General features: G+C 36.5%; 4 protein-coding genes across 4 annotated transcripts; 2 read left to right on the plus strand and 2 right to left on the minus strand.

The window, feature by feature from the left end:
• Nucleotides 1–25,700: 25,700 nt before the first annotated feature.
• Nucleotides 25,701–26,870, minus strand: LOC149163606 (uncharacterized). The gene has a single exon (XM_089429201.1). The coding sequence runs from the start codon at nt 26,868–26,870 to the stop codon at nt 25,701–25,703; it is 1,170 nt and encodes a 389-aa protein (XP_089285327.1).
• Nucleotides 26,871–31,151: 4,281 nt separating this feature from the next.
• On the plus strand, nt 31,152–32,429 carry LOC149163607 (F-box only protein 6-like). Its single transcript, XM_089429203.1, has one exon. It carries the CDS (start codon nt 31,152–31,154, stop codon nt 32,427–32,429), a length of 1,278 nt encoding a protein of 425 aa, XP_089285329.1.
• Nucleotides 32,430–35,683: 3,254 nt separating this feature from the next.
• On the minus strand, nt 35,684–36,382 carry LOC149163608 (uncharacterized). Its single transcript, XM_089429204.1, has one exon. It carries the CDS (start codon nt 36,380–36,382, stop codon nt 35,684–35,686), a length of 699 nt encoding a protein of 232 aa, XP_089285330.1.
• A 4,743-nt stretch (nt 36,383–41,125) lies between these two features.
• Nucleotides 41,126–42,403, plus strand: LOC149163609 (F-box only protein 6-like). Its single transcript, XM_089429205.1, has one exon. It carries the CDS (start codon nt 41,126–41,128, stop codon nt 42,401–42,403), a length of 1,278 nt encoding a protein of 425 aa, XP_089285331.1.
• Nucleotides 42,404–72,089: the final 29,686 nt, after the last annotated feature.

The raw sequence follows: 72,089 nt of genomic DNA on the forward strand, positions 1-72,089 counted from the left end.
CATCTACCTGAGTACGATGTATGTCCCTACCACCAGCCTTGACAATGATTTGGAAAGGGATGGAGGAAGGAAGACGAGGTTCTATCAGTCTATTCCAGTCAAAGGAAAAGACCTCAGTACTTGGAGGGGGTTCTGTAGAAACAGGTGAAATGCCCCCCGGCATAGAAGAATCTGATGTAATAAGAAGAACATCAGCGGTATGAAATTTACTCTCGAAAAGGAGAGTGTGATCGATCGAATGTGAAATTGAATCGACCACTTGATCAACTAATGGATCATCAACCTGAGTGACATGAGTTTCACTCTCCAATGGGAGAGTGTGATCGACTGTACTTGAATTTAGATCAATCACTCCGTCAGGTGACGGTAGGTTGGGAGAAAGTTTACGGTAACCAGTTGGAAATTCTTGCTGTGGAACAGTAAGGTTTTCCAACAATGTTGAGGCTTCATCCATGTGAGGGCAAATGTGAGTTTGATGACTCCCTTTGCATAACTTACAAGGAAACCTAACTTTACCCTTTTTCCCAGGAACCTGACTATCACTGGTTGATGGATCAATGGAAAGTTGATGAGATTTTTCTGACCATACTTCCAAGACCTTTGGAATACCAGGACAATTGACAAGGAAGTGGTCACCCTTACAAAGCCTGCAAGGGTATTTGGGTTTACGATGCATGTCGGAATTTTCCTCAACACAACTAACACTTACAACCATGGTTGGTTGGTTGACTTCTTTCTTATTTTGCTTCTTCTTCTTCTTCTTCTTCTTCCCTTTCTTCTTCTTCTTAGCCTCCTGGTTACTAGCCTCAAGGCTTTTACCAGGCGAAGAGGAAGAAATGGAGGAAGAAAAATTAGGCGAAGAAGGTAAAGGGTCAACAGAAGGTTGGTGATGTTGAGATGGTGAACTCTGTTGAGGTGAAGCATCCGGTTGAGATGGAACAATTGGAGTATTTTGGGCCAACGAAGTTGAAAGTAACCATATCGGTAAACCTATTGTAAATCCAGGTAATGACAAAGTAGCCATATAAGGAGGACCAACGTTTCCAAAGTAAGGAAAAGTACTAGGATTCTCATTAGGAGGGGTTCCTAGGTTGATAAATTCCGGAACATTTGCCATTATATTCAACTTCAGTGAATTTTATTAACAATTTAAAACTAAAATTAACAATTCACAATTCACACTTAACAACTAAAATTCACAATTCACACCTATGGTCTCTAAAAGTAAAAACAAACAAATTAACACGCGCTATCAAATCTAGGAGTCAAACCACACACAAACAGTAGCCTTCCGGACCGAAAACACTAGTTGGTGATTAAGCCCAACCTCGCAGAATCCAGTACAGAAATAGTGGGTGGAAAAGTTACCCCGACAACCTGCTTAATGAATAGACTGGACCAAGTTCCTCCACTTTAACCGTCTCGAGTGAAGTGAACCCCCCAGAAAATCCAAGTGAGTATAGCCGACGTCTGCTCCAGGTACAGTGGGACCTTCCCTCCACCGTCACCTTGGGTAGAATCCTAGAGATTATGGTCACTAAGGTTACCAACGGCCACAAGTACACCTGGGGGAACAGTCTAAACTCCGACAGCACGCAAGGGCAGAGTAGCAAGCTCAATCCCCTTACCGGCTCCTTGACAGTAATCCAAGGTTTACCGATAAGTGACGCCTGGCTCCTCGACAATGGTTAATCCGAGGTTTACCGTTTGTAATACGTACTGTCTGGTGTCGTTCTCAACGAGGGGGGAATGATCCCCTCACTGGTTCGGACACGAGCTCGTGCTTCTCCTTTAAGAGGAGCTTTCCCAGAGTGTAAATGTAACAATTGGATTTGATTCTATCCAAGATAAACTATCTGTTTGGTTTTGTAGTCTTGGAGAGTTAAGTACTCACCTACTCCAAGACCGTAGCCTAAGCTATGTTGGTGCTTCAGAGCCCTAGAAATGTAAAAATTACTAGATGAATTTTAATTAAGCGCTGTGTTATTAAGGCTGTTATTACTCAAATGGGTAAATGGAGATGAAACCAATGGTGTTATGACCCGACTCAACTGAATGCAATCGAATATGATAATGTAATCCTTTCAATTCGATGAATCCTAACTAGAGTAAGGAGAGAGTTTCCATTCACTTCCAACAATGCAAAAAATTGATCATTAAGAGAAAATTTAACAAATTCTCTAATGCACTAATTTCATCAAGAAAAACTAATGCAAATCAATTCCAAACCAATTTTTATTTTTATTTTTTGTGTAAATTCAAATCAAAGAAAGCTGATCTAAATCTACGATTGATTTTTCAGAATGTAAACTATGCAATTGTAATCTATGCACAATTCACATGAAAAGTATGCAAATGTAATCTATGCACATTTTTCATTCATATTCTGAAACTGAGAACTCTAATTATGCAAATGTGATCTATGCAAGAGAATTCTCAAACACAAGATGATTCTAATGTAATCTAAGAACCAATCAAGTGCAAGTCGAGAAAATTGGGTGAGAGTTCCAAAGATCAAAACATAAAAACACTCAAAGACGATTAACACTCATACACAATTTAGCCCCCCCCGGCGAATGAGGGGGAAATTTTTTTGCAAAAACAAAAGCAAAAAGATGCAAAATTGTGAAAAGACTGAGAGAAACCTCCAAGTAATGACCAAAGGAAATCAAATTAAGAATTTCTCAAAAAAGAGACTCAAAACACCCAATTGATGAAAGCTAAAAGCAGGAACAAGCTTAGGTGAAGATTCTGGACAAGGGACTAATGAATCTGGGCAGAAAAAACTAAGAAAAAACAAAATCTAAAAGCAATTAAAGCAAAAAAGGAGTTTTCCTAAATTTTTACAGGAAGACGCAGGCAACCCGTTAGCACAGGTGCGGGCCCGCTCTGTGCACACAGCAAAAGTGCGTCCAGGGACGCACTGTGCAGCACTCAGAGGATGCGTCCGTCTGAAAAACTCAAGAAAAACCAAAATAAAACTAATCCTAAGCTAACCCACCCAGAGACAGAATCACAGAGCCAAAACCAGAAAAATAAACCAATTTTCTCAAAGCAAAGTTCACATAAAGGAAAAGACTTTTCTCATCAATGGAATCTTTCCCCAGCGGAGTCGCCAATTTGTCACACGGAATTTGTCAAGGGTGCGGACACGACTGACCTTCCTAGAAGTCTAAGACATTCTAATGACAAACAAGACAAAAAGGAGTGATCTTTCTCTAAATACACCTTTTACAACATGAAAACTACAAGTGTTTAGGCTTACCTTATTCCAAAACGCTGTTGTTGAAGTCCGTTCTTGACGATCCGGATGAGCTCCTCCTTCAAGTCAATTCCTGCAACCACAAACAATCAAACAATTACCAAGCACTTGCATTTCATATAATAAAACATATATTCAACATGCAGACCAAGGAACACATGAAATAACTCATTAACACAAGCTATTGAGAAAAATAAACCAGTTTGTATTAATAACGAAACAAAGAAACTCTTACAACCTGGCCTTGGTGTTGTGCAAGTTCCTCCCAGGGTCCATCAAGGGTTTTCCTCTACTTTGACAAAGCTCACCCTCTCCCAAGTAGAATCAAGTGAAGACAATCTCTCCTCACAAGGGCTCTAATGGAAGACCTAAATCCTGCAGCATTTACCCAAAGAAAATGTATAGCTCCAACCTCTCCTCCTTCTGGCTCAATGCCTTTATTTATAGTGCTGTAAAGAGGTTATTCAGGTCCACTATCAATGGGATCATCCCCCTCTATGGGTGGGATAGCTCCCTTATTGATGGGATAAGTTCCCCCTTAATAGAGATACATGAACCAACTGGAGGCGCATCCATTTCATCAAACCGACCTCTAGAATGTTCTAGAAGTAACCACAAGTAACTTTTTCAAGATAAAACTCGCGCATTTTGCCTTTTACAGAGGGACGCACCTGTCCCTTAACATACAGAGCGTCCATGGACGCAGATTTTGTGAACATGGTCAGCGTCCCCGCAGGTAAGGCTAGAGAGAACCTGCGACCCCAGAGATAAACATAGTTTTTACAAGACTTTTCTCTCTTCTTTGAGTTTGAGATGGATAACAGAGGCATGAGACTTGCCTAAGAGGGTAGCATGACTGTTGATTTGAGCCATACTAACTGTAAGTAGTCAAGGTGACATTTTTTAGTGTAACAAACATACCGGTATGCCGTCAAGGTCGAGTAGAAGTTTAAACAAAAGAAGCGAGACTTTGGATCTGCGAATCCAAAGCAGGGGAAAGGTGCCCCTAAACCACATAACAAAGTATAAAGCCAAGGCGGGATAGCCCAAGACAACCAGCCGAAGCCGCAAGCAAAGAACAGTGCCGCGAAGCCGAGAAAGGACACTGGAAAATGGTACGAGTTCCATAAGAGCTCCACTCACAACACAAGTGAGTGTCGGGCCAAGCAGTCACTGGTGGCTGAGCTAAAGGTTTCAGAATCAGATGCATGTTCCGACTCTGAGTCAGAACCTGATAAAGGGTATGAAAAAGGGAAGCAGATCATTGATGCGGACCCCAGCGCCACTGTTGCTACCGCAAAGATCCAGAAAAATGAACCCGAAGATCCAGAGGAGGAGGAGCGTCTCTTCCACTCCCAGATGTGGGTAAAGGGCTCCCCGATACAGTTCATTGTTGATAGCGGGAGTCAAAAGAACCTCATTTCAGCAGAGGTCGTGAAGCGGTTGGGCTTACCGACCACAGCACATCCACAACCATACACCATTGGGTGGCTTCACCAAGGACGAGATCTTCGTGTGAGCCAGTAGTGTCGCCTTCCATACAACATCAAGCCCTTCACGGATGAGGTATTGTGTGACATTGCTCCCCTTAAAGTTTGTGATGTATTACTAGGACAACCATACTTGTGGAAGCGACATGCTGTGTATGAATCAAGGCCCCGTGCTGTTATTATTACATTGGGAAATAAGTTGTTCAGGATACCAGAGGTAGCACCACCTGCCACCCTCTCTTTGATTACTGCAAAACAATGCAGTAAGATCATTTCCAAAACCAGGAAATTTGTTTTCCTGATGATACGCCCTCAAGGAAAGAAGAAGACAGTGGCCGCGGCCTCCAAACGGGGCCCCTCTGCACGACAACTACAGATGGACAAGATTGTGGAGGAGTACGAGGACATCTTCACCTCCCCGGCATGGGTTCCTCTGCACTGTCAAGTCAAGCACTCCATCGATCTGACCCCAGGTGCGCCACTACCCAATGGACCAATTTATCGGCGCTCCGTTCTGGAGAACGATGAAATCAAGAGGCAGATTCAGGAGCTCCTGCAGAAAGGTCACATCCGTCCGAGTTCATCGCCCTGTGGGAGCCCGATCGTGTCTGTACATAAGAAGGATGGGATGTGGAGACTTTGTATTGACTATCGGGCACTGAACAAGATCACTGTTCGTAATAGGTACCCGATCCCGCGGATTGATGACCTCCTAGACCAACTAAAGGGGGCGAAATATTTCAGCAAGATCGACCTGAAGTTGGGATATCACCAGGTACCAATCGAACCCTCCGATGTGTGGAAGACTGCCTTCAAATCCATGGAGGGCCTCTTCGAATGGTTGGTCATGCCTTTCGGATTGACGAATGCTCCTGCAACCTTTATGAGGCTAATGGATGACATCTTGCGGCCATTCACCAACTCCTTTGTAGTAGTATACTTGGATGACATTATGATCTTCAGCCAGAGTTGGGAAGAGCACCTCCACCACATCCGACAGGTTCTCCAAACACTGCGGCAACACAAGCTATGTGCCAATTTGGAGAAATGCACTTTTGGCATGACCCAGGTTCAGTATCTGGGATACATCATTGATGAACAGGGGGTGCATGTCGATCCAGCCAAGATCCAAGTCATTCGGGATTGGCCCTCTCCAACCACTCTAACAGAGCTCCGCAGCTTTCTAGGTCTTGCCAACTTCTACCGCAGGTTTGTGTTGGGGTTTTCTCATATTTCTTGGCCCTTGAGTCAAGTCACCAAGGGCGGGGCGAAAGCAAAATTCTTTTGGTCTGAATCTCAACAGAAGGCATTCAGGGAGTTGAAGGATCGCCTCTGCACGGCACCAGTGCTCGCGTTACCAGACTTACAACAACCATTTGAGGTCGAGACATATGCCTCTGACTATGCTATTGGGGCAGTCCTTACTCAACATGGACATCCGGTGGCATATCACAGTGAAACACTTTCAGACACAGTCCGGAAGTACCCCACTTATGATAAAGAGATGTATTCCATTGTACAGGCCTGCCGACAATGGAAGCATTACATTTTGGGGAAGGAAACGGTCATCCACACAGACCACCGACCTCTGCAGTTCATACAGACCCAAGGGAAATTGCAGAATGATCGCCATCAGAAGTGGTCTACATACCTGCAACAGTTTCACTTGAATATCAAGTATAAAAAGGGCAGCACCAATAATGTTGCATATTGCCTCAGTCGACCACCGATCATGGCGCTAACCACCGTGCTCAACTCTTGTGGGCACGAGACTTCTGATTGGCCACTTCTCTACAAAAGCGACCCAGAATTCGGCCACACATACCAGACACTCTTGGAGGGTCGGCAGGTTGCAGATTTTCACCTCCAGGATGCCCTATTATGCCACCTCGGTCACCTTTGTGTTCCTTCAAGCGAGCGTGCCAAGATGATTTGGGAAGCACACTACAGTCGGGCTGCTGGGCATTTCAGGGTCGAGAAAACAGTGGCAGTACTGCAAAATTATTTCTATTGGCCGAATCTTCGACAGGATGTTGGGAAGTACATCCGATCATGTACTGCCTGTGCCATTGCCAAACCGGCCATTAAGAAGCACGGCCTCTATACCCCGTTGCCTACCCCTAGTCGACCTTGGGAATCCATCTCCATGGATTACATGTCAGGCCTTCCTTCCACTAAGCATGGAAATGACTGTGCTTTTGTGGTCGTCGACAGGTTCTTGAAGATGGCCATTATGGTGGCCTGTAAGAAGAATATCACAGCAGAATCCACTGCTAAACTCTTCTTTGAACGAGTGTGGGTGCACTTTGGGATCCCACAGTCTATCATCTCAGATCGAGACAGTCGGTTTCTCAGCACATTTTGGTCCAGTCTCTGGTCAATGCTGGACACCAAACTCACAAAGTCCACAGCCTTCCATCCTCAAACTGATGGCCAGACAGAGGTTGTCAATAGGATGATTGTGCACATTCTGCGCATGTATAACTCAAATCATCCACGCACATGGGACGAGAGCCTCCCCTATGTTCAGCACAGCTACAACCGAGCTCTTCACAGCTCCACTGGCCATATCCCTTTTCAGGTGGGTTTGGGATTCCAGCCACTATGCCCCATTGATGTGGCCATGCCACTTGCAGCTACTCACATGAATTCAGCTCATGTCCAGTCCGAAACAGATAAGGCCACCAGCTTCATTGAGCGCATCCAACATATTCGCCAGCGGGTCCATGACATTCTTGAGAAATCAAATGCCAAGTACAAGCAGCGACATGATCAACATCGGGTGCCACACAAGTTTCAGGTGGGCGACAAAGTCTGGTTGCATTTGCAAAAGGAACGCCTTACTGGAGCATATCGGAAATTGAGACCACTCTGATATGGTCCTTACACCATTACTAAGGCTATGGGAGACAATGCATTTGAGCTCAGCATTCCCCCATTCCTTGGCCTGCACCCAGTGTTCAATGTGGACCGCCTTCGGCCATACTTTCCACCATTGCTAGACACATCTGACATTGCAGAACAGCTCAAACCCACAGAATTAAATCCAGATTGCATGGAACAAGCTGCAACTGATCGGATCATGGACACACAGATCAAGAACACCCGCCAGCAGAATATCCAACTGTATCGAGTTGTCAAAGCAGGCCAACTCCTTCAGCAGGGCAAGTGGCTCACCAGGGAACAAGTTCAGCAGAAGTTTCCTCATCTCATGGAGGAGCTCAACGCAATGGGGACCATTGCTTCCTAAGGGGGGAGGAATGATCCAGGTGGATATTGGTGGCCACCTGCCAAGTCCACCTGGACCCCCACCATTGTCCTTCTCAGCATTTTCAGTTTCCTTAATTGTAGCACAACTTACTATTTTTAGCAGTTTTTCGGGTCCTGAACTTCCGGAGCCGTTTTGAGGCCCTAAACGACGTTTTTTGGGGAATCCGAGGGCAACATGGGTCCATTCCATGGAATGGACCCATGTTGCCCGTTCCAACAATGATAGTGCTCGGATAGATCTTTCTAATGAGCTATTGTACGCGTCAAACGGAGATCATATGCCAAAGTTACGACCTCGGGAAGTTGATGTACCAAATTACCCCCAAACGAGGCCCACAGTTTGGCGTTTCATCTCCTAGGGTTAGGTTTTGGAATGTTAAGGGTTTTCCATTGTTTCTCAATAATAAATGGGCCTTCGAGCCTCATTGTAAGACAGTTCAGAGGCATGTAGCCATCACATCTCTTCTCATAGATAAGCTACCATCGCACTAGCTGGTTTATTTCCATTTCTGTTTGTAAGCATATTTCAGTATTTTCCATTAATGAAATGAAGTATTATTTCCGCTGCATCTTTGTGTATATGGTTACCTCTGTAATTTGTTGCATTCCTGTTTAAATCCGGATCACACATTAATAACAATATGGGGGTAATGGGGGCACAACAATATAAATAAGGGGTATAACTACAATAGTAATGGGGTAATCACTAGTATTATAGGGACCCAACAAGGAGAACCAAGCGATCTCCAACACTAGATCGACACAATACACGTAGAAGCTCCCTCATTAATCATAGTCCGAAAGCAAGGTCTATTTTTGACTAACACTGGAATCTGAAAAGCAATTTGATGAGGTAGGTGGGGTGTACTATTTTCTAAATCGAAGATTATTAGGTTCGAATCTTGAATATCAATAGCTCCTATAGCCGACAATAGTAATTTACACTATGTTGGGCATGATTGCAGCACCTCCAAAGCTGACATTGTTGATGGGGAAATAGCTAAGTCTTCAACAATGTTATAATTTTGAGCAGCTCTCGCATGTGTATTGAAAGCTGATTTCCGAAGTATACCTTTAGCAGGTGGTTTGATTACTAAGTTAGGGTTAGGCTTCTCGATCTGTAGTGGATCAGAACCAAGAGGAGTTGTAGTTGATGGGTTTGAATTAGAAGATTCTGCTTCTTTACCACCAACAAGATTTTTACTACCATAATCTTGCGATCGTGTCGCAATCCTGACATGAGACATCATCATAATGGGTTCTTCTAAGGCATTTGAGGAAGAACCGATCATCTTACTATCTTGATTAGGAAAAGGATCCTTCAAGACAACAGGCGTTTGAGAACCTTTGACGATTTTCAAAACCTCTGCTCGATGTGGGTAGTCTCTTGTAAAATGCTCCTCATCACAAATGAGACAAGGATAGCGAGGTTTACGTTTCGTTTTGGTAGATTCATTTTTATCTGTTTTCTCTTCTGAGTTTTTTTATTTTTCTTCTTCCCCTTCTTTTTACCACCGGATTTTGATTTGGCCGTAGATGATTCTACGACATGGATATCGGCAGGCATTTCAGCGGAAGAGTCTCCTGTTGGGGAATCTGGTAAAGTTATAATAGGAGAAGAATTCTTTGAAGATTTATTCTTGCTTTTGGTACTAACTAAACCAATCATACCATTAGCAGCATGAGACCCTGAAGGAGCTGCAGTTATTTGATTGTGTTTCAGAAGGTCGGGGATTTTTTCATGTAAAGTACCTGATTGCGTATAGATGAGGTCAAGGTACTGAGCCTGAGAAATTACTTGCTCTTAGCTACATCTTCAGTGATTTTAGGTAATAATGATTTTACGAATCATTATGCTAAAATTTGAACCGGAATAAAAACTTTCACTAAACGCCTTCTATGTCACCATTCATGAATATGATCGGAAATATATGTGGACGTGGATTGTTTAAATGAAGTTAATAATTCCATGCCATTGTCGTATCTGATAGGCAACTGAAAATGAGTTAAGAAAGAAGTAGCTAACTAACTAAAATTATAAAAGGAGCCTCATGGTAACTCAATGTACCATTTGGCAGCAAGACCAATCAGAGTTCGTTGAAAAAGACGTAAGTGAATTGAATCATCAATAATGGAATTAGATGCACACCAGAGGTGATAAGTCATCACATGATTTGACGGATCTTCTCCTGAATTACCCTCAAACTTCGGGATATCACTGGGCAACTTATTAGGCATTGGCGGCCAATACGGAAGATAGTAGATCGGATCGTTTGTAAGGCGCAACAAATCAGGTAAATCCAAAGTTGCAGTAAAAGGTAATTGATGGTTAGGGTCTCAAAAACCTTGGGTAACAAGACCGGCCCCAGGAGGAGGATATCCAGGATAACCTGGAATTGGATTTGCATTAGGAATATTATAACCTCCTGGAAAACCAGGATTAACCGGACCAAACTAGGGTTGTTGAGGTTGTTGATAAGTATATCCAGGGTACGGTTGATACTGATAAACTGGGTTTTGTATAGTAGGAGCAAATTGGTACTATCCCTCGTACAGTTGATAAGTAAATTGCAGTTGACTTCTGACAACCATACTTGGACCAGCTTGTCCTACAGGCATCTGGACCAAAGTATGAACTGTGGGTCCTGACTATGGTAGAAACCGAAGCTACTGATACACCAGAAACAGGTGTGGTACGTTGAACAAAAGCCGCAGAAGTTACAGCAACAGTTTGAGGTGAACTAGGCCTAGGCTGCTGAACTATACCAGATGTAGAGGTTTGAACAGTAGGCTAGACAGGTTGCTGGGTTGGACCAGAAACCAAAGGTTGTCCAGGTTGACTTGATAACTGCAAATTAGGTTGCATAGTCTGTTGAGATGGATCCCACACCATATTCGTTCCGGGGTATGGACCCATAAAAGGTTGTGCATACGGAGGACCATAATCGGGTTGAGCGTAGGGCTGATAATTAAGTAGTAAATTTCCATCTCCTTATACAAATGGTTGACCAGAAGTTGGTTGGAAACCTTGAGTTGGGTACTGACCTTGAGGTTGATAACCTTGAGGCACATACTGAAACTAGGGTTGACCTTGAGGTATATATTGATACTGGGGTTGACTTTGAGGTATGTATTGAGTCTAGGGTTGACCTTGAGGTATGTATTGTCCTGACGGTATGTACTGTCCTTGAGGTTGCCCCCCCCCCGACGATAATTGACTACCTTGAGGTTGCCCCCTAGGTGGTAACTGACTACCTTGAGGTTGCTCTCTAGGCGGTAACTGACTACCTTGGGGTTGCCCCCCAGGCCGTAACTGACTACCTTGAGGTTGTGGATTTGGAATAGTACCAGACATCATAAGAATTTCTTCTACGCTCAACGCTTGAGTTCCATTATTACCAGTTGATATCTCATGTTCAATTGGTTGAGGATATCCTCCTAAAAAAGTACCAGTAAGTGACTCGTACCCCAAAGGAACAGAAGGACCGCCATATAAAAATGTTTCCGGTGTTCGGGAAAACATGGATGACTATCTCGACATATTCAACGGAGGATAATAACCTCTGGGTGTTGGATGAAAAGGAATTCGAGGTGGTGAAAAACTAAGACCAAGGTTTTCTAAAAAAATTGTTAATGATACGTACCAAGCGTCACTCCTAAAAGGACTGTAGAATATTGATTCATGCTCCCTAAGCTCTAAAGTTGGTTGATTTTTAGGAAGAATTATATCTTCATTTGTACTAACAAGTTCTTCAATAGAAATGAGTCCAGAAGGAAGATTTTGGGTAATGATATTTCCTACCCTGGGTGAACCAGGACCACTAGAAGTTGGAGAAGCAAATCCTGAAGATGGAGTAGCAGCAAGTTCAGTTTCAGGCTCAGAAATTTCAGGTTCTTCAGCTAATTCACTGGTAGCAGAAATACTACCAGTAACTTCGGAAAATGAAATTGGTTCATAAATATACTCTGTTGCTTGTACTTGATAATCAAGATGAACAATTAAAGATGACTCTCCGGCTTCTGGTGACCCAACTCTACTGTCACTAGGTGATACAAGAGCTCATAGCCCTTCAATCTGGCTTGGTGTATACTCAGGAGGTTTCCCCCGGAGTCTATGAGATTGTCTTTGTAATTCAGCCACGATTAAGTATTTAATTACTCACACGCAAACAAAGAAAAAATTCCATAAAACCACCTAAAGTCTCTAAAGAAACAAACAATTGAATCACACACCTAAAATATCTAAGAGTTCAAACCACACACAAATAGTAACTTCCCGTACTAAAAACACTAGTTGGTGATGAAATCCAACATCATAGAATTTTAATACAAAAAGGGCAGTTGGAACAGTTACCCCGACAACCTACTTAATGAAACAGACTGGCACAAGTTTCTTCACAAAACCATCTCGATTGAAGAGAACCCCCTAGAGAGTCCAAGTGAGTCTAGTTAATGTCTTCTCCAGGTATAGTGAGACCCATCCTTCACCGTCACCTTAGGAAATGATCTTAAGTTTATGGACACTAAGGTTACCAACAGCAACAAATAAAACCAGGGGAACAGTCTACGATCTGATCTACATGCAAGGGCAGAGTAACAAAGCTCAATTTTGAAGGCTTCTCGACATGATCAATCTGAGGTTTACCAACAAGTGACCCCAAGCTCCTCGACAATGGTTAATCCGAGGTTTACCATTTATAATACTTGAAAATCTTCTACCTTTCCCAATGAAATAGACTTGATGTCTCAAAGGTTCGGACATGATATCATGATTGACTTCTTTAAGAGAAGCTTCCCAGAATGTATCAATTACAATTTAATTTATTTCCTACCGCAAGATATAGCTACTTGTTTGTTTTAACTATCTTGGAGAATTAATTACTCCCTACTCCAAGATATTAGCCTAAGCTATATTGGTGATAAGAGCCTTAGAAATAAAAAAGATTGCTAGATCAATTTTAATTAAGTGTTACTTTTAGGGGTTGTTCTTTAAGTCAATAGGTATGGAAATGAAACTTTGATGGTGTGAAGGCTAGACTCCAAAAACACTAAAAAATGTACCTAAAATGATAAACAATTCGTTTTTCTTTCAGTGAATTTATAGCTAAAAGAAAGAGTTCGAGAATGCAATTCTTTGAGAAACAAATCTTTCTTTCAACATGTAAATAAAAAGAAAATATTTTTGTCTCTTTCAATAAGAACTCAAAACGAGACTACTAATTATGCTCACAATAAATCCCTTTCTTTTTTCAACACTCAAAACTACAAAAAACAATTTCTTTCAAAAGAGATCTACAAGTTCTAGAAAACACTCAAAACTACAAAACTAATTTTGAGATCTAAAAACTTCTAAAAACCTAATTGTATAAATTCTTGAATTATTTTTTAGGATGTTTTACTTAGTTGTTCAGTAAACTAAGGATTAATTCGTTTAGAATAACAAATCAATCAAAAAACATCCAAATACGTTTTCTTTTATAAAAATAAAATTCAAAACTTATAACCAAGTTCGTTCAAAGATTTGCAAAGAGAAAAGTAAGTCTATTTCTCACAAAGGATAGATTTCACAAACCAGTCAGACTCATCAAGAAGACGGAAAGACACTAGGGTAATCTAAGGTTTCTCAGGCTTCTGATCTTTGAGTCACTACATAGACCAAGTGAAAACCACTCCAGGCATGCAAAACTTCTAGAAAATTATCTAAAACAAAAATGCCAATGGAATTCACTCATAAGATATTTTTGACAAAACACATGCAGATCTGGGTAGACACTAAAAGCCGTAAATAAAAGCTAAACTTAACTAGAAGAAAACATTTTTAGGTTTTTAAAAAAATTTCATAGGGTCCGCAGGCTTCCAGAAGAACCAGATGCGGTACCGCTCTGTGTATTAAAGGAAAAGTGTGGAGATGCCTACACTATTTGTAAAGAGAAAGTGCAGTCCCTTGAAAACTTCGAAAAAAAATGATAATCCAGGTCCTAAAAACTACCCAAACCAACACACATCAAGAAAATGCCAGAAACAAGAACAAGTTTCTCAAGTCAAAGACAAAGGAAAACCAAAAACCAAATTCAGTTCCCTAGCGGAGTCGCCAATTTGTTGGCCAGATAAATCGATCTTGCAGACAAGGCCGATCTCCCTTGTATCTAAAGATATCTAGCAACAAGCAAACAAGCAAATCTATCTTTCTCTAAACATATACGATTCATTAACAAAAACTATAGAGGTGTTTAGACCCTACCTTAAGTCCAACGCTAGTTTGTAGCAGCCAACCTTAAACCATCTGAAAGAGTTTTCTTTTGAGAACCTGCAAACACAAACAAGAAAACATCAAATAACACGTGCATAGCTAATATCATAAATCATGTTCATTATGATGATCAAGGAATCCATAAAATAAACCATAAAACACAGCTTATTGAGAAAAACAAACTTATTTGTATTAACTTTGAAGTAGAAGAACCTTACAACCTTTTCAGCCTTGATGTTGAAAAATCTCTTCCCAAGGTCCAGAATAGGAATCTCCTTTACTTTGACAAGCCTTACACTCTTCCAAATGAGATCAAAGAGGTATGTAATCTCTCCTCATAAAAGCTCAATTAGGAAGACTAAGTTCCATCAACATTTCACCTCAAAAATATTTAGCTTTCCACCCCCCGAGTAACCAGTCCAATGCTTCATTTTATAGTGCAGAGGAAGGAGGTTACAGGTCCACCTATGAAGGGATAGAGTCCTCCTTCAAAGGGATAAGCTCCTCACATCAAGGGGTTAGCTCCTTAAGGTATGGGATGCATGAACCTTAAGGGAGCGAACTTGCCACCTCAAGATTCCTTCCAGAAGCTTCTAGAAATGACTCAAAGTGAGTTTTTAAGAATATACTTGCGCCTTTTTGACTTTTACAGGGGTTCGTACCCATAACACAGAGATAGAGAGGTCAAGTGCGCAGGGGACATGACCTTTAGGTGCGGGACCGCAGGTAATGCTAAGAGAAAGTGCAGAACCAGAGTTTTAGAGACTTTTGAAGACTTTCTCTTATTTTCAAGACTTGATATGAAGAACTGAGGCTTAAGACTTGCAAAGGAGGAATGTATGAGTGGTAATGGACTCACACAGATTGCAGAATGTCAAGGTGACAATTTTTTTTGCAACAATGCCATGAAGGAATGTGCTCTTTATGTCCATATCATGAAGAGTCCATCCTTGACTAGAAACAAGGGAAACTATCAAACATATGGTTATATATCGAGCCACATGAGAAAATATGTCAACATAATCTTCTCCCTCTTTCTTAGGGAGTCCTTGATATACAAACCTCGCTATGTATTTCTCAATGTCACCATCAATTCCATGTTTTATCTTGAATATCCACTTTGAACTCACAATAGACTTCCCATTCAGTCTTGGCACAACATCATGTACATCATTTTTAAAAATTGATTCATATTCCTCGGCCATAAAATCCTTCCAAACTTGACCTTTTACAACTTCTTTGAATGAGGAAGGTTCGACTTGAATCATAGTGCTCATGGTTTCAATATACCCCTCATACCTACATGGTTTCTTCCTTTCCCTAAATGATCTATGAATGGGAACATTTCTTTTGGCATTCTATAGTGTATTGTGAAGCCAAAGTGGTCTCTTCCTATTAGGAGGATCACCTGGAGGAGGATCTAGAGGATCCATAGGCTCCATGGGATCATCACTAATATCAGACTCAAGCATTAAAGGACCATCTAGAACATCCCATTCAGAATTCTCTTTCTTGGTAGGAGTAGGCGGTGGAAGGTCTCTTTCTTTTCCAAGAGTTGCATCTTCATCAAATGTTACATCCTTGCTAATTTCAACCGTCCTTTGACCAGGAATATATATATTCTATATGCTTTATAATTTTGACAGTAACCGACAAACATACATTTTATTCCTATAGCTTCCAATTTTTTTCTTTTGTCCTTCAGCACATGAAAATATACGGGGCGTCCAAACAAATGAAGATGGATAATATTGGGCTTCAAACATGTGAATATTTCTTCAGGGGTCTTATTTTCTAATGCTTGATGAGGCACCCTGTTTTGAACATATACGAAAACATGTGTGGCTTCTTCCCAAAGGAACTTTGACACGTTTTGATCATGGATCATGGCATGGGCAGCTTCTAATATAGACTTGTTCTTCCTTTCAGCTAGATCATTTTGTTTGAGAGTATATGTCACAATTGTCTCCTTCTTGATCCCTTCTTTCTTGCAAAATTATATGAATTCATTTGACATGTATTCCCCTCCATTGTCGGATTTGAATACTTTGATTCTCTTCCATGTTTTATTTTCGATCAAGGCTTTGAATTCCTTGAACATTTCAAAGGCTTCATCCTTATGCTTAAGGTAGTATAACCATGTCTTTCTTTAGAAGTCGTCAATGAAGGTGATGTAGTAGAGATTACCACCAATAGACTGCACAGGCATCATACCACATATATCAAAATGAATGATATGTAGGATGTCATTTGTCTTGTTCTCACTAGAGGGGAATGGTCCCCTTATTTTATTTCCACTTGCACATCTTGGGAAAAATCCATCATGATGGGATTGATCATTGAGAATACCTGAGACCAGTTTCTTAAATTTTGGAAGAGAATCATAGTGAAGATGAGCCAGTCTATAGTGCCACAAATCGCTTAGATGATTGGTATTATGAACCAATGCTAGAAGTGGCCTTCTAATGACTCTATAGAGTCCTTCAAATCTTGATCCTAATGTGAAAGAATCTCTCATAGGGGAATCAACAGACCAAGTCAAAAATTTTCCTTTGATGAAGGAAATCCTCATCCCTTTATCTTCCAATGCAGATATAAATACCAAATTATTCATTAATCCCGACACATACATAACACCATGCAACATAACTGATTCCCCATAATTCAACTGAAATTTGACAGACCCAAAACCTTTCACGGGATGAGTGGAGTTGTCTCCAAGAATAATATTCAACTTAGTCTCCCTCTCTACTAGATTAGAGAGGACTTACTTGTATCCAGAGAAATGATGAGTGTCCCCACTATCAACCAACCAACTATCTCACAAATTCGATGGAGAAGAACTAGTAAGGGCATAAATAAGAATGTATTCATATTTATTACAACATTACTTTCATACCTGGGAACTCTTGACTACTTTTTAGGAGAATTATATTCTTCATGGTCACTTGAGGGATTTCTTCTTCTTCTTTCTTATATTCTATCACGGTTATTCCTTTGTTTTTCTTTTCTTCTTTTATTATTGTTGTTTCTTCTAGTTTTGTAACGTGGTCTTTTTTCTTTTCTTAGGATAATCTCAAGCATAATGACCTTTCTTGTACAAATTATAATATTCCATATGAGATAAAGATCTTTCATTCCTTCCTTTTTCATTTTGAGAAGGAGGCTTCCTTTATGGACCTCCTTTTCCCTTCTTCTTTCTGTCATGAGTGATATATCCAGCGGGCTCTCCCTCTTCATGCTTTTGAATCCTTCCTCTTACTTTCATCCTAGATTATTTTTAAGTAATATTACCCACAATTTCATGAAATGACCGAACGACATTGTTGTTTCTTATTGTAGTAATGAAGGTTTCCCAAATAGGAGGGATACCTCTAAGAGTCACAACTACTATTTCCCTGTCAGGAAATTTTATCCAACCCTCTACAATTGATCTCTAAGGTGAGATATCCTCATAATCTAGGATTGAACAAATTATCCTTTGTTCATCTTGGTTTCCTTGAGTTGATTTTCCAAGATGATGATTTAATTCAAAATTTTGATTTCATACACGATGAATATCTTGTCATACATGTCTTTATACTTTCTTAAATTCCCAATGTACACAAGTAAATGATTTTGTAAACCATCAATTATAATTTGCTTTGCGTGGGACTCACCTTTCTTGTACTTGTTTTTGAGGGAAGAAGAAGCATTTTCTGGAGGCTTAGGCATCCTTCCTTGAATGTATTCTAGCACATCATTTTTGCCAGCTATGATCTCCATCCTGAATTTCCATGCAACAAATTTTGATGCGTCACCCAACTTTTCATGCTCCTTGAAGGTAGAGGAATACATCTTGACCTTGACTAGGCAATCTTATTTCTAAAAATGATGGCTTCAATGCTTCTATTTTTTTGGGGTTGTGCTTCACCTCAAATCTGATACCATGTTAATGTTTTAGATTGTTCTATGTTATATCAATTACTTTAGCCCAATTTACTTCTTCATTTAACAATGCATCCAATTATTAACAATGTGTCCAATCATAAACTATAACTGAAGATAAAACAATATATGTAATGACAGAGAAGACAACAACACAACCATAAGATACAGGGGATATTCATAAACCCTTTCAAATCTTCTTCTTTATTAGATCGTCATAAAAAATTCATTAGAGAGTACAATGAGCCCAATATATAAACTTGTAGCAAATATTTATAGAACATATTGCAGATTTACAGAACAATGGAGAGAAACCATTGATCCATTAGACCATTGAAGCCAATTGAAAGAAATTGTTAAACCATAGATAAAAACCATGGATGCTCCCAACAAAATTGACTGCGTGTGTCTGAAACTCCCTAGACACTCCCTTAACCACTACATGAGGGCATCTATGTCTAACCCAGACGCTCCGAGGAAGACTGTATGTGTGTATATGGGGTCAATCCCACGCAAAACTAATCCAAACCCCTAAATTCTCTCTTCTAGTTACTATGCGTGTGTCTGGGACTGCTCGGATGCTCACTTGACCACTTTGTGTGAGTGTCTACAAACCAACATTGTCGAATTTGCTTCAGAAACCCTGGATGCTCCCTTCAGGCCTCTGTGTGAGCGTCCAAGACTTCCTGGACACTCCCTTAGCCACCGTGTGGGTGTGTCTGAGGATGAAAAAGCTCAGTTACATGCCTGCATCTGAGAAACAAAAACCCTAGATTCATTCAAGCTTCACCCCTGTGATTTCAAACCCTTGCGTGAACTTCTTTTGTTAGACTTGTGCAAACCAAGACAAAAGAAGAGAGTAGAAGATGACTTGATCAATGTGTGGAAATGAGATTGCGGTCTCTTCTCTTTATAGGCTTCCATGAGGGTCCACTTGGGGTTAAGGATGGCTTGTCCAATTTTACATGTGCTTAGGGCAAACCCATTCTATTATACAAGAGTGGATAAAATAATTTAAAAATCAACTTTCGTTTCACCAATTGGGGTGATCTTTAGGTTGATTTTGGTCCTCTCAAAAAGAGGAATTTAATGTAATCATTATCTTGGTCATCTGATCTATCCAAGGTGGACTTTGACCCTAGTTGCAAAAATTAACAAATGCAGTGATCCCAAAGTGACGAGTGTGAATGCGTCGATTGAATTGCTCGATATGAAATGTGGTGACACATTAGTAACCAAACTAAAATATTTGATTCCAATGTTCTTAACAGGTGGTGAACTAAATGATTTTTAAATTAAAGCTCTTATTCTTTGATTTGAAATCGAAAACCCATTCAAACGCTTTTCATAAAATCCATTGGATGATGTATTATGCAAAGAATATTCTCTTGAAATCACATCTTGTGCATTCATTTATTTCAAAATTAAAATTCCTCAAGCCCAATTCCAATATAGACCAAGCCTATGGCGTAAAAAAACAAATGTTCATGTTATTTTTTAATAATATATATAGATATATATAATTTATTTTTTCCGTCATTTTTTAATAATTTTTATTTATTTATAATAATTTGTTATTGCTTAGTGTTAATTATAAAAGAAAAATAGTTACGTTTTTTATAATTTTCCCATAATGTTCAAAATGAAACTTCACATATGGAATCCTACAACATTGGACACCGTGGTGAAGGAAGTGTTAGTTTTTGTAGCATCAAGTGTGTTCTAGCCATGAAATTTTATGGAGAGGCTAGAATATATGATATCTCGAAAACCCAGAAATAGTTTATGGAAATTCCACCTAAAGATGGCTTAATTAGATTATTAGTCGATTTTTAAATATTTCCTAAGTCTAAACTTAGGGAATATAGATAATTAATCATAATTAATTAAGTCAAGGTGAGAATTCGCTAGAAACTCATATAAATCGATCCATACATAATATGAGCCATCGATCAAGATTTAATATTGGTTGTTGGAGTCCCAATAGGAAGATATAAGAAGGGATCAATGTGGTAATGGAGAATACGTAAGAGTCACTTGGAGAATCCGATTCTCTAGAGTAGTCGCAGTCAGTTGCTGGAGAGTTCAAGCTTCAGTGAGGCAGCAAAGATAGTGAGGTGCAGGGAAAATGATTCGGAGGAAGTTTTCCATATCTAGAGAGGCAAAAATAAGAGGGTTGAGTTATTCCCAGTGAGGCAACGCAGAGGACTATGCAGTAGCTTCAAAGAAGCAATTTGATTTGTTGGAGAGAAATTTGTTCTTAGTTCCAGAGGCCAGGTAGAGGGTACATAGTGTTAGGGAGGTGATTTCCTCAACAGAGATAGGCATAATTACTTCATCACAGGAAGGTTGGAGGCTTGATGTCATAGGGTATATGCAGAGTAGCGGAGAGGATGACATAGAGGGTCTAAGAGGTTGAGTTTTCTAAAGGAAGTTGTGATGGGATTGCTTGTGGAAGAAGGGTACTTCCCTTGAAATCATTTTCCCCAGATTTTCTTGCTGTTTGGATTGCTAGTTGAGCATCCATATATTGTACTCATATTTTCACTGCTACATAATAATAGAAGCCCCTAATTGTTGTACCAGTTTTTCCATGTTGGTTTTTTCCAGGGACTTTTGTCCGAAAATAACGGTGTTAATTTTTGTGCATGTGCTAGTATTTTCTTAGTTTCCAGCACTATTTATTTTTCCACAATTTTATTTGTGAAGGTTTCAATGTGTTTATTTCAATGTTGTTGCAACAACAAACTGAATAATTAATTTATCAGTTAGAAGAAATAACACCAGTTGCTGCAATAGGGTTCTAGTTTTGGAAATTTCATAGGAAGCAATGTGGAGGCACTATTTTTCACTTAACTTCTTGATAATTGTTTTTAGTGATTAGTTTTCACTTAAATTCCTAATAATTTTTTAAGATGAACTTCAATAAGTTATGTGGAGATGTTGTTGGACCCAACTTATCTTACCCTTCATAATATTGTCAATTAATTGGAGCATTGATGTTTCTTATAAACACTCGTCTAGACATATGTTTTGCTATGAACACCTTGAGTCAATTCATGACTAAGCCACGTCATGCACATTGGATTGCCACTAAGCACATTTTGAGATATTTGCATTAGAATGTCAATCTTGTTCTGAGATATACTACACGAGATGTACAACTACATGGATACACTAACGTTGACTGGGCTGGAAACGTTATTGACAAGAAGACCACATTTGGGTGTTGCTTTAACTTTGGATCTTCCATGATATCTTGGATGATAAGTAAAAAGAAGTATATGGATTTGAGTATGGCAAAGGCAGAGTATATTATTGCTAGCATGGCCATCTATGAGGCAGTTTGGTTAAGGAAGCTCTTTGGAGAGTTGTTTGAGCAGGTCCTAGATATGACAATGATATATTGCGACAACAAGAGTGGGATCCAATTAGAAAAAATTGTTGTGTTTCATGACAAGTCCAAGCATATTGAGATCAACTATTATTACATACATGACATGGTGCAGAGAGGAGCCATGAAACTTCATCATATTTCGACTGATGAGAAGAATGTAGACATACTCACTAAGGATTTTTCGGAAGGGAATTTATTGGTCTTCAAAGCATAGCTTGGACTAATGGATGTGACACTCCCAGGTAAGGGTCCTGACTAATCGAGGAAACTGATTTATGCTCTTCCCCTTGTCTGAGCTCCCATAGTGAGGAATTGATCCGAAGAGCTCTTGGGGTCGAGGGAAATCATGGGCAATAGGCGTGTTTGATCCTTACCTCACGTTAAGTGTGTATCTCCCCTATTTTCATCTCAGGGTGTGTCTAATTCTTAAATCATGGTAAGTGTGTATATCCCCTATTGAGTATGCCCCAGTATGCATCCTACCCACAAGCTAGGCTTGTTGTGATTATTCCTCCCCGTCTGGCCAATGTGTTGAGATGATGACTTGGGTGTGTATGATCCTTACCTCACAGGGTAAGTGTGTATCTCCCCCAAGTGCATTGGTTTATTTTTTATCCTTACCTTATAAGGTAACTATGTATCTCCTCCCAAGGTTTTGGATGCATGTGTTATACCACTTGACTCTTGAGGGTCTTGATGGGAAGATCAATAGAAAATAGGATGGTTGTGATCCTTACTTATCATGGTAAATCATATCCTGCCTATTGTCCTATGATAATGGGTTGAGCTGGGCTCCTTCATGATGTGGGTTGAGTTGGAACTCCCATATAACAATTGATGGATAGAGGGTTGTAGCTTGACCTCCCCTTTGATGTCAAATTCTTCTTCTTTTGGATTCGAGAGTGTTCAACATATGAGAAAAGATATTTTTTATTTGATATTTGAGATAGGACACATGTTGCAATCGATAATTTATCCCTAGCTGAGAGGGAGTGTTAATTTGGCAGGTCAGGGATAAAATCCCTCTTTTGGAAAATGTTCCTTATCAATAAATATCCCTGCTATTCCTTTGAAGAATTTAAATTGGTTAAGGGAAAATATAATTTTAATATGAAAACCCACATATTCAAAAAAGGTAGTCAACTCTAAAGAGAAATTGGACAGCCTTAGATGGCTATAAATACAAGTAAAAATAACCTTGTTTGGACATCATCATTAAAAATCTTCTTCTTCTGTCTTATTTGGTTTGGCTCGCACAAGTCTGAAGACAGTTTGCAGAAATTGGTTCATACAGTCTTAAATTATAGGTTCCGAACTCACACGTGTGAATTAGGATTTTATTTCATAGCCATAATGTTGAAATAGGAAAATTTTGGTTGTATCCTCACACATATAGGGTGCTCCCTATGATTGGAGCATTTCAACCACCTACATGATTGCTAGCTCCATGTGGCTAGGACCTATGGTTTCTGTTGATAATTGATTGCAGATCTTGACAATTGACCATAAGCTTGGAATGCTAACTTAGATCAGTATTGTTATTGGGATCATCTCTTGGATATTTTTTGGTTGATTTTTTTGGATAGTCTTGTTATTGAAGAATTGGAATTTTGTACTCTCTTTGCTTAACATTGTATGCCAATCTAATAAGAAGAGAAAATTGAAAGGTTTTCCCCCTTGTGGGGTTTTTCTCCGATCTTTGATCAAACCTAGCATTTCTTATTTGTCTCTTATTGTTCATTGTATTTACTATTCTATCTACAATTTTTATTGATTATTAGAAGATTGAATTGTCTTGAAAAATTGTAGATTAAAGAGAAGAATTAGGCTAATGTGATTGTAATAGAATAGAACAATGGTAAATTAATATAGACATAAGCTTATTTAAATATATAATGACACATATTTTATAAATGAATGGTCGCATGTATAAAAAATGATTTTTTGTTTGTTTTTGTGAGTAACAAAGCATGGCATGAAACCACTATCATCCTAGAGTGACAGGTGTGAATGTGGAAATCCCATTAAATTCTTTGAATTGGATCCCGTTAAATACTGCTAAAAACCTTATGGGTAATCAACAATAAATTTTAAGCTTCCAATTATTATATAAAATTTAATATATAATAATACGAGGCATGAAATAACTTGCGTTTAAAGTGTTTCTATATAATAGGGCATCACAAGAGACAATTCAAGGATAATTTAATGCTTAGTACTGTGAACTCGGATTGGGTTCTGATTTCCACCTCTCAAAGAAAAACAAACCAAAGCTTACATCCTCTGATAAATATACTGAGAGTTAGTCAGATTCCCGTTATGGTTCGAGATCTCACATTAGGTTTAAAACCTTCAGCATAATTGTGTAGTACCAAGTCTATTATGAGGCCCAGAGTGACAAGTGTGAATGTGGTGATCCTAAAATGATAGGTTTGAATGCAACGATCGAATTGACTGATGGCATGAATTGCAGGGACACATTAGTAACCAAACAAAACTATTTTATTCCAATGTTCTTAACAGGTGGGGAACTAAATGATTTTTAAATTAAATGTCTTATTCTTTGATTTGAAATTGAAAACCATTCAAATACTTTTCGTATCATCCATTCGATGATGTATTAGATGAAGAATATTCTCTCGAAATCAAATCTTGTCTACTCATTTATTTCAAAATCAAAATTCCTCAAGACCAATTCCAATATAGACCAAGCCTACGGTGTAAAAATATAAATTTTCATATAATTTTTTAATAAAATTTATACTAGCTTAGATCCATCTAACACTGGATCTATCCCATGCCGACAGGAATCAAATCCCTTGGTGCAAACCTTCTTTTTGGAGTGTATAATTTGAGGAAACGTTTGCATCTCAATGGATTTGATCCCTCTCGATGCATGATAGATCCAGTGTTAAATGGATCTAAGCCGGTTCCATTTGAGGGCAACAATGTCACATTTTTAGATTATCATTATTATGTATATGTTTGAGATTAACTTCAAAATTCACACTATGTTTTCTTTGCTTTGCGTGACCATATCATTCTCTTGTTTAATTTATTTTGTATTTCTTGCCTTGAATGGCTTGTACATTTGTGTTTGGATGCTTTGAGTCGTTTGTGTGTTTGGATTTAGACGATAACGTTTTTTAATATTACAGTTGTCGTGTTATATTTTCATATGTGTATATAATTGTTTATTAGTAATTAGTTGGTGATGAAGAAGGGATACACTCTTATCAATAGTTTGTATGAGGATTGATGCTACACATCTATTTCATTTAATTTTAGGTATCAGAACTTCTGACAACTAATTAATTCTCAATAGTGTCCCTCTGGGAATTACTAAATATATCTTGAAGAGTAGTTTTAATCATTTATTGCATCAAGATTACTCTCGAAATAATTTTTTCTTTGCTAATGTTTGAAATCATTTATTTCCTTCAAAAACATTCTAATGATTTTTTATATATAGTCTATTCAACAAAGTCAAGAAATAATATATTTTTGATTTTTTTTAATGAGTGGCTAGAATTATAAAATCTTTACATTATTTGTTTCTCCAAACAATTATCACATTTCCTTCAAGAATATTTTGATTTGTTTTGAATGTTTATAAATATATCTTTTCCTCTTATAACTATTATGAAAACATTATTCTATGCAATTATCTATTAGTAATTTGTTTTTTTCCGAAGAAAAAGCGAACTTTTTATTAAGAAAATAAAAAGTTACATTGCATATGCTTTTAGCATTTCTGTTGATTCAGATGACTGTTGTTTAGTCACTTCATAAGCACAAAAAAGCTCTCAGTCTTTTTTTGACTGACTGACTACTGAAAGTTTATCATATACTGCTGTTTGAGAATTCAGAATTTACCTATTTTACCTTCCTCCCTTCAAGAGGCATCATACTTTTGACAAAAATTATATTAGGGTCTCCTTCAATGAAGGAAAACAACCCTTTACATAGCTGTAAGTTCTTTGTATGAGACTGTTAGGTAAAGTAAAAGAAGTTTTCTCTTTGTAATTACCAAAAACAAAATACATGCCAAAAATATAAACAGTGAAAACCATGAGCAGAACAAAAATAAATAGAGAACCGCTGTCACTGAAGAGGATCAAAAGGAGGTAGATCAGAAGAATGAGATTGCCCCTGTCTTTCTTCGACCACTGTCCAGCTTCCCATAGCTTGCTGTAGACCTTTCTTAGAAAGCTGGTCTGCTTCAACGTTTTTATCCCTGTAGACATGACATATGATAAAGCTGTTAAATGATGATTTTAATAACAGAATTTCTTCCATAATGATCTTCAATATTTGATTTTGGCATATAGAATTCCCATTGACCCAGTTTATGACATTGAGAGAGTCTCTGAAGATCTGGATTGTGAAGATGTTTCTTTGAAGAAGCCAGCAGAGAAGAAGACGCAAGGCGGACAGCTCGGCAAAGTTGTTAGAGCCAGAACCTAAACCTACAGATGCTTTTAGGGAGTGATCAGAGTTTAGATGAATGCACATTCTTGCACCAGCCCTGTTATTTTGAGATTCTCCATCGAAAAAGGCCCAGGGGATGCCCTCCTGAATAATAACAGGCTTGTGTTGAGCACGGGGATTTTTAACTTTAGGGATAGGGATAGCTGAGTAAAAAGCAGCACAGTTAATTGTAGTAACAGATGTTGGGGTTTCCTTTTCTTGAAACAGACTTTTATTCCTAGCTATCCATACCCCCCAACAGAAAATGAGAGGGAGGTTTCTCATATTCCCCTCGGGGTAATTCTGCCACCATCTTTCCCAAGCTTCTTCCATGGGTTCGATCCCCCATTGTGCCTTAATGCTTAGTAATCTGCTTATCTCCCCCCAGATCTTTTTTGATTCTGAACAAGATATAAAAAGGTGACTTATTGTTTCCTCTTCTGTCTTGCACAAAGGACACCTCCCTGGCCCAACCATATACCTTGCTCGCAAAATATCCCAAGTTGGAACTTTTCTTTTTAGCAAACACCAAAAAAAGATCCTGGCCTTAGCTGGGCATTTTAACTTCCAAATGTGTTTCGACCACCACTCTGGTTCTCCCCAGCCTTTCTTTGACATTAAGAATTTATATCCATCTTTTGGGGTGTAATCTCCTGATTCTCCCTGAGCCCAAATCAGCATGTCTGGATCATTTTTAAGCCTGACATTGGAGCGTTTGAGCTCTTGGATGAATGAGCACCATTCGTTCTTCCACATGTTGTTTATTCCTAGCTCTTCATCGTTTTTCCAGGCCTGTCCCCACATAGTAGAGTGGCCTGTCTTTTCCACCTGGTTCAGAGTGAAAATGCCCTTACTTCCTAGATGTCTGAGAAGACCTGGGGATAAAACAAAGTTTTCATTACATCCTACCCATGGGTCCCTGCCAATCCTCATTTGTATCTATTAGTAATTTTAAATATATGTAATTGCTTATTAGTAATTAGATGGTGATGTAGAAGGGAGACGATCTTGTCAAGGATTAATTTTCTCTTTGCAGGAGGATTGATTCTGCACATCTATTTCATTTTAATTCTAGGCATTACAACTTTTGACAACTAATTAATTATTAATAGAGTCATTTTAAGTATTACTAAATATATCTTGATTTTTTTTTTTAATAATCCACAACGTCAATATTAACAACATATAATTCATCTAATGAAAGTAATCAAATAAGATTAGAAAACAACATCTGCACTGAAATCAATGCATCTAATTCAAGCAATCAACTCAGATTAGAAATCAACATCTACACTTTAATCAATGCATCCAGTGAAAGCAATCAAATAGGATTAGAATCCAAATCTACACTAAAATAAATGCATCTAGTACAAGAAATCAAATAGGATTAGAAATCAACATCTACACTGAAATCAATGCATCTAGAGCAAGAAATTAAATAGGATTAGGAATCAACATCTACACTGAAATCAATGCATCTCATGCAAGCAATTGAATATAATTCTAAGAAAATATCATCTACACTAAAATCAATGCATCTAGTGCAAGAAATATTATTTGATCTCTCCCCTCCATCTAACCTTGAAAAATATTTTTAATAATCTACAAACTCAAGATTAACAACATCCAATCCATCTGATGCAGGCAATCAAATAGGATTAGAAAACATCTACATTAAAATTAATGCATCTAATGCAAACAATCAAATAAGATTAGAAATAAACTTCTACATTGAAATCAATGATCTGGTGTGACGAATCAAATATAATTAGAAATCAACATCTAGACTAAAATTAATGCATCTAGTGCAAGCAATCAAATAGGATTAGAAATCACCATCTGCACTAAAATTAATGAATCTAGTGTAGAAATCAAATAGGATTATAAATCATCATCTACATTGAAATCAATGCATCTTGTGCAATAAATGTTCTTCCCTCCCCCCTCCATCTATATCTATATCTCCTTTCATCTCTCCTTCTTTGTCTCTCTATCTCACCCCTCCACCCCCAAACACACACACCCTCTCTCTCCATATATATCTATCTCTCCCACCCTCCCTCCCTCTCTCTATCTCTCTCTTCACCTCCCATCTATATCTCTATCTCCCTTTGCCTCTCCTTTCTCTCTCTATATCACCCCAAAGCATACACACTCTTTCTCCATATCTATCTATCTCTCCCTCCCTCTTCCTCTCCCTCTCCCTCTCTCCCCCTTCTATTTATCTTCCCTCCTTCTCTCTCTCTCTCTCTCTCTCTCTCTCTCTCTCTCTCTCTCTACCTTATCACTCCCTCTCTCTCTCCACCATTCTCTCTATATGTCTTTCTTCTTACCTACCTCTCTCTCCCCCTCCAAATCCCTCTCTCTCCCTCCCTCTCTCCTCTCTCTCATGTCCTCTCTCTCTTCTTTCATCTCTGTCACTTTCTCTCCCACCTCACTCTAAGTCTCTATCTCCCCCCCTCTCTCTCTTCATCCTCCAACTTTGTCACTATCTCCCTCCCTCCCTCCTCTCTCTTTCTCTCCCCCCTTCCTTCCATTTCTCCTTCTTTATCTCTCGATCTCACCCCAAAACATACATTCTCTCTCTTCTTCTCTCCCTTTTCACTCCCTCTCTCTCCACTTTTCTCTCTCTTTGTCTTTTTTCTTCACTCCCTCTCTCCCCCTCCAACTTCATCTCTCTATCCCTCCCTCTCTCCTCCTCTCTCTCAAGTCTTCTCTCCAGTCCTTCCCCTCTCTCCCTGTCTCACCTACCTTCCTCCCTCTCCCCCCATCTCTCTCTCTCTCTCTAACCTTGTCCTTATCACACCCCCCCTCTCTCTCTTCCCTCCAACCTTGTCACTATCACTCCCCCGTCTGTATCTCTCTCTCTCTCTCTTTGTCATCCAACCTTATCACTATTTCTCTACCCTCTCCATCTCTCATTCGTCTCTCTCTCTCTTCATTCCTCCTTTTCCCTCTCCTTCAATGTATCTCCTCCTCTCCCTTGTCACTCCTCCTATCTCTCCACTTGTGTCACTGTGTCTTTGTTCTTCCCCCCATATATATCTAGAGTTAATATATATCATGATATATTAATATATATTATAATATAACAAATTGAATATTATATTAAATTTAATATTGCATTAATCCAAAGTTATTAAATTTAATTATATTAATATTAATTATAATATCAATATTAGATTTAATGATGTTTTTTACATGGCATGATAACAAAATTTATAATAAAACTACATCAAATTAATATTTTCAAATATTACAACTTTGATGTGGAAATATTATGTCTTTAAAGATTTTAATATATCCCTAGGGTATGGCTTTTCCTTTAATAAAAATTATTTTACAAATGTTAGTTAAAAGAAATATTAAAAGATTTTGGAGCAAGATTTTCGATTCTTTGTGTTGAATTAACTTTTTTCCTTTGATTTAAGAAATGACATTGGCTTTAGTAAAGAGTAAAAATGTTTAAAATTTTACCTAATTTGGAATTTTAATGTGTTAAATTCTTTTCTTAAAGGTAAATTTATGATCCATTCAAATTCACTTATATGATAAAGGAACTATTAAACACATGAGATAATTTACTATCCATTCAAATACATAGTTATATTTTAATATAATCTTAGTCCATTAATAAGATTAGAAAGATATATAATTCAAGATTGGGTGACATTAGCCAAAATTATTTTTATTATTTTTTTGAGAATGTGGCATACTTACACTTGGTTGTAGAATACACCTCTCATACAATAATATAATTTTTCAAATTATATTTTAGTAAAATTATATATATAATTTATTTTTTCATGTTTTTTATATTTTTTATTTCTTTATAATAATTTGTTATTACTTCATGTTAATTATAAATAGATAAAATTAATTTTTTATAATTTTCCCATAATGTTCATTTAGTAAAAATGAAACTTCACATATGGAATCTTCTAAACTTTAGACACCCTAGCCAAGGAAACAATGTTAAAGTTATATATTTCACTTAACTTCTTTATAATTGTTTTTAGTGATTATAACACTTCAAGAAAGTGAAATTGTTTTTAGTAATTATAACACTTCAAGAAAGTGAAAGATTAACATGGTTTGATTATTATTATTAGTGTATGAATAATATGTTAATGTCTACCAAATTAAAAAATAGTTTATGAGGTCACTTAAAAATAATTAATGCATGAATGGTATTAAAAAAAAAAACTAATTACGTTTTTTATAATTTTCTCATAATGTTTATGTAGTGAAAATGAAACTTCACATATGGAATCCTACAACTTTAAAGAATGTAGCTAAAGAAACAATGTGAAAGTCATATGTTTCACTTAACTTCCTTATAATTGTTTTTAGTGATTATAACACTTCAAGAAAGTGAAGGATTAAAATAACCCTATTATTCTTAGTACATGAATATTATTTTAACATTTACCAGATTTAAAAATAATTTATGAGATCACTTAAAAATAACTAATACATGAATATATTAAAAAAAACTAATTACATTTTTTTTATAATTTTCCCATAATATTCCTTTACAAACTTTAGATAACTTAGCTTAAAAAACAAGAAACAAGGTGAAAATTATAGGTTTCACTTAACTTCCCGTATAATTGTTTTTAGTGATTATAACCATTCAAGAAAGTGAAAGATTAAACTAACTCTATTATTATTAGTACATGATTAATATTTTAAAGTCTTAGTGATTATAACAAAGTGAGAGATTAAGATAACTCTATTATTATTAGATGATAATAATATTTTAAAGTCTTCCGCCCGATTAAAAAATAATTTATAAGATCGCCTAAAACTAATTAAATGCATGCATGATATTTTAAAGTCCATTACATTAAAAAATGGCCTATAAGACCATCTAAAAATAGTCTATTATTGCAATAACCTAACCCTAAAAAAAGATATAATTAACAATTTTAATTAACCTTAAAAGACGTGATTGTTTGATCAAAGGGTATGGGTCATGACCATCCATATATAAACCGATTTCATTGCAGCTTCCCCGTCGCTTAAATACAGTTGCACAACTAATTGTTCTCACAAACCGTTGCACCAAAACGAGAAACGAGAATGGAAGGGCAAGGTGCTGATTTTGACTGGAACGATTTTCCTCCGGATTTGGAAAGGAAAATATTTGCGTGGTTACCCGCTGAATTTGTCTACAGGTATCGGAGAGTGTGCCAAGAATGGAACGCCATCCTTTCATCTAAATTATTCTTAACCAGTATATGGCCAGAGACACCCAGCAACAAGCAGCCATGTTTGCTACTCTGCTATGAGAAGGCGGAAATGCCTTGTTTGGCTTTCGACTTCTACAGATGGACATGGAAACCCTGCTTCTCCCTTGGTTTCCTAACAGAGAAACTACGGCCCCGCGTCGGCCCTGTCGGCCCTGTTAGAGTCACCTGTAGATCATCAGCGGCAGGCCTACTCTTGGTGAACTTCTACGTTTGCAATCCTTATACGGCCACTTCCATCGAGCTTGCTGACATGCCATTGATAACGACCATTATCGAAGACTCAATCGTGGTTGAAGGTGACGGGCCACCGGAAGACATTTTTAAAGTGGTGGTGTTGGGGCAAGCCAACCGGGCGGCACGATGTTTCGTAGAACTCTACGATGCCAGTAATCTTGAAAAGACATGGAATATTGCGGGTCATCTTCGGCCTGACTTAATTTTCTTCAAGGATCCGAATTTTGGCGTCAAACGCGAGATGGTTTATTGCGATGGTGCGTTCTACTTTTTAGGGCACCTTCGTGTAGAACCGTTGGGTATTGTGGGTTTCAGCATGCCGTCAAGTGTTACTGGAGACGCAGAAACTCCGGTGCCCCTACTTCTTGCGCCCTTCCCTGAAGAACTGCGTAATCATCGCCTCTCCTCCCCTCGGCTTGTCACCTGCGGATCGCGGCTACTCGTCGTTGCAGCAATGAGAGAAGGGTTTCGTAGAGATCGGATTCGTATTTGGGAGTTTGAGAGTGACCACCGTCGCACCCCAATCGGTTCGTCGCCCTGGGCGTGGAAGGAGATTGCAAGGGTGCCTGAATTGATATGGGAGGACTTTGACACTATAAGGGAGGAGGAGAGTGTGATGCCGGATTGGGAGCAATTTAGGATTCACGTTTTGCCCAGCCCGCATGAATGCTTTGATTGCATAGGAGTAGGGGATCACCTCTGCCTCTTACCATGGTGGAACTGTTACATTCCCAAACTACAACCAGAAGTAGCGCTTGTTTATAATTTAAGGACAGGTTCATGGAGGTGGACTCCTCCATCTCCAAAGGACGGCATGCATCCATTCCAGAAATGGTCCCACATCTACCACGGAATGGCATTTAAACCGTTTTGACTGGTTAAAAAGTCTCCGTTAATTTTCTGAATTGTGATTCATATTATTTTTTTAAAGCCTATTCAATTTTTTAAGGACTTTGTCTAATAAATTCGGTTAAGATTTTAATAAAATTTGTTATATTCAAGTTTTTCGGTGCCCCAGAGTTTTTATGGTGAGAGGATTGAAACACTATCACTACTAAATTTTCATGTAATAATACATTTGGATTTTGCAATTTATATATTTTGAATATTTCAAAAAATGTCTAAATCCAATTTATATATTTTGAATATTTCAAAAAATGTCTAAATGCACTGCATTAAAATATATTTAAATATAAAAATTATATATTTAAATATAAAAATTATACAATTTCATATAAATGTTTATAATTAATTTTAGTAAAAAAAAAATATATCTAATAATTAAAATATATTTAAATATAAAAATTATACAATTTCATATAAAGGTTTATAATTAATTTTAGTAGAAAAAAATATATCTAATAATTAAATCTCACTTTAATTATTATTGTTTCCTTTATTGTTTCTCTTAGTATTAGAGAGCTTAAGTAAATTAATATATGAGAAAAAAATGTGGAGGGATCATCAAAGTTCTCATATCATCCTACTATATATTAATTACTTATTTGTTACATGCTAATGAAATTATGCTATTTGGGCATGGTTCAATAAGGGAAGTCTCTCATATGAAGGAAATTATGAGGGTATATGGTAATGAAAATGAGACGGAATTCACCATGTAGAATTTCATAATGCTATCTCATATTTTGGAAGAGAAATTGGACACCCTTGGATGGTTATAAATACAAGTTAAAATAACCTCCTTTGGACATTGTCATCAAACATCTTCTTCTTCTCTTCTTCTTCTCTCTTATTTGGTTTGGCTCACACAAGTCTGAAGTAGGTTTGCAAAACTTGGTTCATATGGTCTTAAAATTCAGTGGACACCCTTGGATGGTTATAAATACAAGTCAAAATAACCTCCTTTGGACATTGTCATCAAACATCTTCTTCTTCTCTTCTTCTCTCTTATTTGGTTTGGCTCACACAAGTCTGAAGTAGGTTTGCAAAAATTGGTTCATATGGTCTTAAATTGCAGGGTCCGAACTCACATGTGTGAATTAGGATTTTGGTTCGTAGTCATAATGTTGAAATATGAAATTTTGGTTCGTAGTCATAATGTTGAAATATGAAAATTTTGGTTGTATCCTCACACATACACGGAGCATTTCAGCCACCTACAACAGCCACCTGCATGATTGCTAGCTCCATGCGGCTAGGACCTATGGTAACCTCCATGATTGCTAGCTCCATGCGGCTAGGACTTATGGTTGCTTGGAACGATAACTTAGATCAGTATTATCTCTTGGATATTGTTTGGTTGGTTTTTCTGGATAGTCTTGCTATTGAAGAATTGGAATTTTGTACTCTCTTTGGTTAACATTGTATGCCAATCTAATAAGAAGAATAATTTGAAAGGTTTCCCTTCTTGTGGAGTTTTTCTTCGGTCTTTGATCAAACCTAGTGTTTCTTATTTGTCTCTTATTTTTCATTGTATTTATTATTCTATCTACAATTGTTATTGATTATTGAAAGATTGAATTGTCTTGAAAAATTGTAAATTAAAGAGAAGAATTAGATTAATGTGATTGTAATAGCATAGACCTAATCTTATTTAAATATATAATGACACATATTTTATAAATGAATAGTGGCATGTGTAAAAATAATTTTTTTGTTTATTTTTGATAAGTTTTTTTGTTTGTTTTTGTGAGTAACACAGCGTGGCATGAAACCTTGTCTACTCATTTATTTCAAAATCAAAATTCCTCAAGACCAATTCCAATATAGACCAAGCCTACGGTGTAAAAATATAAATTTTCATATAATTTTTTAATAAAATTTATACTAGCTTAGATCCATCTAACACTGGATCTATCCCATGCCGACAGGAATCAAATCCCTTGGTGCAAACCTTCTTTTTGGAGTGTATAATTTGAGGAAACGTTTGCATCTCAATGGATTTGATCCCTCTCGATGCATGATAGATCCAGTGTTAAATGGATCTAAGCCGGTTCCATTTGAGGGCAACAATGTCACATTTTTAGATTATCATTATTATGTATATGTTTGAGATTAACTTCAAAATTCACACTATGTTTTCTTTGCTTTGCGTGACCATATCATTCTCTTGTTTAATTTATTTTGTATTTCTTGCCTTGAATGGCTTGTACATTTGTGTTTGGATGCTTTGAGTCGTTTGTGTGTTTGGATTTAGACGATAACGTTTTTTAATATTACAGTTGTCGTGTTATATTTTCATATGTGTATATAATTGTTTATTAGTAATTAGTTGGTGATGAAGAAGGGAGACAATCTTATCAATAGTTTGTATGAGGATTGATACTACACATCTATTTCATTTAATTTTAGGTATCACAACTTCTGACAACTAATTAATTCTCAATAGTGTCCCTCTAGGTATTACTAAATATATCTTGAAGAGTAGTTTTAATCATTTATTGCATCAAGATTACTCTTGAAATAATTTTTTCTTTGCTAATGTTTGAAATCATTTATTTCCTTCAAGAACATTTTAATGATTTTTTATCTATAGTCTATTCAACAAAGTCAAGAAATAATGTATTTTTGATTTTTTTTAATGAGTGGCTAGAATTATAAAATCTTTACATTATTTGTTTCTCCAAACAATTATCACATCTCCTTCAAGAATATTTTGATTTGTTTTGAATGTTTATAAATATATCTTTTCCTCTTATAAATATTATGAATACATTATTCTATGCAATTATCTATTAGTAATTTGTTTTTTTCCGAAGAAAAAGCGAACTTTTTATTAAGAAAATAAAAAGTTACATTGCATATGCTTTTAGCATTTCTGTTGATTCAGATGACTGTTGTTTAGTCACTTCATAAGCACAAAAAAGCTCTCAGTCTTTTTTTGACTGACTGACTACTGAAAGTTTATCATATACTGCTGTTTGAGAATTCAGAATTTACCTATTTTACCTTCCTCCCTTCAAGAGGCATCATACTTTTGACAAAAATTATATTAGGGTCTCCTTCAATGAAGGAAAACAACCCTTTACATAGCTGTAAGTTCTTTGTATGAGACTGTTAGGTAAAGTAAAAGAAGTTTTCTCTTTGTAATTACCAAAAACAAAATACATGCCAAAAATATAAACAGTGAAAACCATGAGCAGAACAAAAATAAATAGAGAACCGCTGTCACTGAAGAGGATCAAAAGGAGGCAGATCAGAAGAATGAGATTGCCCCTGTCTTTCTTCGACTACTGTCCAGCTTCCCATAGCTTGCTGTAGACCTTTCTTAGAAAGCTGGTCTGCTTCAACGTTTTTATCCCTGTAGACATGACATATGATAAAGCTGTTAAATGATGATTTTAATAACAGAATTTCTTCCAAAATGATCTTCAATATTTGATTTTGGCATATAGAATTCCCATTGACCCAGTTTATGACATTGAGAGAGTCTCTGAAGATCTGGATTGTGAAGATGTTTCTTTGAAGAAGCCAGCAGAGAAGAAGACGCAAGGCGGACAGCTCGGCAAAGTTGTTAGAGCCAGAACCTAAACCTACAGATGCTTTTAGGGAGTGATCAGAGTTTAGATGAATGCACATTCCTGCACCAGCCCTGTTATTTTGAGATGCTCCATCGAAAAAGGCCCAGGGGATGCCCTCCTGAATAATAACAGGCTTGTGTTGAGCACGGGGATTTTTAACTTCAGGGATAGGGATAGCTGAGTAAATAGCAGCACAGTTAATTGCAGTAACAGATGTCGGGGTTTCCTTTTCTTGAAACAGACTTTTATTCCTAGCTATCCATACCCCCCAACAGAAAATGAGAGGGAGGTTTCTCATATTCCCCTCAGGGTAATTCTGCCACCATCTTTCCCAAGCTTCTTCCATGGGTTCGATCCCCCATTGTGCCTTAATGCTTAGTAATCTGCTTATCTCCCCCTAGATCTTTTTTGATTCTGAACAAGATATAAAAAGGTGACTTATTTTTTCCTCTTCTGTCTTGCACAAAGGACACCTCCGTGGCCCAACCATATACCTTGCTCGCAAAATATCCCAAGTTGGAACTTTTCTTTTTAGCAAACACCAAAAAAAGATCCTGGCCTTAGCTGGGCATTTTAACTTCCAAATGTGTTTCGACCACCACTCTGGTTCTCCCCAGCCTTTCTTTGACATTAAGAATTTATATCCATCTTTTGGGGTGTAATCTCCTGATTCTCCCTGAGCCCAAATCAGCATGTCTGGATCATTTTTAAGCCTGACATTGGAGCGTTTGAGCTCTTGGATGAATGAGCACCATTCGTTCTTCCACATGTTGTTTATTCCTAGCTCTTCATTGTTTTTCCAGGCATGTCCCCACATAGTAGAGTGGCCTGTCTTTTCCACCTGGTTCAGAGTGAAAATGCCCTTACTTCCTAGATGTCTGAGAAGACCTGGGGATAAAACAAAGTTTTCATTACATCCTACCCATGGGTCCCTGCCAATCCTCATTTGTATCTATTAGTAATTTTAAATATATGTAATTGCTTATTAGTAATTAGATGGTGATGTAGAAGGGAGACGATCTTGTCAAGGATTAATTTTCTCTTTGCAGGAGGATTGATTCTGCACATCTATTTCATTTTAATTCTAGGCATTACAACTTTTGACAACTAATTAATTATTAATAGAGTCATTTTAAGTATTACTAAATATATCTTGATTTTTTTTTTTAATAATCCACAACGTCAATATTAACAACATATAATTCATCTAATGAAAGTAATCAAATAAGATTAGAAAACAACATCTGCACTGAAATCAATGCATCTAATTCAAGCAATCAACTCAGATTAGAAATCAACATCTACACTTTAATCAATGCATCCAGTGAAAGCAATCAAATAGGATTAGAATCCAAATCTACACTAAAATAAATGCATCTAGTACAAGAAATCAAATAGGATTAGAAATCAACATCTACACTGAAATCAATGCATCTAGAGCAAGAAATTAAATAGGATTAGGAATCAACATCTACACTGAAATCAATGCATCTCATGCAAGCAATTGAATATAATTCTAAGAAAATATCATCTACACTAAAATCAATGCATCTAGTGCAAGAAATATTATTTGATCTCTCCCCTCCATCTAACCTTGAAAAATATTTTTAATAATCTACAAACTCAAGATTAACAACATCCAATCCATCTGATGCAGGCAATCAAATAGGATTAGAAAACATCTACATTAAAATTAATGCATCTAATGCAAACAATCAAATAAGATTAGAAATAAACTTCTACATTGAAATCAATGATCTGGTGTGACGAATCAAATATAATTAGAAATCAACATCTAGACTAAAATTAATGCATCTAGTGCAAGCAATCAAATAGGATTAGAAATCACCATCTGCACTAAAATTAATGAATCTAGTGTAGAAATCAAATAGGATTATAAATCATCATCTACATTGAAATCAATGCATCGTGTGCAATAAATGTTCTTCCCTCCCCCCTCCATCTATATCTATATCTCCTTTCATCTCTCCTTCTTTGTCTCTCTATCTCAACCCTCCACCCCCAAACACACACACCCTCTCTCTCCATATATATCTATCTCTCCCAACCTCCCTCCCTCTCTCTACCCCTCTCTTCACCTCCCATCTATATCTCTATCTCCCTTTGGCTCTCCTTTCTCTCTCTATATCACCCCCAAAGCATACACACTCTTTCTCCATATCTATCTATCTCTCCCTCCCTCTTCCTCTCCCTCTCCCTTTCTCCCCCTTCTATTTATCTTCCCTCCTTCTCTCTCTCTCTCTCTCTCTCTCTCTCTCTCTCTCTCTCTACCTTATCACTCCCTCTCTCTCTCCACCTTTCTCTCTATATGTCTTTCTTCTTACCTACCTCTCTCTCCCCCTCCAACTCCCTCTCTCTCCCTCCCTCTCTCCTCTCTCTCATGTCCTCTCTCTCTTCCTTCCTCTCTGTCCCTTTCTCTCCCACCTCACTCTATCTCCCCCCCTCTCTCTCTTCACCCTCCAACTTTGTCACTATCTCCCTCCCTCTCTCCTCTCTCTTTCTCTCCCCCCTTCCTTCCATCTCTCCTTCTTTATCTCTCTATCTCACCCCAAAACATACACACTCTCTCTTCATCTCTCCCTTTTCACTCCCTCTCTCTCCACTTTTCTCTCTCTATGTCTTTCTTCTTCACTCCCTCTCTCCCCCTCCAACTCCATCTCTCTATCCCTCCCTCTCTCCTCCTCTCTCTCAAGTCTTCTCTCTAGTCCTTCCCCTCTCTCCCTGTCTCACCTACCTTCCTCCCTCTCCCCCCATCTCTCTCTCTCTCTCTAACCTTGTCCTTATCACACCCCCCCTCTCTCTCTTCCCTCCAACCTTGTCACTATCACTCCCCCGTCTGTATCTCTCTCTCTCTCTCTTTGTCATCCAACCTTATCACTATTTCTCTACCCTCTCCATCTCTCATTCGTCTCTCTCTCTCTTCATTCCTCCTTTTCCCTCTCCTTCAATGTATCTCCTCCTCTCCCTTGTCACTCCTCCTATCTCTCCACTTGTGTCACTGTGTCTTTGTTCTTCCCCCCATATATATCTAGAGTTAATATATATCATGATATATTAATATATATTATAATATAACAAATTCAATATTATATTAAACTTAATATTGCATTAATCCAAAGTTATTAAATTTAATAATATTAATATTAATTATAATATCAATATTAGATTTAATGATGTTTTTTACATGGCATGATAACAAAATTTATAATAAAACTACATCAAATTAATATTTTCAAATATTACAACTTTGATGTGGAAATATTATGTCTTTAAAGATTTTAATATATCCCTAGGGTATGGCTTTTCCTTTAATAAAAATTATTTTACAAATGTTAGTTAAAAGAAATATTAAAAGATTTTGGAGCAAGATTTTCGATTCTTTGTGTTGAATTAACTTTTTTCCTTTGATTTAAGAAATGACATTGGCTTTAGTAAAGAGTAAAAATGTTTAAAATTTTACCTAATTTGGAATTTTAATGTGGTAAATTTTTTTGTTAAAGGTAAATTTATGATCCATTCAAATTCACTTATATGATAAAGGAACTATTAAACACATGAGATAATTTACTATCCATTCAAATACATAGTTATATTTTAATATAATCTTAGTCCATTAATAAGATTAAAAAGATATATAATTCAAGATTGGGTGACATTAGCCAAAATTATTTTTATTATTTTTTTGAGAATGTGGCATACTTACACTTGGTTGTAGAATACACCTCTCATACAATAATATAATTTTTCAAATTATATTTTAGTAAAATTATATATATAATTTATTTTTTCATGTTTTTTATATTTTTTATTTCTTTATAATAATTTGTTATTACTTCATGTTAATTATAAATAGATAAAATTAATTTTTTATAATTTTCCCATAATGTTCATTTAGTAAAAATGAAACTTCACATATGGAATCTTCTAAACTTTAGACACCCTAGCCAAGGAAACAATGTTAAAGTTATATATTTCACTTAACTTCTTTATAATTGTTTTTAGTGATTATAACACTTCAAGAAAGTGAAATTGTTTTTAGTAATTATAACACTTCAAGAAAGTGAAAGATTAACATGGTTTGATTATTATTATTAGTGTATGAATAATATGTTAATGTCTACCAAATTAAAAAATAGTTTATGAGGTCACTTAAAAATAATTAATGCATGAATGGTATTAAAAAAAAAAACTAATTACGTTTTTTATAATTTTCTCATAATGTTTATGTAGTGAAAATGAAACTTCACATATGGAATCCTACAACTTTAAAGAATGTAGCTAAAGAAACAATGTGAAAGTCATATGTTTCACTTAACTTCCTTATAATTGTTTTTAGTGATTATAACACTTCAAGAAAGTGAAGGATTAAAATAACCCTATTATTCTTAGTACATGAATATTATTTTAACATTTACCAGATTTAAAAATAATTTATGAGATCACTTAAAAATAACTAATACATGAATATATTAAAAAAAACTAATTACATTTTTTTTATAATTTTCCCATAATATTCCTTTACAAACTTTAGATAACTTAGCTTAAAAAACAAGAAACAAGGTGAAAATTATAGGTTTCACTTAACTTCCCGTATAATTGTTTTTAGTGATTATAACCATTCAAGAAAGTGAAAGATTAAACTAACTCTATTATTATTAGTACATGATTAATATTTTAAAGTCTTAGTGATTATAACAAAGTGAGAGATTAAGATAACTCTATTATTATTAGATGATAATAATATTTTAAAGTCTTCCGCCCGATTAAAAAATAATTTATAAGATCGCCTAAAACTAATTAAATGCATGCATGATATTTTAAAGTCCATTACATTAAAAAATGGCCTATAAGACCATCTAAAAATAGTCTATTATTGCAATAACCTAACCCTAAAAAAAGATATAATTAACAATTTTAATTAACCTTAAAAGACGTGATTGTTTGATCAAAGGGTATGGGTCATGACCATCCATATATAAACCGATTTCATTGCAGCTTCCCCGTCGCTTAAATACAGTTGCACAACTAATTGTTCTCACAAACCGTTGCACCAAAACGAGAAACGAGAATGGAAGGGCAAGGTGCTGATTTTGACTGGAACGATTTTCCTCCGGATTTGGAAAGGAAAATATTTGCGTGGTTACCCGCTGAATTTGTCTACAGGTATCGGAGAGTGTGCCAAGAATGGAACGCCATCCTTTCATCTAAATTATTCTTAACCAGTATATGGCCAGAGACACCCAGCAACAAGCAGCCATGTTTGCTACTCTGCTATGAGAAGGCGGAAATGCCTTGTTTGGCTTTCGACTTCTACAGATGGACATGGAAACCCTGCTTCTCCCTTGGTTTCCTAACAGAGAAACTACGGCCCCGCGTCGGCCCTGTCGGCCCTGTTAGAGTCACCTGTAGATCATCAGCGGCAGGCCTACTCTTGGTGAACTTCTACGTTTGCAATCCTTATACGGCCACTTCCATCGAGCTTGCTGACATGCCATTGATAACGACCATTATCGAAGACTCAATCGTGGTTGAAGGTGACGGGCCACCGGAAGACATTTTTAAAGTGGTGGTGTTGGGGCAAGCCAACCGGGCGGCACGATGTTTCGTAGAACTCTACGATGCCAGTAATCTTGAAAAGACATGGAATATTGCGGGTCATCTTCGGCCTGACTTAATTTTCTTCAAGGATCCGAATTTTGGCGTCAAACGCGAGATGGTTTATTGCGATGGTGCGTTCTACTTTTTAGGGCACCTTCGTGTAGAACCGTTGGGTATTGTGGGTTTCAGCATGCCGTCAAGTGTTACTGGAGACGCAGAAACTCCGGTGCCCCTACTTCTTGCGGCCTTCCCTGAAGAACTGCGTAATCATCGCCTCTCCTCCCCTCGGCTTGTCACCTGCGGGTCGCGGCTACTCGTCGTTGCAGCAATGAGAGAAGGGTTTCGTAGAGATCGGATTCGTATTTGGGAGTTTGAGAGTGACCACCGTCGCACCCCAATCGGTTCGTCGCCCTGGGCGTGGAAGGAGATTGCAAGGGTGCCTGAATTGATATGGGAGGACTTTGACACTATAAGGGAGGAGGAGAGTGTGATGCCGGATTGGGAGCAATTTAGGATTCACGTTTTGCCCAGCCCGCATGAATGCTTTGATTGCATAGGAGTAGGGGATCACCTCTGCCTCTTACCATGGTGGAACTGTTACATTCCCAAACTACAACCAGAAGTAGCGCTTGTTTATAATTTAAGGACAGGTTCATGGAGGTGGACTCCTCCATCTCCAAAGGACGGCATGCATCCATTCCAGAAATGGTCGCACATCTACCACGGAATGGCATTTAAACCGTTTTGACTGGTTAAAAAGTCTCCGTTAATTTTCTGAATTGTGATTCATATTATTTTTTTAAAGCCTATTCAATTTTTTAAGGACTTTGTCTAATAAATTCGGTTAAGATTTTAATAAAATTTGTTATATTCAAGTTTTTCGGTGCCCCAGAGTTTTTATGGTGAGAGGATTGAAACACTATCACTACTAAATTTTCATGTAATAATACATTTGGATTTTGCAATTTATATATTTTGAATATTTCAAAAAATGTCTAAATCCATTTCAAAAAATGTCTAAATGCACTGCATTAAAATATATTTAAATATAAAAATTATATATTTAAATATAAAAATTATACAATTTCATATAAATGTTTATAATTAATTTTAGTAAAAAAAAAATATATCTAATAATTAAAATATATTTAAATATAAAAATTATACAATTTCATATAAAGGTTTATAATTAATTTTAGTAGAAAAAAATATATCTAATAATTAAATCTCACTTTAATTATTATTGTTTCCTTTATTGTTTCTCTTAGTATTAGAGAGCTTAAGTAAATTAATATATGAGAAAAAAATGTGGAGGGATCATCAAAGTTCTCATATCATCCTACTATATATTAATTACTTATTTGTTACATGCTAATGAAATTATGCTATTTGGGCATGGTTCAATAAGGGAAGTCTCTCATATGAAGGAAATTATGAGGGTATATGGTAATGAAAATGAGACGGAATTCACCATGTAGAATTTCATAATGCTATCTCATATTTTGGAAGAGAAATTGGACACCCTTGGATGGTTATAAATACAAGTTAAAATAACCTCCTTTGGACATTGTCATCAAACATCTTCTTCTTCTCTTCTTCTTCTCTCTTATTTGGTTTGGCTCACACAAGTCTGAAGTAGGTTTGCAAAACTTGGTTCATATGGTCTTAAAATTCAGTGGACACCCTTGGATGGTTATAAATACAAGTCAAAATAACCTCCTTTGGACATTGTCATCAAACATCTTCTTCTTCTCTTCTTCTCTCTTATTTGGTTTGGCTCACACAAGTCTGAAGTAGGTTTGCAAAAATTGGTTCATATGGTCTTAAATTGCAGGGTCCGAACTCACATGTGTGAATTAGGATTTTGGTTCGTAGTCATAATGTTGAAATATGAAATTTTGGTTCTTAGTCATAATGTTGAAATATGAAAATTTTGGTTGTATCCTCACACATACACGGAGCATTTCAGCCACCTACAACAGCCACCTGCATGATTGCTAGCTCCATGCGGCTAGGACCTATGGTAACCTCCATGATTGCTAGCTCCATGCGGCTAGGACTTATGGTTGCTTGGAACGATAACTTAGATCAGTATTATCTCTTGGATATTGTTTGGTTGGTTTTTCTGGATAGTCTTGCTATTGAAGAATTGGAATTTTGTACTCTCTTTGGTTAACATTGTATGCCAATCTAATAAGAAGAATAATTTGAAAGGTTTCCCTTCTTGTGGAGTTTTTCTTCGGTCTTTGATCAAACCTAGTGTTTCTTATTTGTCTCTTATTTTTCATTGTATTTATTATTCTATCTACAATTGTTATTGATTATTGAAAGATTGAATTGTCTTGAAAAATTGTAAATTAAAGAGAAGAATTAGATTAATGTGATTGTAATAGCATAGACCTAATCTTATTTAAATATATAATGACACATATTTTATAAATGAATAGTGGCATGTGTAAAAATAATTTTTTTGTTTATTTTTGATAAGTTTTTTTGTTTGTTTTTGTGAGTAACACAGCGTGGCATGAAACCACCATCATCCTAGAGTGACAAGTGTGAATGTGGAGATCCCATTAAATTCTTGGACTTGGATCCCATTAAATACTTCTAAAAACCTTATGGGCAAACAACAATAAATTTTAAGCTTCCAATTATTATATAAAATGTAATATATAATAATTCGAGGCCTGAAATAACTTGCGTTTAAAGTTTTTCTATATAATATGGCATCACAAGAGACAATTCAAGGATAATTTAATGCTTAGTAGTGTGAAGTCGTATTGGGTTCTGATTTCCACCTCTCAAAGAAAAACAAACCAAAGCTTACGTCCTCTGATAAATATACTGAGAGTTAGTCAGATTCCCGTTATGGTTCGAGATCTCACATTAGGTTTAAAACCTTTAGCATAATTGTGTATTACCAAGTCTATTATGAGGCCGATAGTGACAAGTGTGAATGTGGTGATCCCGAAGTGACAGGTTTGAATGCAATGATCGAATTGCTTGATGGTATGAATTCCAGAGACACATTAGTAACCAAACAAAACTATATGATTCCAATGTTCTTAATAGGCGGCGGACTAAATGATTTTTAAATTAAATTTCTTATTTTTTGATTTGACACTGAAAATCATTTAAATACTTTTCGTATCATGTATTCTATGATGTATTAGATGAAGAATATTTTTTGGAAATCAAATTTTGTCTATTCATTTATTTCAAAATCAAAATTCCTCAAGTCCCCAATTTCAATATAGACCAAGCCTACAGTATACAAATATAATTTTTTAATCAAATTTATACCAACTTAGATCCATCTAAGGCTAGATCTATCCTGCGCCAAGAGGAATCAAATCCCTTGGAGGATTGATGCTACACATCTATTTCAATTAATTTTAGGTATCACAACCTCTGACAATTAATTAATTTTTAATAGTGTCCCTCAAGGTATTGCTAAATATATCTTGAAGAGTAGTTATAAGCATTTATTGCATCAAGATTACCCTCAAATAATTTTTTCTTTGCTAATGTTCGAAATAATTTATTTCCTTCAAAAATATTGATTTTTTATCTATAGTCTATTCAACAAAGTCAAGGTATAATATATTTTTGATTTTTTTGATTTTTTTTAATGAGTGGCTAGAATTATAAAATCTTTACATTATTTGTTTCTTCAAACAATTATCACATTTCCTTCAAGAATATTTTGATTTGTTTTGAATGTTTATAAATATATCTTTTCCTCTTATAAATATTATGAAAACATTCTTCTATGCAATTATCTATTAGTAATTTTGAATATATGTAATTGTTTATTAGTAATTAGTTGGTGACGTAGAAGGGAGACAATCTTGTTAAGGATTAATTTTCTCTTTGCAAGAGTATTGATTCTGCACATTTATTTCATTTTAATTCTAGGTATTGCAACTTTTGACAACTAATTAATTTTTAATAGTGTCCTTTTAAGTATTACTAAATATATCTTGAAAGTATTTTTTTTAATAATCCACAACGTCAATATTAACAACATATAATTCATGTGATGAAGGGAATCAAATAAGATTAGAAAACAACATCTGCACTGAAATCAATGCATCTAATTCAAGCAATCAAATGATGTTAGAAATCAACATCTACACTTTAATCAATGCATCAAAGCAATCAAATAGGATTAGAAATCCAAATCTACACTAAAATAAATGTGTCTAGTACGAGCAATCAAATAGGATTAGAAATCAACATTTACATTGAAATCAATGCATCTAGAGCAAGGAATTAAATAGGGTTAGGAATCAACATCTACATTGAAATCAATGCATCTCATGCAATCAATAGAATAGAATTCTAAGAAAATATCATCTACACTGAAATCAATGCATTTAGTGCAAGAAATATTCTTTGCTCTCTCTCCCCTCCATCTAACCTTGAAAAATATTTTTAATAATTTATAGTCTCAAGATTAACAACATTCAATCCATCTAATGCGAGCAATCAAATAGGATTAGAAAACATCTACACTGAAATTAATGCATCTAATGCAAACAATCAAATAAGATTAGAAATAAACATCTACAATGAAATCAATGATCTGGTGCAACCAATCAAATATTAATTAGAAATCAACATCTAGACTAAAATCAATGCATCTAGTGCAAGCAACCAAATAGGATTAGAAATCACTATCTGCACTAAAATCAATGAATCTAGTGTAGAAATCAAATAGGATTATAAATCATCATCTACATTGAAATCAATGCATCGTGTGTATTAAATATTCTTCTGTCTCCCCCACCTCCCCTCCATCTATATCTGTATCTCCTTTCATATCTCCTTCTTTGTCTCTCTATCTCAACCCCCCACCCCAAACACACACACCCTCTCTCTCCATATATATCTATCTCTCCCAACCTCCCTCCCTCTCTTCTTCCCTCTCTTCACCTCCCATCTATATCTCTATCTCCCTCTGGCTCTCCTTTCTCTCTCTATATCATCCCCAAAGCATACACATTCTTTCTCCATATCTATCTATCTCTCCCTCCCTCTTCCTCTCCCTCTCCCTCTCTCCCCCTTATATTTATCTTTCCTCCTGCTCTCTCTCTCTCTCTACCTTATCACTCCCTCTCTCTCTTTGCCTTAATATGATATAAAAAATTTGGATTTTTATGGACAAGAAATAAGAAAATAGAAGTGATCCCTTTGGTGAAGTGAAAGGACATCCAAATTAAAAGCAAATGGAGGGATTTTTATGGAAAAGAAATAAGAAAATAGAAGTCATCCCTTTTGGATTTTTATGGACAAGAAATAAGAAAATAGAAGTGAGTCCTTGTTTGTTTTTTATTTTTATGGATAATAAATAAGAAAATAGAAGTGATCCCTTTGGTGAAGTGAAAGGACATCCAAATTAAAAGCAAATGGAGGGATTTTTATGGACAAGAAATAAGAAATTAGAAGTGATCCCTTTGATGAAGTGAAAGGAAAACCAAATTAAAAGCAAATGAAGGACATCCAAATTAAAAGCAAATGGAGGATGGGGTTTGATGAATATTTATTCTTTTAGCCAAACCCATGGAGCAAAGCATAAAGAGTTCATGAGGACTCCTTTTAAATAATAGTTTGTGGTACACTGATGAGTTGGAGAAGTATTAAAAAAAATCACCAAAGTTTGGATAAGGATGGATAAAAAGTTTATTCAATGGGCCCCAAAATGTTTGGAAAAAATTACTAAAATTATTTCCATTAGTTGGAAGATGGATTCCTAGAGAGATAGGAGAAGGAGATAAGTTAAGATAAAGGTGATAAAGTGAGATTAGGAGAAGACTCTTAGATTGGCCACAATTTAATTATAGGAGAAGGAGATAAGTTAAGATAAAGGTGATAATGTGAGATTAGGAGAATACTGTTAGATTGGTCACAATTTAATTATAGGCATGATGAGCCTGTCATACTAAATATGTATTGGCAAATGGTTGGATACAATGATAGAATTTTCTCTTTTGGTGTGACAAGGCTATAGAATGGAGTTGGTTTGAGGGTATCTTAATGACGTTCTCATATTAGATTAGAAATATGAGATAACATGACATAAAAACAAGGCTACTTGCAATGAATCTAACATGGTATATTTAGATTATTGTAATTAAATTCCAATGGGTGTTAGGTATATTTAAAATATTGTAATTAACTTCCAGTTTCTGCATGAAAGGTCAGGTCATGACAACCATGTACCCAACATATTATGTATATGATGTCCTATTCATTGTAATAATGTATTGAAGAAAAATAAAATATATATGATTATCTAATTGATATCACACAAGTTGGTATCGAAGTAGTTCATTACCTTATATACAACATATTATGTATATGATGTCCTATTCATTGTAGTAATGTATTGAAGAAAAATAAGATATATATATATATATATATATATATATATATATATATATATATATATATATATATATATATATATATGATTATCTAATTGATATCACACAAGTAGTAATCAAAGCCATTCTTTATCGTGGGCCCTCATTATGTCCATTAGTAATTGTACCATTCTCATCTATGTGTTCCCTCACTATGTCAACCAATCACTATGCCATTTACATCCTTGTGTTCCCTCTTTGTGTCCACTAGTTATTTTTCCATTCCTTATCCCTACATCCACCATTGAATTATGCAATCAAGTATCTACACCATTCTCATACTTATGTTCCCTCACTATGCTCACCAATTTCTATGCCATTCCCTATCATTGCATCCACCATCCAATTCTACAATTTTTGTACATAAATATTCAAAATCTTTGCCAATTCTTGCATATCTCCTTTGCTAACCCTTTATCCTTCTCTCCCATGATTATCCCTTGTAAAACCCTCGTCCTTTCCTCCCTATGTACATGTGCCCATCTAGTAGAACCAAGTTGGAATTTGTGAGAGTAGGTTACCAACTATTCATACTCTCATAACTCATTCCACCACTCACCATTCTAAACCATTAGTATGCAATAACAAGTTAGGCCGCGAGAACATAGCCATGAGTTTGGATGAACTAACATTATATGTATCTTGTTTTTCACCCATACTTATCCACATACATTCCACTCACCGGATGTTCCACACTCTCTCATCCCCCAATTGTCATAATTCACAACGCCAAAACCAAACTACAAGTATATCCCGCTTAATAAAAGGATTCCACCATTTCACTAAAGGATGACAATAATTGATGCTTTATATGTTATTCTCACATATAATACTTCTCTAATGAAGTCAATGTTTCTAAAAATTTTGATGAAATTCTCAAGAAATAAAATACTATGTTTCAAGACCTAACTCAAGTTCTCCTTCTAGCTCAATATAGAAATTTGTTCACATCATAGAATTGACCATTAGTACAAATCTAGTTAGAATAGAATATCACAAACAATCTCATAGTCACAAATAAAAAATTGAATGTTTGGTTCAAAAGTTATTGGATTATGTTGTTATAGCTAGAAGCAAGAGTACTTTTTTTTGCGCCAATGACATTAGTAAGGAAAAAGGATTGTTCCTATAGATAGTGTAATTATTATCATGCATTGAATAAAATCACCATCAGACATATGTCTCTATTCCATTTGTGGACAAACTATTAGATGAACTCCATGGTATAAATATTTATTGAAACTTGATATGTAATGTGGTTATTATCAAATAAGAATACGTGAAGAGGACATTCCAAAAACTAGCTTTTATACTAATGAGGTCTATACAAATTCCATGTTATTCCCATCGGCTTATCCAATGCCCCTGCTACGTTTCAATAAGTAATGAATGATCTATTTCATCCTCTCCTAAGGAAGTTCATTTTGTTATTATTTGATGATATACTTGTGTGTAGTAATTGGAAATTACACCCTAAGCATGTAGATATTGTGTTGAAATCATTAGAATAAAATAATTCTTCACAAACAAATCCAATTGTAGCTTTGACAAATGAGAAATAGAATTCTTGGGCCATATAGTATCGTAGAAGGAATTGAGGTGGAAACTGAGAATATTGAAGCAATTATTAAATGGCGTAATCCAAAAATCTTACCTCTATGAGGATCTTTAGGTCTTATAGGTTATTATAGAAGCTTTCTAAGGACTTATGTAGAACATGTTTCCCCACTAACAACATTATTAAAGAAGAATGTTTGGTTGGAATGATACTACTCAATAATGTTTCAAGGAAATTAAAACCTAAATGATTTCAACCCTAGTTTTGGCCAATTTAAATTTCATTAAAATGTTTGTGCTTGAATGTGATGCTTCAGGTAATAGGATAGAAGTAGTGTTAATGCAAGAAAACCACCCCAATTCCTTTGAAATTTGGAAATTAAATTCCAGAGAGCTAATAAATTCTATGTACAATAAATAAATGTTGTCCATGCTTTATGCCTCAACAACATGTGGATAGTATGTAAAATAATTGTTAAGCTAGAAGAGCCTATCACAAGAACAACATGAATGGATTAACAAAAACAAGGGTTTTTTTTTAATTCTCTATAATAAGGGAAAATTAAAATCCAGATGTAGATAGTCTTTCAAGAATATAGGGAGATGTTACATATGTGAAATTTCAATAATCATGCATCTATGAAGTGTTCTTCATGCTTGAATTTTGTGAATGAAAGATGGGCACTTCATACCACCCTCAAATGGAAGGGAAAATTGAAAACGTTAATAGGTGCCTTGAAGTTACCTTAGGAATATTTTGAATCATTGTCAATCTTGGTGGCACAATTAGCTATATCTTGCACAATGGTGGCATAACACCATATACCACATGTGGGCCAAAATGTCTCCATTTGAAGCCTTGTATGAATATCGTCCACCATCTATAAAGGAATATTTCTTCTCCAAATTCAAGGATATTGTTGTAAAATACTACTTAACAACTTTTGACGAATTATTTTCATCTTAAAAAGTCATCTCAAGGAATCAAATAAAGAAACAAGTTGATTTGAAAATATATAACCATGAATTTGAAATGGGTGGCCGAGTGTTTTTTAAATTACAACCTTATAAGAAAAACTCACTTAAAAACTATTAAAATAATAAACTTGTGGCTAAGTTTTATGGCCCTTATTAGGTTCGAAGGAGAGTCAATCAAGTAGTGTATCCACGAGACATTCCAAACAAAGGGAACTTAGATCGTGTATTCCATGTTTTATGTTTGACGAAAAACTTGGTTCCAACAATTATGATAGAAACACAATTACCCATTTTAGATGAAGAAGGGAAACAAATACTAGAACCTAAAGGGGCACTAGAATTCAAGACCAAAGTCCTTTGCTGGAGAAGTTTCAATGAGTACCTTCTTAAGTGGAAGAATTTACTTGAAGATGAAACTACTTGGGAAAATTATGACTTTATATCGAGATATTCCTCCTTGCCCATGCTTCATGGTAAAAAAATTTCAAAAAGGGGTGACCTATAATGAACCTAACATGGTATATTAAAAGACTTGTAATTAAAATCCAATCGACACATTCCACATGACAAGTCACAACCTTGTGATCAATGAATTACATATTGATGTTCTATAAATTAATGATGTATTGAAAAATAATAAAATATATAGCCTACACTATTAGATTTTACACAACAAAATTGGGTTATAAGGAAAAAATGGAACTAAAACTTCATGGAAAAGTTTATGGTGGTGGAAGATAGTTTAGAATCTTTCAATTCCTCTCAAAACAATATTTTCTTAGATGGCTATGGAAAACAATATTGTTACATGGGATAATGGGTAAAAAGGGAATTAGATTGATACAAGCTAATTTATTATGTAAGGTTGAAGGAGAAATAGTGGATTATATTTTTATTTTATGTCCCTTTTTAAAAAATTGTGTGGAAAAAATTATTGCAATTAACCTATGGAAACTTCTAATGGGATAAAGATAGGCATGGAAAGAGGGGGATGGGTACTCCATGGCCCCGAGGAGGACAATGTGTTCAACTACCCATGGGGTGTTTGTTATATGAAAGATAATCAAGTAGAAATATATGGTCTCTACCAAGTACTTTTGTTAGCCAAAGAACATCAGGTGGACACACTTACGGTTATGGGAGATTCTCTTCTAATCCTACATCATCCAGTAAAAGGATCCCTCCTAAAGGAGAAATATATGGAAAACATATTGAAAAGGATAAGGAAAATTGCACAAGATATCCCATGCAAAAAATATTTCCATGTCGTAAGAGACTCCAACAGAGAAGCTGACATGTATGCTAATGATGAGTGTAAATTCAAGATAGGTGAACTAATGATTAATGGAAAAATCACGCCTTTTATAATTCCCTGAGGGAAAATGAAGTCTATTAAAAAAGTTCCCTAGTAGTTTTATGTGTTGTGTTAGAATCCTATAATAGGAATAAGTGGTATTATCCCCTCTCTATTCATTTTTGTCAATTTAGCCTATGAGCCACTATGTGTCATAGCCTACATGTTGCTTGTCCAAGGAATCATTTACTCCTTGAGGTCCTGTGGTTAAGACCAGTCTGGATGTTTGGGAGATGTTTTGAATATGAAGTCTAGTTCAGATCATCTTACAACTATCTTAATGGGTATGAGCTTTGCATTAGCTTTCCAACGAGCTATAGATCTCCCCAAATGGATCTCAAACACAAAAGATAGAGAAAATTGTAGTTCCCATTTACAAAGCAGAAGTAGAGAGAAAAAATGCCTAAGTGTTCATCTCAAATTCCGAAAGTCAAAGGTTTGGAGGGGTAGGCATTGGAAGGTCAGACCAAAAATAGTGAACTCCAATCTCTGATCAGGCATATCAGAGATTGACAGTTAGCTTTTACAAGGGATGGAAAGCTGGTTGCATATCAAGAGTTGCGAGATGCGGGATTGCGACAAATTAGCATTCGGTGATCAGAGGTCCCAAGTACCCCACATCCCACATCCTGCAAGTTCCAAATCCCACATCTCAAAGGTTCCATATCTCGCATTCTATAGGTTTATGGTCAGTTGGCAGTCAGTGAGGACAACAATCGACAATTCGAAATGGAGGCATGGTGGTCACGTTTTGTAATCGTCGGCATTGAAATAAAATGGGCTTATAGTGTTAAAGTGTTGGGAATGTTAATTTCATATTTAAAAAGGATTTTATTGCAAAAATACAGAAGGTTGAGCCTTTTTCTCTCTCCCCCTAAAGGGACACGTGGCAATCAGTAATTGGTTCTAATTATGCCATGTGGAATATGACATGGCAGTACGATGGACACATGGTAAATGGATCTAGAATTTTTAAGGGTCAGAAGAGGCCAAAAATGGGTGACACATGTCACCACTCACAGGCTGACACATGGAAGTGATGTAGTGATGACATGGTAGTGATGACATAAACAATCGTATATTGGCAATCGAAGGTTGAGGCTTGTTGTGCGTCAGAGAGAACCTATGATTGAAAATGCTAAGAGAGGGGCTCTGATAAGAGGGATGAACATGGGCACATGAAGAGTCACATGAGGACCAAGGGCCACATGAAAAAGGTGATCGCCGATCGCAATTGGTGAAAAGTAATGTGTGCACTGAATGAAATCGTCGATTGGAATTATCGGGAGAGGAGCTTCGATGTGGGGGATAGCCCATAGATATAAATATTTCAAAGAGCTAGGAGATATTAGCACAAGGCATCGTCCCAAGTGCATATATATGTGGTACCATGTCATGTGTGATGGAACTGTGTAACACGATATTCCAAAGAATTAGCCCCCTATCCCAGCTAAAGGGTTTAGCACTCGCGACATAAGGCTATGGTTATTGCTAACTAGTTTTATGGTTTTAATCCTTTCCATAATCATGATTTTACACTCCTCCATGTATTATGGTTTTGATTGATCGAAAGTGACCCAATAAGGCATCCAAAGGATTTTTTGTATGATTTTTGGCATCATAGCAGGCATGTCGATATTTTCAAGAGGAATACAGATCGTTGTATAAAGCAAGTTTGGTGATATTATTGTTGTTCAAGTTGGGCAGATAAGGATTAAATAGATTTTCTATAATTAACCTAGATCTTGTTGCTTCTATTAGAAACAATTAAACGCACCTTTTGATCACTCAATGGATGAAATACAATGGATCTAATCTTTGGCCTAAATAATATAAAAGGCTAAATGTGAAATGTAATGGATGGTGGAGAATTGTTGAGAGGAGAGGCATTGTATGTAAACATTTTAATAAAGCTTAGAGCATACTTAGTTATTTTTTTCAAAGATTCCTATGGTGTGTGGTTTCAAGTCTGTGTTTCCTCTATGTTAATCTAATATCCATTTTTGAATTTGTTGTCTTGAATTCATTCTTGTATGCTAAAGATAATTGTGGATATAATACATGATAGAATTATGTATTTCTATGTCATGTTTCTTCTAAATATTTGGTTATAAGTTGTGTAGTAGAATTCATAACCTTATGCTATGTTACATTTACCTGAATATTTATGTGTTTCCCTCATTCCTCGCTATAATACAACTGACAAATGACTTGAGATATGTGCCTACCTTGCCTATGTCTTGATGGCTCATGCATGGCCTAATGTGCTATAATCCTATACTTTAGTGGCCCTCACATCCAATATTTCCATCAAATCCTATATCATCTACCTTTGAGCTTAATAACTAGTCTAAAATGCAAATCCTATCAGTCTCCTTAGATTGATAGTTGATCCAATGAGAGATCCCTCTCCAAGGTTAGGGGGATAGGACTAATGAGCCCTAGTATTTCAGCAAGGATGTTGCAACTCCTAGGGAGACCAAATTTAATTTATTAACTTGGGGTTCGTACAAACTTGGAGGTAACAGTGCTCTACGCACAAAAAATGCAACAGTCTACTCTTGTCACTTCTCAATTGGGGCAATAGACCACTAGGGTTTTTCAAACTAGTCTTCTACTGACTAGAAGGAGGCTGACTATTGACAATGAATGTAAATCTATTTTTAATGCATAAATTAAATGCTTTCCTATGTTAAGGAAATGAAAGTCTTGAATAAAAACTGTTATGAAAATGACATGAAATCACCTAGCTAGGAATTAACACACATTACTTGCAAAAGAGACCTAAGTTAACCTTGCATTCTATCATCTAGTTATTATCACTAAGTAGGCATGGAAATGATCCTAATATTGTTAAGAATTATGTATGAATGCACTATCTAAATCTTGCATAAAAGAATCTTTTGGTTTTTCAATTTCGAAATGTAAATGTTAAACTAATCACGCTAATCTTTTGCAGGGGAGAACGGTATGGGAAAACTAGTCAAAAATGGAATTGAGCAGTATGGAGGTCAAGTGGAAGTCCTGTTGGTTGCTAATTTTTCCAAATTTTACCCTCATTTTTACCCCTTTCTTGAACTCATTTCGTGCCCTTATTGGTCGATTTTAATTTTAAACAAAAAAAGTATACCTATTGTCATGTCTTTGTGAATTGTTAATCATTAAAACATAGTCATATGGGATTATTACCTAAAGCGACTTGCTAACTTAAGTTTTCATGAAGATGTGGAGGAATGATGATCAAAGGCATGATTCAACATATGATGGCTATTGAGCTAGCAACGTTATCAGTGTATATCAGCTACAAGCAATGGATCAACATCTCGGCCAACATAAGTGTTATCTTTGAATTATGTTGTATCTCAAGAAACCATTTTGTATTTGTAGTTAGACTACTGCCATAATACTAGAAAATTTTAGTTGATTTATGAAATGTATAAGTATTTATTACAGGGATGGAACAACCACTGCTAGGATATATATGATATTTTTGAGCTATAACAACAGACCTCTATAATGATATTTTGATAAATACAATTTCCAATCCTTTGAGTATTTTAAAGATCTTGATCTTTCCACAACCCTGATCAGGGAGTTAGGCCCATTCTCCTGACCAGGCGCTGTTGGATTAGATGTGTGTGTAGTTTTATTTTCTATTTTGTTATCTCTTTGTTGCATAATGATTTCAATGTGTTTTTGTGAGTCTTAACTTGTTGTTACTCTTATTTTTTGTTACAGTTATAAGTTGTTGTTACACATTGTTATGTTATGATTGAATGTTCAACGTTGGGTAGGGAACTTGTGGCCTGCATATACCTTCCATGATAGCCTTAAAATAACTAGTTGAGTCCCGGGTTGAAAATTAATGTGGAATTAGATGAATTGTATGATTCACATTTGAACACCAACATTTTGGCATCGTTGTAGGGGAGCCTATCAAAGGCGTGAAAGTATGACCGGTATTGACCATAGTACCATTCTCTCATCCTAGGGAGGGAATTTTTTCGCCCTCCTCCAGGTCTTGAGAATTAGAATGTTTGTTTCTTTCATAAGAACCATTCTCTCATCCTGGGAAGGGAATCTTTTTTTACCATGTTTCAAGTCCCAAGCTTATAATTTTGTTGTTAGTTTGCTTTCTTTTTAGGGGCCACTCTCTCATCCTGGGGAGGGAAGTTTTAAACCTACTCCATGTCTTGAGATTTCAATTTATTTGAATTTTTTCCTTTTATTTTCTGATTGCATGAATAGAGATACAAATAAAAGGGGTAGAGGAAGACCCCCAAAAAGAGGAAGGAAAGGTCTAGGTAGAAATAACTATATCCAATAAATCATTTCAAGAGTTGAATCAGGAGCATATTTGTGATATTTTGTTAGGGTGAGATCTGATACGAGATCTGGAGGGCAGTCAGTTTCACGAACAAAAACTCCCCCAATAACATAAGCATAATTCAGGGAAGAAGAAGTAGTAAGCAGAGGATCGGGAGAACTAAACATTATGAGTTCAGAAGAAGAATAAGAATACTTGAGGGAATTCAATGAACCATTTGATCAAGGGAGGGTTATTAATCAGAATCAACCATGCATTATAGAGCAACCATAACCTGTTGAGATTCAAAGTGAATATTTTTGGAAGATATTCATGGCTCCTGCAACTTCTTCGATCGAGTTTCCAATTGGTGATATCTGGGGAGATGCATCTATGAATCATATTCCTTTGACATCATTACCTAGCTTTCATTACCTATCTTTCATTACCTAGCTTTCATTACCTAGCTTTCATAGTCTTTATTTCGAAGATCCGAACACCTTCTTGTTTGAATTCGATGTTGTCTATTGAGGGTATGACTATATTTCTAATGCACATAAAGTGAAAATATTCCCCTCCACTTTAAAGGGAACAACTTTGAGATGGTTAATGGATTTAGGAGTGAAATCTATTACTACATAGGATGATATGAAAATGATTTTCCTCGAAAAGTATCAGGACTACTACAAATCTCGAGATGTTAAGGAAGGAATTTTTAAGATTATGAAGAAAGAGTATGAGAGCATGGAGGAATTTGTGGAACGTTTTCAATACAATTTGAAGAGATCAGGCCATAGTGATCTAGATAAAAAAATCTTGAAAATATTTTTTCTCTAGGCACTAAAGGAGGAATCTTTGGAACTTTTGAATGTAGTAGGAAAGGGAGATATACCAAAGTAATATTTTGACACCATCTGTGAATTATTCATTAAGTGTTCACGTGGAGCTGCGAGGTAGAGGTAGGGGATCCAAACCCTCAAGACATCCGATGGTGGAGTTACGAAAGAAGAAATTGGAAACTTGTTGGACAACTTGAGGACTAATACCTTGAGTACACTATCCTCACATATGGATGTTTTATAGGTGAAATGGAATTATATGGAAGCAGAGAGGGCCATGTTTATTTTTTTCCCTTAGTGTGGAAATAAGTACCCGCTAAAAGAATGTCCATTGAATACTGTCGAGACCTATGTAATATGTGAATAGATCCCTTCCACTAATAATTGTCCATCTCTTCCTGGGCTAAAGGTGGTTTTTAAGGGAGAAAATGAAGAAGTAGATCAGTTGTACTTCATGGGATCAAGGAAACCATGGCAACCACAGCCACAAAAAATGAATCAAGGTATGCCTCAAGACCCTTCTCAGTAGTTTAATAATTTGAATTTTAGGCCTCATTCTGTACCTTTTTCACCTTCGTGGCCAAAGTCCTGTTAATATCCAATGCCCTGGAAACCATGGTACCCTTAGTATGGTCTAGATCCTTCACGGTTCCAGAATTGGCATGGACCTCCTCCTCCTTCGGGACAATTCTCCCAGCCTATGCCACAACAACAATTACGACTTCCCTCTAATGCCTCCACCAATAATCCTCCTCTTCATTCACAACTTCTTGTTTATTGCAACCCAAATCCAAACAAAAGGGGGGTTCATAAGGTTGAGACATTCAACCTTCCTGCATACAGTATCTACACCATAGAGTGTAACGAATTAAATCTTTAGTCTGGTCGGGTGGTAAATCATTAGATTTCACCAATAATTGTTAAACATATTGATGATGAAGTCTCAGAACCAAAACCTAGGAATTTTGTAAAAACAACTGGGGGTGAGTCAACATAAATTCCTATGGAACAATAACCCCCTTGTCAAAAAATTGTTACTAGAGGATGTCAAACTGGTCCACCTTATCCTGAGAGAATATCCTCGAGAAAACAGAGTCCTCGTCTTGAATTTGACTTTTTAGGGGTATTATAAAACTTAATTTTCAAAATTCCCTTACTTCATGTTATGTAGGACATACCTACCAAAAAAATTAAAGAATACTACTCTAAGGAGGTTACAGGTCCACCTATGAAGGGATAGAGTCCTCCTTCAAAGGGATAAGCTCCTCACATCAAGGGGTTAGCTCCTTAAGGTATGGGATGCATGAACCTTAAGGGAGCGAACTTGCCACCTCAAGATTCCTTCCAGAAGCTTCTAGAAATGACTCAAAGTGAGTTTTTAAGAATATACTTGCGCCTTTTTTACTTTTACAGGGGTCCGCACCGATAACACAGAGACAGAGAGGTCAAGTGCGCAGGGGACATGACCTTTAGGTGCGGGACCGCAGGTAATGCTAAGAGAAAGTGCGGAACCAAAGTTTTAGAGACTTTTGAAGACTTTCTCTTATTTTCAAGGCTTGATATGAAGAACTGAGGCTTAAGACTTGCAAAGGAGGAATGTATGAGTGGTAATGGACTCACACAAATTGCAGAATGTCAAGGTGACAATTTTTTTTGCAACAATGCCATGAAGGAATGTGCTCTTTATGTCCATATCATGAAGAGTCCATCCTTGACTAAAAACAAGGGAAACTATCAAACATATGGTTATATATCGAGCCACATGAGAAAATATGTCAACATAATCTTCTCCCTCTTTCTTAGGGAGTCCTTGATATACGAACCTCGCTATGTATCTCTCAATGTCACCATCAATTCCATGTTTTATCTTGAATATCTACTTTGAACTCACAATAGACTTCCCATTCAGTCTTGGCACAACATCATGTACATCATTTTTAAAAATTGATTCATATTCCTCGGCCATAAAATCCTTCCAAACTTGACCTTTTACAACTTCTTTGAATGAGGAAGGTTCGACTTGAATCATAGTGCTCATGGTTTCAATATACCCCTCATACCTACATGGTTTCTTCCTTTCCCTAAATGATCTATGAATGGGAACATTTCTTTTAGCATTCTATAGTGTATTGTGAAGCCAAATTGGTCTCTTCCTATTAGGAGGATCACCTGGAGGAGGATCTAGAGGATCCATAGGCTCCATGGGATCATCACTAATATCAGACTCAAGCATGAAAGGACCATCTAGAACATCCCATTCAGAATTCTATTTCTTGGTAGGAGTAGGCGGTGGAAGGTCTCTTTCTTTTCCAAGAGTTGCATCTTCATCAAATGTTACATCCTTACTAATTTCAACCGTCCTTTGACCAGGAATATATATATTCTATATGCTTTATAATTTTGACAGTAATCCACAAACATACATTTTATTCCTATAGCTTCCAACTTTTTTCATTTGTCCTTCAGCACATGAAAATAGACGGGGCATCCAAACAAATGAAGATGGATAATATTGGGCTTCAAACATGTGAATATTTCTTTAGGGGTCTTATTTTCTAATGCTTGATGAGGCGCCCTGTTTTGAACATATACGAAAACATGTGTGGCTTCTTCCCAAAGGAACTTTGACACGTTTTGATCATGGATCATGGCATGGGAAACTTCTAATATAGACTTGTTCTTCCTTTCAGCTAGATCATTTTGTTTGAGAGTATATGTCACAATTGTTTCCTTCTTGATCCCTTTTTTCTTGCAAAATTCTATGAATTCATTTGACATGTATTCCCCTCCATTGTCGGATTTGAATACTTTGATTCTCTTCCATGTTTTATTTTCGATCAAGGCTTTGAATTCCTTGAACATTTCAAAGGCTTCATCCTTATGCTTAAGGTAGTATAACCATGTCTTTCTTTAAAACTCATCAATGAAGGTGATGTAGTAGAGATTACCACCAATAGACTGCACAGGCATCATACCACATATATCAAAATGAATGATATGGAGGATGTCATTTGTCTTGTTCTCACTAGAGGGGAATGGTCCCCTTATTTTATTTCCACTTGCACATCTTGGGAAAAATCCATCATGATGGGATTGATCATTGAGAATACCTGAGACCAGTTTCTTAAATTTTGGAAGAGAATCATAGTGAAGATGAGCCAGTCTATAGTGCCACAAATCACTTAGATGATTGGTATTATGAACCAATGCTAGAAGTGGCCTTCTAATGACTCTATATAGTCCTTCAAATCTTGATTCTAATGTGAAAGAATCTCTCATAGGGGAATCAACAGACCAAGTCAAAAATTTTCCTTTGATGAAGGAAACCCTCATCCCTTTATCTTCCAATGCAGATATAAATACCAAATTATTCATTACATAAGACCATGCAACATAACTGATTCCCCATAATTCAACTGAAATTTGACAAACCCAAAACCTTTCACGGGATGAGTGGAGTTGTCTCCAAGAATAATATTCAACTTAGTCTCCCTCTCGACTAGATTAGAGACGACTTACTTGTATCCAGAGAAATGATGAGTGTCCCCACTATCAACCAACCAACTATCCCACAAATTCGATGGAGAAGAACTAGTAAGGGCATAAATAAGAATGTATTCAGATTTATTACAACATTACTTTCATACCTGGGAACTCTTGACTAATTTTTAGGAGAATGATATTCTTCATGGTCACTTGAGGAATCTCTTCTTCTTCTTTCTTATATTCTATCACGGTTATTCCTTTGATTTTCTTTTCTTCTTTTATTATTGTTGTTTCTTCTGGTGTTGTAACGTGGTCTTTTTTCTTTTCTTAGGATAATCTCAAGCATAATGACCTTTCTTGTACAAATTATAATATTCCATATGAGATAAAGATTTGTCATTCCTTCCTTTTTCATTTTGAGAAGGAGTCTTCCTTTATGGACCTCCTTTTCCCTTATTCTTTTTGTCATGAATGATATATCCAGCGGGCTCTCCCTCTTCATGCTTTTGAATCCTTCCTCTTACTTTCATCCTAGATTATTTTTAAGTAAGATTACCCACAATTTCATCAAATGACCGAACGACATTGTTGTTTCTTATTGTAGTAATGAAGGTTTCCCAAATAGGAGGGATACCTCTAAGAGTCACAACTACTATTTCCCTGTCAGGAAATTTTATCCAACCCTCTGCAATTGATCTCTAAGGTGAGATATCCTAATAATCTAGGATTGAACAAATTATCCTTTGTTCATCTTGGTTTCCTTGAGTTTATCTTCCAAGATGATGATTTAATTCAAAATTTTGATTTCATACACGACGAATATCTTGTCATACATGTCTTTATACTTTCTTAAATTCCCAATGTACACAAGTAAATGATTTTGTAAACCATCAATTATAATTTGCTTTGCGTTGGACTCACCTTTCTTGTAATTGTTTTTGAGGGAAGAAGAAGCATTTTCTGGAGGCTTAGGCATCCTTCCTTGAATGTATTCTAGCACATAATTTTTGCCAGCTATGATCTCCATCCTGAATTTCCATGCAACAAATTTTGATACGTCACCCAACTTTTCATGCTCCTTGAAGGTAGAGGAATACATCTTGACCTTGACTAGACAATCTTATTTCTAAAAATGATGGCTTCAATGCTTCTATTTTTTTGGGGTTGTGCTTCACCTCAACTCTGATACCATGTTAATGTTTTAGATTGTTCTATGTTATATCAATTACTTTAGCCCAATTTACTTCTTCATTTAACAATGCATCCAATTATTAACAATGTGTCCAATCATAAACTATAACTGAAGATAGAACAATATATGCAATGACAGAGAAGACAACAACACAACCATAAGAGATAGGGGATATTCATAAACCCTTTCAAATCTTCTTCTTTATTAGATCGTCATAAAAAATTCATTAGAGAGTACAATGAGCCCAATATATAAACTTGTAGCAAATATTTCTAGAACATATTGCAGATTTACAGAACAATGGAGAGAAACCATTGATCCATTAGACCATTGAAGCCAATTGAAAGAAATTGTTAAACCATAGATAAAAACCATGGATGCTCCCAACAAAATTGACTGCGTGTGTCTGAAACTCCCTAGGCACTCCCTTAACCACTACGTGAGGGCATCTATGCCTAACCCAGACACTCCGAGGAAGACTGTATGTGTGTATATGGGGTCAATCCCACGCAAAACTAATCCAAACCCCTAAATTCTCTCTTCTAGTTACTATGCGTGTGTCTGGGACTGCTCGGATGCTCACTTGACCACTTTGTGTGAGTGTCTACAGACCAACATTGTCGGATTTGCTTCAGAAACCCTGTATGCTCCCTTCAGGCCTCTGTGTGAGCGTCCAAGACTTCCTGGACACTCCCTTAGCCACCGTGTGGGTGTGTCTAAGGATGAAAAAGCTCAGTTACATGCCTGCATCTGAGAAACAAAAACCCTAGATTCATTCGAGCTTCACCCCTGTGATTTCAGACCCTTGCGTGAACTTCTTTTGTTAGACTTGTGCAAACCAAGACAAAAGAAGAGAGTAGAAGATGACTTGATCAATGTGTGGAAATGAGATTGCGGTCTCTTCTCTTTATAGGCTTCCATGAGGGTCCACTTGGGGTTAAGGATGGCCTGTCCAATTTTACATGTGCTTAGGGCAAACCCATTCTATTATACACGAGTGGATAAAATAATTTAAAAATCAACTTTCATTTCACCAATTGGGGTGATCTTTAGGTTGATTTTGGTCCTCTCAAAAACAGGAATTTAATGTAATCATTATCTTGGTCATCTGATCTATCCAAGGTGGACTTTGACCCTAGTTGCAAAAATTAACAAATGCAGTGATCCCAAAGTGACGGGTGTGAATGCGTCGATTGAATTGCTCGATATGAAATGTGGTGACACATTAGTAACCAAACTAAAATATTTGATTCCAATGTTCTTAACAGGTGGTGAACTAATTGATTTTTCAATTAAAGCTCTTATTCTTTGATTTCAAACCGAAAACCCATTCAAACGCTTTTCATAAAATCCATTGGATGATGTATTGAACAAAGATTATTCTCTTGAAATCACATCTTGTGCATTCATTTATTTCAAAATTAAAATTCCTCAAGCCCAATTCCAATATAGACCAAGCCTATGGTGTAAAAAAACTAATTTTCATGTTATTTTTTAATAATATATATATAGATATATATAATTTATTTTTTCCGTCATTTTTTAATAATTTTTATTTATTTATAATAATTTGTTATTGCTTAGTGTTAATTATAAAAGAAAAGTAGTTACATTTTTTATAATTTTCCCATAATGTTCAAAATGAAACTTCACATATGGAATCCTGCAACATTGGACACCGTGGTGAAGGAAGTGTTAGTTTTTGTAGCATCAGGTGTGTTCTAGCCATGAAATTTTATGGAGAGGCTAGAATATATGACATCTCGAAAACCCAGAAATAGTTTATGGAAATTCCACCTAAAGATGGCTTAATTAGATTATTAGTCGATTTTTAAATATTTCCTAAGTCTAGACTTAGGGAATATAGATAATTAATCATAACTAATTAAGTCAAGGTGAGAATTCGCTAGAAACTCATATAAATCGATCCATACATAATGTGAGCCATCAATCAAGATTTAATCTTGGTTTTTGGAGTCCCAATAGGAATATATAAGAAGGGATCAATGTGGTAATGGAGAATACATAAGAGTCACTTGGAGAATCCAATTCTCTAGAGTAGTCGCAGTCAGTTGCTCGAGAGTTCAAGCTTCAATGAGGCAGCAAAGATAGTGAGGTGCAGGGAAAATGATTCGAAGGAAGTTTCCATATCCAGAGAGGCAAAAATAAGAGGGTTGAGTTATTCCCAGTGAGGCAACATAGAGGACTATGCAGTAGCTTCAAAGAAGCAATTTGATTTGTTGGAGAAAAATTTGTTCTCAGTTCCAGAGGCCAGGTAGAGGGTACATAGTGTTAGGGAGGTGATTTCCTCAACAGAGATAGGCATAATTACTTCATCACAGGAAGGTTGGAGGCTTGATGTCATAGGGTATATGCAGAGTAGCAGAGAGGATGACATAGAGGGTCTAAGAGGTTGAGTTTTCTAAAGGAAGTTGTGATGGGATTGCTTGTGGAAGAAGTGTACTTCCCTTGAAATCATTTTCCCCAGATTTTCTTGCTGTTTGGATTGCTAGTTGGGAATCCATATATTGTACTCATATTTTCGCTGCTACATAATAATAAAACCCCTAATTGTTGTACCAGTTTTTCCATGTTGGTTTTTTCCAGGGACTTTTGTCCGAAAATAACGGTGTTAATTTTTGTGCATGTGCTAGTATTTTCTCAGTTTCCAGCACTATTTATTTTTCCACAATTTTATTTGTGAAGGTTTCAATGTGTTTATTTCAATGTTGTTGCAACAACAAATTGAATAATTAATTTATCAGTTAGAAGAAATAACACCAGTTGCTGCAATAGGGTTCTAGTTTTGGAAATTTCATAGGAAGAAATGTGGAGGCACTATTTTTCACTTAACTTCTTGATAATTGTTTTTAGTGATTAGTTTTCACTTAAATTCCTAATAATTTTTTAAGATGAAATTCAATAAGTTATGTGGAGATGTTGTTGGACCCAACTTATCTTACCCTTCATAATATTGTCAATTAATTGGAGCATTGATGTTTCTTATAAACACTCGTCTAGACATATGTTTTGCTGTGAACACCTTGAGTCAATTCATGACTAAGCCGCGTCATGCACATTGGATTGCCACTAAGCACATTTTGAGATATTTGCATTAGAATATCAATCTTGTTCTGAGATATACTACACGAGATGTACGACTACATGGATACACTAATGTTGACTGGGCTGGAAACGTTATTGACAAGAAGACCACATTTGGGTGTTGCTTTAACTTTGGATCTTCCATGATATCTTGGATGAGAAGTAAAAATAAGTATATGGATTTGAGTATGGCAAAGGCAGAGTATATTATTGCTAGCATGGCCATCAATGAGGCAGTTTGGTTAAGGAAGCTCTTTGGAGGGTTGTTTGAGCAGGTCCTAGATATGGCAATGATATATTGCGACAACAGGAGTGGGATCCAATTAGAAAAAATTGTTGTGTTTCATGACAAGTCCAAGCATATTGAGATAAACTATTATTACATACATGACATGGTGCAGAGAGGAGCCATGAAACTTCATCATATTTTGACTGATGAGTAGAATGTAGACATACTCACAAAGGATTTTTCAGAAGGGAAGTTATTGGTCTTCAAAGCATAGCTTGGACTAATGGATGTGACACTCCCAGGTAAGGGTCCTGACTAATCGAGGAAACTGATTTATGCTCTTCCCCTTGTCTGAGCTCCCATAGTAAGGAATTGATCCGAAGAGCTCTTGGGGTCGAGGGAAATCATGGGCAATAGGTGTGTTTGATCCTTAACTCACGTTAAGTGTGTATCTCCCCTATTTTCATCTCAGGGTGTGTCTAATCCTTAAATCATGGCAAGTGTGTATATCCCCTATTGAGTATGCCCCAGTATGCATCCTACCCACAAGCTAGGCTTGTTGTGATTATTCCTCCCCGTTTGGCCAATGTGTTGAGATGATGACTTGGGTGTGTATGATCCTTACCTCACAGGGTAAGTGTGTATCTCCCCCAAGTGCATTGGTTTATTTTTTATCCTTACCTTATAAGGTAACTGTGTATCTCATCCCAAGGTTTTGGATGCATGTGTTCTACCACTTGACTCTTGAGGGTCTTGATGGGAAGATCAATAGAAAATAGGATGGTTGTGATCCTTACCTATCATGGTAAATCATATCCTGCCTATTTTCCTATGATAATGGGTTGAGCTGGGCTCCTTCATGATGTGGGTTGAGTTGGAACTCCCATATAACAATTGATGGATAGAGGGTTGTAGCTTGACCTCCCCTTTGATGTCAAATTCTTCTTCTTTTGGATTCGAGAGTGTTCAACATATGAGAAAAGATATTTTTATTTGATATTTGAGATAGGACACGTGTTGCAACCGGTAATTTATCCCTAGCTGAGAGGGAGTGTTAATTTGGCAGGTCAGGGATAAAATCCCTCTTTTGGACAATGTTCCTTATCAATAAATATCCCTCCTATTCCTTTGAAGAATTTAAATTGGTTAAGGGAAAATATAATTTTAATATGAAAACCCACATATTCAAAAAAGGTCAAGTCAACTCTAAAGAGAAATTGGACAGCCTTGGATGGCTATAAATACAAGTCAAAATAACCTTGTTTGGACATCATCATCAAAAATCTTCTTCTTCTGTCTTATTTGGTTGGGCGCGCACAAGTCTGAAGACAGTTTGCAAAAATTGGTTCATACAGTCTTAAATTATAGGGTCTGAACTCACACGTGTGAAATAGGATTTTAGTTCATAGCCATAATGTTGAAATAGGAAAATTTTGGTTGTATCCTCACACATATAGGGTGCTCCCTATGATTGGAGCATTTCAACCACCTGCATGATTGCTAGCTCCATGTGGCTAGGACCTATGGTTTCTGTTGATAATTGATTGCAGATCTTGACAGTTGACCGTAAGCTTGGAATGCTAACTTAGATCAGTATTGTTATTGGGATCATCTCTTGGATATTTTTTGGTTGATTTTTCTCGATAGTCTTGTTATTGAAGAATTGGAATTTTGTACTCTCTTTGCTTAACATTGTATGCCAATCTAATAAGAAGAGAAAATTGAAAGGCTTTCCCCCTTGTGGGGTTTTTCTCCGATCTTTGATCAAACCTAGTGTTTCTTATTTGTCTCTTATTGTTCATTGTATTTACTATTCTATCTACAATTTTTATTGATTATTAGAAGATTGAATTGTCTTGAAAAATTTTAGATTAAAGAGAAGAATTAGGTTAATGTGATTGTAATAGAATAGAACATTGGTAAATTAATATAGACGTAAGCTTATTTAAATATATAATGACACATATTTTATAAATGAATGGTCGCATGTATAAAAAATGATTTTTTGTTTGTTTTTGTGAGTAACAAAGCATGGCATGAAACCACTATCATCCTAGAGTGACAGGTGTGAATGTGGAATCCCATTAAATTCTTTGAATTGGATCCCGTTAAATACTGCTAAAAACCTTATGGGTAATCAACAATAAATTTTAAGCTTCCAATTATTATATAAAATGTAATATATAATAATACGAGGCATGAAATAACTTGCGTTTAAAGTGTTTCTATATAATAGGGCATCACAAGAGACAATTCAAGGATAATTTAATGCTTAGTAGTGTGAAGTCGGATTGGGTTCTGATTTCCACCTCTGAAAGAAAAACAAACCAAAGCTTACGTCCTCTGATAAATACTGAGAGTTAGTCAGATTCTCGTTATGGTTCGAGATTTCACATTAGGTTTAAAACCTTTAGCATAATTGTGTAGTACCAAGTCTATTATGAGGCCCAGAGTGACAAGTGTGAATGTGGTGATCATAAAATGATAGGTTTGAATGCAACGATCGAATTGACTGATGGTATGAATTGCAGGGACACATTAGTAACCAAACAAAACTATTTTTTTCCAATGTTCTTAACAGGTGGGGAACTAAATGATTTTTAAATTAAATGTCTTATTCTTTGATTTGAAATTGAAAACCATTCAAATACTTTTCGTATCATCCATTCAATGATGTATTAGATGAAGAATATTCTCTCGAAATCAAATCTTGTCTACTCATTTATTTCAAAATCAAAATTCCTCAAGACCAATTCCAATATAGACCAAGCCTACGGTGTAAAAATATAATTTTTCATATAATTTTTTAATAAAATTTATACTAGCTTAGATCCATCTAACACTAGATCTATCCCATGCCGACAGGAATCAAATCCCTTAGTGCAAACCTTCTTTTTGGAGTGTATAATTTGAGGAAAGGTTTGCATCTCAATGGATTTGATCCCTCTCGATGCATGATAGATCCAGTGTTAAATGGATCTAAGCCGGTTCCATTTGAGGGCAACAATGTCACATTTTTAGATTATCATTATTATGCATATGTTTGAGATTAACTTCAAAATTCACACTATGTTTTCTTTGCTTTGTGTGAGCATATCATTCTCTTGTTTAATTTAGTTTGTATTTCTTGCCTTGAATGGCTTGTACATTTGTGTTTGGATGCTTTGAGTCGTTTGTGTGTTTGGATTTAGACGATAACGTTTTTTAATATTACAGTTGTCGTGTTATATTTTCATATGTGTATATAATTGTTTATTAGTAATTAGTTGGTGATGAAGAAGGGATACACTCTTATCAATAGTTTGTAGGAGGATTGATGCTACACATCTATTTCATTTAATTTTAGGTATCAGAACTTATGACAACTAATTAATTCTCAATAGTGTCCCTTTGGGAATTACTAAATATATCTTGAAGAGTAGTTTTAATCATTTATTGCGTCAAGATTACTCTCGAAATAATTTTTTCTTTGCTAATGTTTGAAATAATTTATTTCCTTCAAAAATATTCTAATGATTTTTTATATATAGTCTATTCAACAAAGTCAAGAAATAATATATTTTTTATTTTTTTTAATGAGTGGCTAGAATTATAAAATCTTTACATTATTTGTTTCTCCAAACAATTATCACATTTCCTTCAAGAATATTTTGATTTGTTTTGAATGTTTATAAATATATCTTTTCCTCTTATAACTATTATGAAAACATTATTCTATGCAATTATCTATTAGTAATTTTAAATATATGTAATTGCTTATTAGTAATTAGATGGTGATGTAGAAGGGAGACGATCTTGTCAAGGATTAATTTTATCTTTGCAGGAGGATTGATTATGCACATCTATTTCATTTTAATTCTAGGTATTACAACTTTTGACAACTAATTAATTATTAATAGAGTCATTTTAAGTATTACTAAATATATCTTGATTTTTTTGTTTTTAATAATCCACAACGCAATGAAAATTCATGAGGAACCTAGAAGAAACAAAAAAACGCACGCGCGATTGGTAATGCCCGCTGCTAGGTTTGCGACCAGCTGCCGCCGCCATGGCTGCTCCAGGGGGTGCGGAGACCTCTCCCACCCCTCCGATCTCGCCTACAGAAGCCTTCAGGAGGATTCTTACACAAAGAGGGAAAAAACGAATGCAGGCTGAAGCCCCGAAGTTTATCAAAAAATTAGAAGAAATTCCAGAAATTGCTCTGCCAGAAGATCAGACAATCAAAATCGCCCTTGCCCTAGCTGACAGAGGTTTAGTAGGGCAATTTATGGGTCGATGGCCAACAACCAAATCGACTGATGAATGGGTGCAAAGAAACTGGAGACCCCTGCTTCCAAACAATGTGATCAGCTATGCGGTTGGAAGGGGCTTCTTCATATTTGAATTTACTACCAAAGAAGACCGAGATCTGGTGTTCAGAAATGGCCCATATTTCATGGGAAACCAAGGCCTCTTTCTGAATAAATGGACACCCGACTTTGACCCCTCAGTCGATGTCCCAAAGGAAGTCCCTGTTTGGGTTCGGCTCCCCAATCTGCCAATACACTGTTGGAGCTATCAAGCACTGCAAAAGATAGGAAATGGACTGGGAAGATTCATCGACAAAGCTGATAACAAGGGCCAATACACCTGTGCCAGAATATGCGTGGAAGTGGATCTCGAAGCTGGGCTACCGGAAGCTATCAAGCTGACAGTGGGAGACTGGCACCACTACCAGAAGTTGGACTACGAACAACTTCCATTTAAATGCAGGATCTGCCATGAACACGGCCACTTTCAACGAAACTGCCCTAAAGCCCCATCAGGGGACAAAGAGGAAGAAGAAGGATGGAAGGAAATAAAAAAAGGAAAGGTAGTCTCAAAACCAAACGAGAAGAAGCAGACAGAGCCAAAGGGAAACCCCCAGACCAATGCCAAAACCAAAACAGTCTCAAATGGAGGCCCATCCACAGCTGAAAAGGGGGAGGCCTCAGAGAAACATGAAGAAACTGAAGGTCAGCCGAAGGAAAGGAAAGAATCCGAAGAAGAATCAAATCCCCAACTAACCAAGGCAGATCAAGGGGGAAAAGCAGGCGATGACGAGCATATTAGTCTTGCCACCGAATCAGGAGAAGAATCAGAAGAAAGAGAATCTGAATCAGACAACTCTCAAATCTCCCCTATCAAAACAACCAGGGGCCGAAAATCCAAGAAGAAACAAAGAGAGGAGAAAACCTACATGGATGTTCTCCAAGGTTCCCAGAAAACCCTCAAGGGAATGATGAATACCAGATCTGGGCGCAAGAACAACAAGGCTCCAAAAGGGGCCACTCCCCCCCCCTCCAGTAAATAATGAAATACGTCTCCTGGAATTGCAGAGGATTAGGTAGCAGGCTGAAAGAAGAGGCCCTGAAAGATATTGTAAGGTTGCATATGCCTGAAATCCTTCTCATCCAGGAGACAAAGATGGAGGACTCTCTTCTCCTCCAATCCTGCAAAACATTCTGGCGCAAAGGCCCTGGTAGAGCTGTCAGTGCTAGAGGTGCTTCTGGTGGGATCGCCTCCTTCTGGGACAGCTCCAAATACGACTTGATTCAAGAAGAAAGTGGCCAGCACTGGATTTTCACTCAGCTCCTTCACAAAGACTCTGGTCAACAAGTAAGTTTATTTAACCTTTACGCTCCAGTCTTGCCATCGGAGAAAAAAATTTGTTGGGACTCGCTCCAGTCCTTTCTTGTTTTGCACAATCCAGGAAATATCATTATTGCAGGGGATCTGAACGTTACTCTAGCTGTTGAAGAGAAAAAAGGTGGTTCACCTGTAAGGGACCCTGCCAGAGAATGGGTAGAAGACATCATGATCGATTGGGATTTGGAGGACATAAAACCCTCTTCTGGGAAATACACTTGGTCTAATAAAAGACTAGGTCCCAGCCATATAGCAGCTCGCTTGGACAGATTCCTTGTCCAAACCTCCTTCCTCACTAGTGGACTAATGACCTCATCCAAAATTCTGCCCAACTGCACCTCTGACCACAAGCCCATAAGTCTGGAGCTTTCCATGGATAATTTTCTTGGTCCCATTCCATTTAGATTTAGCCCTTTATGGATCCAGCAAGAGGGGTTCAATGAGGTGGTTGCTGAAGTCTGGAACCGGAAAGTTCAGGGATCCCCTTTCTTCGTATGGGAAGAAAAGTTGCGGGCTCTTAAGAGAAAGCTCAAGGAGTGGGCTAAAGCTTTGAAAACTCCTGCTGCCAAGCGAAAAGAATCTATAGAAAATCTTACTGCCCTCCAATCCTCAATGGAGAATTCAGTTATTACCCAAAGTCTGCTCCAAAAAGAAGTTGAGTTACAAAAAGCCTTTCATAAAGCCAGCAGGGACGAAGAGGAGTATTGGAGACAAAAATCTTTAAATTTATGGTTACAAGCTGGCGACAAAAATACTAGTTTCTTCCACAAGCATGCTGAAGCCAGAAAGCAATACAAAAATGTTTCAGAAATCCGATTCCAAGACACAGTGGTTAATGATTTTGAGGGCATAAAGAGAGCAGCATTCTCCTTTTTTAAAGATCTCTATTCAGCTCCTGATGACCAGCCTATCGATCCCCAAGCATATCCGTATAACCTGATCCCCTTCTGTGTGCAAGACCCTGTCAATAATATGCTGACTGCCCCGATCAGCATGGATGAGCTCAAGAAAGCTCTGGATTGCATGGATCCGGATAAAGCGCCAGGGCCTGATGGGTTCACTGCCAGGTTCTTTCAGTCTTGCTGGTCAATTATCAACAAAGACCTTCTGAGAATGGTAAGGAAGTCCCAATCGTGTACCAAGATAGGAGGCAGCACCAACTCAGCCTTCCTGGCTTTGCTCCCGAAAGAAAAAGGAGCTTCTGAGTTCAGTAGATTTCGCCCCATTTCGTTGTGTAATACCAGCTATAAACTTATTACCAAAATAATTTCCATGCGCCTCAAGAATATA

Source organism: Pinus tabuliformis, chromosome 5_1, assembly GCF_031772625.1.
Source record: "Pinus tabuliformis cultivar Carrire ecotype Pingquan chromosome 5_1, CPIR1, whole genome shotgun sequence".
In the NCBI taxonomy this organism is placed as follows: Eukaryota; Viridiplantae; Streptophyta; class Pinopsida; order Pinales; family Pinaceae; genus Pinus; species Pinus tabuliformis.

Excerpts from the sequence above, each read along its gene's own strand:
- LOC149163609 (XM_089429205.1), top strand. The coding sequence starts at position 41,126 with ATGGAAGGGCAAGGTGCTGATTTTGACTGGAACGATTTTCCTCCGGAT.
- LOC149163608 (XM_089429204.1), bottom strand. The coding sequence starts at position 36,382 with ATGGAAGAAGCTTGGGAAAGATGGTGGCAGAATTACCCTGAGGGGAAT.
- LOC149163607 (XM_089429203.1), top strand. The coding sequence starts at position 31,152 with ATGGAAGGGCAAGGTGCTGATTTTGACTGGAACGATTTTCCTCCGGAT.
- LOC149163606 (XM_089429201.1), bottom strand. The coding sequence starts at position 26,870 with ATGTGGGGACAGGCCTGGAAAAACGATGAAGAGCTAGGAATAAACAAC.